This window comes from Pinus tabuliformis, chromosome 6 (assembly GCF_031772625.1).
Source record: "Pinus tabuliformis cultivar Carrire ecotype Pingquan chromosome 6, CPIR1, whole genome shotgun sequence".
Taxonomy (NCBI): Eukaryota; Viridiplantae; Streptophyta; class Pinopsida; order Pinales; family Pinaceae; genus Pinus; species Pinus tabuliformis.
In genome coordinates, this window is record NC_142292.1 from 556729614 (window position 1) to 556801702 (window position 72089).

The following is a 72089-nucleotide window of genomic DNA, read 5'->3' on the forward strand; positions in this document are numbered from 1 at the left end:
TAATTTTGTTTTCTAGCATGCTTCCAAATAGCTTTGCAAACAAAGGGTTTATCATGATGGTCCTATAATTGGAGGGATTATTGACGTCATCGCTCTTGAAAAAAGGTATTGCTAGACTCGTTGTCCATTCTCTCGGGAGCCCTTGTTGTATGGTGTTGTTGAAGATTTTTTTAATTTGATGTGCAAGAATCTTTGAGCCCCACTTTAGATATTCTGCTTGAAGTTCAACTAATTCTTTTTCTTTTCCAACACCCAACTTCTTGATACCCATCTCTATCTCTTATACCATGAAGAGTTCAGTATCAGTGTTGACCAAGGGGGGAGGGAGAATATTACAATTCTAATAAGTTCCTCGTTATTATTTATAACATTCATTTTTATATATAGGAAAATTTTATTTAGCAAAATGGTCCATTCTTTCAATAAATTAAAAAAATTAGATTCATGCCAAGTGGCTCCCACCCACCAATTTCCTAGGGATTTGAGATTATTCCAATTCTAATAAGTTCATCATTATTATTTATAACATTTACTTATATATAAGAAAATTTTATTTAGCAAAATGGTCCATTACTTTTAATAAATTTAAAAAATTAGATTCATGCCACGTGGCTCGCCAACCACCAATTTCCTAGGGATTTGAGACTATTCCAATTCAAATAATTTCCTCCATGTTGAGATTATTCCAATTCTAATAAGTTCCCATTATTATTTATAGAATTCATTTATATATAAACAAATTTTATTTAGAAAAATGGTCCACTACTTTTAATAAATTTTAAAAACTAGATTCGTTCCACCACGTGGATCCCCACCCACCAATTTCCGTGGGATTTGAGATTATTCCATTTCTAATAAGTTCTTCAATATCATTTGTAACATTCATTTATACATAAGATAATTTTATTTAGCAAAATAATCCATTACTTTTAATGAATTTAAAAAATTAGATTCGTGCTAAGTGGGTCCCCACCCACTGATTATATAGGGATTTGAGATTATTCCAATTCTAATAACTTCTTCCAAGTTGATATTGTTCTAAATTCTAATAAGTTCCTCATTATTATTTATAACATTCACTTATATGTAAAGAAAATTTTATTTAGCAGAATGGTCCATTACTTTTAATAAATTAAAAAACTAGATTCATGCCACGTGGTTCCCCACCCACTAATTTCATAGGGATTTGAGATTATTCCATTTATAATAAGTTCATCTATGATAAGTTCCTCATTATTACTTATAACATTCATTTATATATAAGAAAATATATAATAAGGTATTTTCCTATGTCTTCACTATGGTGCAAATAAATTCCATCCATTATGGTGTTAAGATATCCCTTAACATGTTTGAAGATCATATTGTCTACTCCATTCTTCTGCTCACAATGTGGGCTACAAGTTGTGAATGTTAAGTATTCTTTTGATTAATAATTTTTTTCCCATACCATATAATACAAGGTATTTTCTTATAATGGTGGCAACAATTTACTTCCTTTTCTGCTTTACCAGTATCTGAACATACATATATTTGTGCACTGCCACATGTGTCTGATAGTGGAAAATTTAACTTGGACAACCTCTATGAGAAGTTTGGGAATTTGATATTGGATCATGAGGCCGAATTACAAGTCCTTGACTCTCGAGAGGAATATGTTGCAACACAAATGAGGAGTACAAGGTTTGACCAACTTATGCCATGAATATCCACGAGATCAATTATGTGTCTGATATAAATTTAGTAACTAAGTGTGGTTTAGATGTTAATGATTTGAAGGAATATTTTATGGAAGCTTGCTTCAATTTTCAAATAAAAATGTATAACAATAGCTCAACTATGAATTTGGTTTGTGCTAGGTTTTCAGTGTAGGTCTAGGTTAGAATTAGGTAAAGTAGCATGAATGAATTTGTTCTCTAAAATTAATTAGCAATCATTCAATACATATTTTCAAATTGCAAACTGATATTATTAGTTTTTTCTTTAAAGATCAATATTGACACAAATTGTCTCAATATGGATATCAACCATGGTCAATGATGGTTAGCCATTGTCCAACGTTGCATTGTGACAAACATTGTCTCAATAGGAAAATCAATCATGGTCAACCATATTCCAATGTTGCATCGTGAAACATATTTATCTTAGGGTTCATATTCCTTGGGTTTATAATATTTTTTCCCTTGGGTTTAATAATTTTCCCTTGGGTTTATAATCCCTTGGGTTTATTATACCCTTGGGTTTAGAATATTTATCTTAGAGTTTATATACCTTGGGGTTATCATATTAATCCCATGGATTTAATATTATTCCCTTAGGTTTATATTATCAATCAGTTGGGTTTTTAATCCCTTGGGTTTGTAATATTAATCCCTTGGGTTTATAATATCAATCCCTTTAGGGTTTATGTGCCTTGCATTTATAATATTAATCCCTTGGGTTTAATATTATTCTCTTGGGTTTATAATACCTTTGGGTTCAATCATGGTCAACCATGTTCAATAACCATGGTCAACCATGGTCACATTGTGACAAAGACTATCTCTTGGTCCAATGTCACCTTGTCACAACCATGGTCGTCCATGGTCAACCATGGCCCAACGTCGCATTGTGACAAATATTGTCTCAATATGGAGACCAACCATTGCCAAACATCACACTTTGAAAAACGTTGTCTTATTATGAAAACGAATCATGGTCAACCATATTCCAACGTCGCATTGTGACAAATATTTATCTTAGGGTTTATATTCTTTGGGTTTATAATATTTATCCCTTGGTTTTAATATTATGCTCTTAGGTTTAAAATATTTATCTTAGAGTTTATATACCTTGGATTTATAATATTAATCCCTTGGGTTTAATATTATTCCTTTGTGTTTATATTATCAATTTGTTCAGTTTTTAATCGCTTATGTTTTTACTATTAATCCTGTGGATTTATTATTCCCTTGGGTTTATAATATCAGTCCCTTAAGGGTTTATATAACTTGCATTTATAATATTAATCCATTGGGTTTAATATCATTCCCTTGGGTTTATAATACCTTTAGGTTTTAGAATTAATACCTTGGGTTTATTTCTCCCTTTGGGTTATTATATCAATCCCTTGGGTTTATTTGGTTTATATTCTTAGGGTATAATATCATTCATAGGGTTTAAAATATTAATACTAGTGTTTAATGTAAATTCCTTGGGTTTAAAATCTTGGTCATCCATGGTCAACAATGGTCCAATTTCATAATGCGCCAAATTTTGTCTCAATATGAAAATCAACCATGGTCCAACTTCATATTGTGACAAACATCGTCTTAGTCTGGAAAGCAATGATGGTAAATCATAGTCAGCCATGTTTATTTAGGGTTTATTTGTCTCAATATGAAAATCAATCATGGTTAACTATATTTGAAAGTTGCATTGTGACAAATATTTATGTTAGTGTTTATAATATTTATCCGAGGGTTCATATTCCTTGGGTTTATAATATTTATCCTTTATTTCCTTGTGTTTATAACAAATATCTTAGGGTTTATATACCTTGTGTTTATAATATTAATCCCTTGGGTTTAATATTATTCTCTTATGTTTATATTATCAATCTGTTGGGTTTTTAATCCCTTGGGTTTTTAGTATTAATCCCTTGGGTTTATAATACCTTTAGGTTCAATCATGGTCAACCATGGTCAATAACCATGGTCAACCACAGGGAAAATTTTAGGAACCCCCCCAAATTTATATGTATAATAAATGGGCGAATCTCCATGGTATATAGGAAAAATGGAAGGCGATTTTATCAATAATATAATATGTATATATAATTTTCTGGCAAATCTCTCACCAGGCATGGCAAATATTTTACTCAATTATAAAACCTTGTAAGATCTTGGCGAGGCTTTCACTAAATAATAAAACTTTGTAAAGTCCTAGTGAATCTTAGCATTGTGAACTCTTAGGGAATTTTTTGAAAAAGTATAAAACCATATATGACAAGAGCCACATGGTGGCAATATCACTGTTTTTTTTTCACATTTCCATGACATGGAACTTGTTTATAAAATTATAAAAAAGCCAACCAAGTCCCTTATAATATGCAGGTAAGCTTATAACAGAGTCTGATACCTCTAGTATGCTTGTTTCCATTCAAGTGTCATAGTTGCTATACTTAACAATGTGAATCAAAACTCTCTCAGAACTCAACTCTATAGTGTAATTAAAACCTTTGGAAATTGAATCTGACAACTCTATAAAAAGGATTAGTGAAATAGAAGCTTTTGTGAATAAGCCAACTAACTAAAACGGCTAAACAATCAATCTAGACTATGAAGTCTTCCATCTTGATCACAATCGTGCTCACAATCAAGGTAGTGTGACCACCTAGCCTGACATAATGGCCATAATAGCTTCCAATAATCAACAACCACCTTACAAGGACATCCTAGCTTAGGCAACCCTTCAATATTTTCTACTAATGACTATGCATGTACGTATGAAATTAAGAATATTGTTGAATACAAAGTTTCCTTTTCTCTTACCTCCACTTTGACAAATCAGTGTGAAATCAGTGTCACTTTGAATCTCCTTTCATGTGGGATGTTTTGACAAATCAATGTGAAATCAAAGTCACTTTGAATTTCCTTTCCTATGAGGGATCACATCCACAGTTGATTAGTAAAAGATAATCTACTATATATTATGTTTAAGAAACTGACTGCAATCTACAATGGAAACAAGACCTCAATTCTTATTCTGAATTTGAATATCTCAGGACAACATAAGAGATAAAAATACATATGGCCTTAGTAGCTAGAAAACAATCACTCCATCATTACAAGACCACCTAGATTTCACCACTTAATCTAAATAATGGCACTAGTTTCAGTGCTTATTTGCATTAACTCCATGGAAAAGCAACAACAATGTTTCAAAGCACACTAACTGGAAAAGTTGTAACATTCTGAGAATATTTAATGACAGCATTTGAACCTTGTAGCTATGGTGGGGAAACTAGGGAACCAAAATCTTGGAAGATATCTCATACCAAATCTAAGAAAAAAATAAAAAAGGGAAAAAATCAAAATCTATAAATCAAGCAATGAATTGTTTAAAAATCAAATACAATTCCTTTAACTAACAGTTAAATTGTGGTGATATATTTAAATATTTAGTAAGAGGGGAACTTCAAACCATGGAATATTACCTTTGTCATTACTGTCATCCCTCAGTGACTGAGATTATAAATCAATACTTATGGAAAGATTGTAAGAAATTCTGTGAAATAGTAAAGCATAACCTCTATTTTCAAGCAACAAAATCAAGACATTGTTACATCAAGAGCCATAGTTGATACATAATCAGTGAATCAAGTCCTTGTATGGCATAGGCTTGTTTCACAACCTCTATTTTCTCAATAAAAAAATCAAGACATTGCATGCGGTTATTGCCAAAAGGGAACTGCGTTCTAATTTGAAAGAGGATCTTATCAAAAGATATGGATTTATTCAAAGCTAAAAAGCCTAATGGGTTACTAAAAAATAAGTTGGAATATGGGATCTTGATACTTAAATTGAAAAAATATGCTTTCCTTTTAGAAACGTTACAGTTATACAATGTTTTTTGAAAGCATTCGAATTTGAAATTGGGCCTTTCTATCAAGACAAATTTTCATCAACAGAATATACTTTCCTACCTGAAACATTGTAGATATCCAAGAAAAACTTGAAAAGCATAAGAGAACTTAGCATAATGTAATTTCTTTCCTTCCTTAACACTCTTAAAGAGTTGAGGTTCCCCAAGTCATCAGGTAACTTTCGAAGGAAATGACAGTTAGTAATAGTCCAATTCACAACTGAAGATGTGTCACAAATACAAGGGGGAATCTCCTCCAAATCACAAAAGTGATCCAGGTTAAAATCTAGCATTATTGGAAGCTTAATTCTTGACTGGGTGTTATTGAACCCAGACATTTTTCCAATCTTCACTAAAATCTTAAAGACAACTTCTCTAAGTTCTACATGACTTTACTATGCTCTTGAAGTGGGGGCACATGCAGCCTCTCCAAGTGAATAGTCTTAAGCTAAGTGAAGATAGGGCCAATAGATCATTCAATGTGGATCTCTTTAACCCATAATTAAATACTATGTCTCTCTTGAACCTATAATTGAATACTATTAGGACTTTCAAATTTTTCATGGAACTCAAAAATGTTGGAAGAAAGTATTTGCTTCCAGAAAAGTGTAAAACTAAAGCCTTTGCTTGAGGACAATTGATGTCACACCACTAATACTTCTCCGTGGAATCTGTATAGGTAAACCACAAATGCAGAATTCCATTAGAATATTGTGTTTATTGAATACACAAATGAAATCATTGCATTTCTTTAAAATATCTTTTGAAATCAAAATTACCAAAATTGCATATCGATAACCTAGTGGGTGTAGGATAAAATTCACCCGTGTCATTCACAGAAAGCATGAGAAAAAACCTAATACTGTATATAAAACCAAGAAAAATTCAAATTCATGACTTCTAGGGACCTCATAACCACTCTGCCAATACACAAGTATGTTCCTATTTGCAGTTAGAAAAATTACACAAATTACAATCTATTTACTCTAGCCTATGTTGGAAAGTTATAGAAGGATGACTAGTGCCATCAATCCATTCCTTTTAGCCCTAGATTTGTTTCAGTTTAAAATGGAATTATACAAATATACTTGTCCAATGTCTATGCTTTAACCATTCACATTAAGATGTTTTTACAATCTAATTTCCTAAGTCTATTTAATATCTTCATTATCATAAAAACCAACCTATATCCATCTTAACTCCACATCTACCACTCTTAGGGGGATGAAATCTATTTATCGCTCTGAGCACATGGTAGACCCAGAATTAAGATGGATGTAAGATGATAGAATTTCCCCTTTAAATAGTCTATGCTCACATGAATACCATGTTATTACCATGGATCAATACGATGGGTTATCATAAACCTGGAGCTTAAAAATTACTATTAGTAATTTATAAAAATTAATAAAATTAATAGTTGATTTTTATTTTATTTTTTATTTTAACCAAGCTAAAATGTTTAACAAACATTAAATTACAACATCCATTTTTACTCTTGATCCACCAAGCCCTGAGAGGGATCAAATATTTTTTCACTCTATGCTAGTTTGCATATCATGATACCTCTTGGGGGTTAGTAGATCCAGAGTAAATATGGATCTATGCTGGTTTAATTCCCCCATTTAAATAGGCTACATTCCAGGTGACTACCATGGGTCAATACCATGTGCCATTTTGGTGAATACCATGGGTCAATACCACGTGCCATTTTTATTTTTATTAATACTAATATTACGGTTAATAATGTTTTTTTGCATGGTATTAATAATAATCTAGCGCATGGTGTTTGTTCCATAGTATTTTTCCCATAGGTTTCACCTAAATATAACGCATTTTTTGAGTGTTAATAAATATAAGGTGACTTATGGAGTAAATATAAAAAAATGTTTTATTTGTTTACCATACCTCTCATACTTTTATTAATTTACCATACCTCATTTACAAATATGGTATTTGGCCCATAGGATTCACTTAAATAAAACCTATTTTTTGAGCCTTCATAAATAGAACGAGGGTTATTGACTAAATATAAAAAGAGGTTTTATTTATTTACCATACCTCCACTTTACTTATATTTTTATTTGTTTACACCCTTGCATGTATATAAGGTGACTTATGGAGTAAATATAAAAAATGTTTTATTTATTTACCATACCTCTCATTTATTTATATTTTTATTAATTTACCCTACCTCATTTATAAATATGGTATTTGGCCCATAGGATTCACTTAAATAAAACCTATTCTTGAAAATTAGGGCGAATGGAAGGTTGTAACTCCTAATTTCAAGGGCTAAATTTACCTTTTTTACCCTCTCCCTTAAAATAGGGTGGGCTATTTGAGGTGAATTGTAAAAATGTACTATGATACAAACTATTCGTCCACTAAAAATTTAAAACCCCTTAATTTCCCCAAAGGGCGAACATTCGCCTCTAAAATTTTCCATGGTCAACCATGGTCAATAACCATGGTCAACCATGGTCACATTGTGACAAATACTCTCTCTTGGTTCAATGTCACATTGTCACAACGATGGACATCCATGGTCAACCATGGTTGAATGTCACATTGTGACAAATATTGTCCCAATATGGAGATCAACCATGGTTGAACGTTGTATTGTGACAAACATTGTCTCAATATAAAAATCAATCATGGTCAACCATATTCCAACATCACATTGTAACACATATTTATCTTAGGTTTTATATTCCTTGGGTTTATAATATATATCCCTTTGGTTTAATATCATTCCCTTGGGTTTAATATCATTCCCTTGGGTTTATCAGTCCCTTAGTTTATAATATTTATCTTAGGGTTTATAATATTAATCCCTTGGGTTTAATATTATTCCCTTGGGTTTATATTATCAATCCATTGGGTTTTTAATTTATTCAGTTTTTAGCATTAATCTCTTGGGTTTATAATATGAATCCCTTTAGGGTTTATATAACTTGCATTTATAATATTACTCCATTGAGTTTACAATACCTTTGGGTTTTAGAATTAATTTCTTGGGTTTATTATTCCCTTTGGTTTATAATATCAATCCCTTAGGTTTATTTCATTCATGTTCCTAGGGCATAATATTATTTAAAGGGTTAATAACATTAATCCTAGGGATTAATATAAATTGATTAGGTTTACAATCATAGTCATACATGGTCAACGATGGTACAATCTCACAATGTGCCAAAAATTATCTCAATATGAAAATCAACCATGATCCAACATCACATTGTGACAAAAATCGTCTTAGTATGAAAATCAATGATGGTAAGTCGTGGTCAAGCATGTTTATTTTAGGGTTTATAATATTTATCTGAGAGATTTTATACCTTGCATTTATAATATTTATTGCTTTCAACGAGCCACTATAGATATTAGAGACAGAGAGAGGTAGGGTCTGACATATACAACTATATCAAGAGTGAAATCAATGGATGGTTTGCAAGTTTCACTCTCTTTTCAATGTTATGAAAAAATGCAAGACAATGTGAAAAGGGATTGGTTGGAAAGTATGAATGGTCATGGCCATTAGTTATCTTGTTGATTTGAATTGGTGCCACTTTTGTCATCGGTATCGGTGTGTTTTGGAAGATACTAGTGTTTAATAACTGTGTTCTGATGGAGTGTTTAAATTTGAATTTACTATCAACCACATTTAAATTGTTGTTTGATTTTATAATTATTTCATTATTATTAATATAATTGTTGTTATCGTCTTTATTTATTATTATTATTATTTTAATTATTATTATTTAATATAATAGTAGTAATATAATATTAATTATTATTAATATGGTTCTTATATTTATATTAATATTATTGATGATAACATTAATAACATTAATTCTTAATAAATTATTGATAATTGATATATGTGCTTGATATGGGCCTATCAACATTTATCAACCATATTTATTAATGTGGTTGTGCTAGTATTTATCATAGATCTCAAAAAGATACATTTCTCAACAACCTCTTAAATTTATGGTTTATAATAAATAAAGAGATTAAATAATAATAAAAAATAAATAAATTTACAAATAAGGATCATTACCTTGCCATGAGACCCATTTGGTCCTATAATGGGTCTTGTTCGGCACTTGAAATGTCGACAATAAATAATTATCACTGTCCAATTTTCAAATTCTATTTCTTCAAACATTTTTTATGCTTTTAATAAATATTATTTATTTTTTTTCCTTTGGAAAAGGTGTAATTTCCATTAAGTGAGAAAATTACATGTTGTATATGCATGATGCATATGCTATAAGAGGGGCATTGCCTATCAGAGAAAATAAGTTCTCCAGTATAGTTCTAATATTGATGCCCTATGTCCAAGTAGGGAGGCATCATTCTTAGATGTATTCAACATAATATTTTATCAAAAAAACCTCTAGTGATGTAGAGGAACCGTATTGTTCTTATTGTAAACAAAACATATGAATATTTATAGATGGAAACTAAGATGCAAAAATAAAAACATGTAGCCATGCTCCCTGTGAGCCTGCTACACATCTATGTCCATAAAAGGTCGATGGTAGTACTGATAATAGGCCCCTTCCCTATGTTCCTAAATCATCCAAGTGCCGAAAGGCCTGTCCGCAACTTCTTTGGATAATCTGTCAGCATCTGCATTATGTTCCCTGAAAATGTGATGGCATGCAAATGTGTCAAAAGATGTAATAAGTCGAAGAGCCTCATCCAGTATATGTCTCAAAGTATATGCAGAACATCTAGTTGTTTTGTTTAACTAGTCACAGACAACTTTTGAGTCCCCAAAGAGTTGTAGATCTCTACAGTGGTTTTCCAAAGCAAATTGTATGAGGAATTTTGCAGTGGATAGTTCGACGAAGTTATTCGTGCCCCATCGTAATCCCATTTGTATATGGTAATATTAGGAATCAGTGAGATACATAATGGTTCCTCCACTCCACCCTCCTTCTTGTGCGGAACCATCAAAGAAGGCCCAAGGCTTCGAATGATTAATTGTTTCAGGAACAGTAGTTTGAGGTTTACGGTCTCATCGTTAACAGGGATGATAGAGTAATCGGTCAGGATATGGGAAGCAATGGAAGGTCAATGTAGAGGGGCGTTCTGGAATATGAGCTTGTTGTGGGAAATACAAAGGCCCCAGCTAATGAGGAGAGGGAGGTTCCGGAGCTTTGTTGGGACAGTTCTTGATCTCCATGATTACCAAGCCTCCCTTATAGTAATACCTTGCCATCTAGTCGGAGATGGAACCATAGTTAATATTGATTTCCAGAGGGTCTTGTGTGACCTAGTACTCAATAAATAGATGTGTGACAGATTCGTTGTTGCGTTTACAAAGGCAGAACCAAAAAGGGTCGTGCTGTGCTCGTTTGACAAGGTTATCTCTTGTGGGAATTTTTTTTCCAATATGGTCCAGATGAGAAGTCTATTCCTGGGGGGGGCCTTGAGCTTCCACAAGTGCTTCCACCATGACTCGATGGATTGTCGATGATGAGCTTCGGCTACCACAAGGTATCCTTCCTTTAGGGTATATTTTCTAGCTTTCGATAGCGCCCATAATACCTAATCTTCCCCTTCACCAATACGGATGTGAGCTTCAGTAGGAGACCATATAAATGCATTCCACTTCTGTGTCCATTGTTTTGGAATGTTTATTCTCTGGCCGATTTCCAAGCTTGCTAAAATAAAGTGGTGTGCTCAGGGTCCACTATGTGGCCAATATGGGTAATGTTGATATCTTTGGGAAAATTCCTAAGCTCGTCTGCCAACCTATGGGAATTCTTGCAGCCAATCCATGGGTCCAGTCCAATCCTCATAGCCATTCTAGACTGTATTTTCCAAGTGATTCCAGCTCTGATGATGTCCAGAGATTTAATTACAGCCTTCCATATGATTGATACCCCTGTGCGGTATCTTTGAGGTTGTCTTAGCCAGTCCATCAAGTTAAGAGGGGCGATGTATTTTGATACAACCACCCTTGTCCATAGGTTGTTTGATGTAACAAGCTGCCATCCAAGTTTGGCTGCTAGAGCAGAGGAGAAATCCTCTAATTTCTTGATGCCCCATCCTCCCCATTTCTTGGGCAAATTGAGTGCCTCCCACTTGACCCATGCAAAAATTATGCCTGTCTGTTTGCCCTTCCAAAGGAATCTGTAGCATAAGGCCTGGATCCTGGAGAGTATACCCCGAGGAATCCATGCCAATGACATCCAATAGACCAGAGTGGCCTCGAGAATAACTTTAATGAGGATGAGTCTGCCTGCCCTGGATAGGTATTTGTAGTACCAAATATTGAGTCTTTTCTCCATCTTGGAAATAAGCCATGTCCAATCTACTATTTTATACCCCAGAGGATTTAACTTGTAACCCAAGTATCTAAGGCCATCCTCTAATCTGAGTAAGGTGAACTGGAATCTTTGCAGCGCAAAATGTATTTCATATTGGGAACATCCATCCTCTGTTAGGGTGGACTTGTTGCAGTTTACAGTCATACTGGTAGCTGGTTGGAATAGTGCGAATGTGTTCTTCATATTTGTCAAATCCCCTATGCTTCCATTGAGAAATATCAAAACATCATCCACAAATAGCAGGTGAGTCAATATGCATCCTTTTGTGATTTTGATACTGTACAATCTGCCCCTTCTGAAATCTTCTTTAACAAGCCTACTAAGCCCTTCCATGATCAGGAGAAAAATTAGTGGAGATAGGGGGTAGCCCTGATGAATACCTCTTTCGGAATGAAAGGAGAGTGAAGCCACCCCATTGATTAGAACACTAAATGGTATGTTAGTGATGCAGCTCATAATCCATTTAATGAAATCGAATGGAAACCCTAGGTGGGTTAGAAGCATTCTAATACAACCAGTTAGCTCTGTCAAAAGTCTTAGAGATGTTGACCTTTAGAATCATACCTTTGATTTTCTTGGAGTGCAGTGAGTGCAAGACCTCCTGTGATGTTCCCACTACCTCATGGATTTGTCAATATTGTAGAAAGGCAAATTACTTCTGTGATATATGGGTGGATAGAATGGGCCTCATTCGATTGGTTATGATCTTAGCCATGATCTTATAGATGCAGTTTCATAATGATATAGGTCTATAGTTGAAAAAGGTGGACAGATTGTCAGATTTTGGAATGAGGGCAATGAATGTAGAGTTTAAGGGTTCATACATCTTACCATTTATTTTGGATTCTTCAATTACCTTTAGGAGGTCTACGCCTAGAGTCTAAAAGAAGGCTAGGTAGAATGCGACCAACCATCCATCCGGCCCTGGACTCTTGTCCTTCTTGAACCATTTGAGAGTGGCTTCTAATTTGCCTAGGGTCACTTCCTTAGTCAATTCCCTGCCATCCTCATGCTCCACAAATCGTGGGAAAAGTTGGGCCACTTGTATGATTTCAGCGAGATTTACATTGGGGGGAGCCCCCATAGATCTGTCTGAAGTGTGAGGATGCCATTCATGATAGATGATGGAAAGTGTTTACAGAGAGGCCTCGCTCATTCGAGAGCTTCCATATGGTATTAATAGCTTTCTGGCCATTTTCATACTTATGATAGAATTTTGTATTATCATCTCCCTCATGCAGCCAGATCGCCCTACTTCTCAGCCTCCACACTTCTTCATGGTCCTTAAGAATTTTTCCTCTGATGGCATATAAGGCAGTGAGTTTGTCCTTGTGTTCATTTGATCTGTAAACCCCTCCCAAGCTATTTTCAAAATCAACAATTTCTCTTTCTGCATTCCTTAGGGATTGATCGTCCTGTATTCTCTTGTTATGTGCCCATAATTTGGAGAGCCTCTTCATCTCTATTAGGTTGTGAGAAAAACCCTCAGCTATGTTTCCTCCAGCAGTTGGGGGATGTGACTTCCAGAAGTCCATGATCATACGAACATAGGTGGGGTCCTTTAACCACATGGAGCTGAACTTAAAAGGACCCTTGGGTTTCCAAGGCCCACCATAGATTTCCAAGTATATTAATAGATGATTAGAGATGCCTCCTAATCCCACACACTGTCTATGGATTAGATCCAGGTTAAGAAGGCCTTCCTTGATAAGGAAATGGTCAAGTCTTCGAGCAATATTGTCCTCCCCAGCTTTGTTGTTCCTTTAGGTGGGCTGCAATTTAGCTGAGGGGATATCCAACAAGTTATGGGAATCCAATAAATTCTAAAACTAGGTAGATAGGGGGTCCAGTTGAGCTTGGTGTCCCTAGGATTTAGAGTGACCTATGGAGAAATTTAAATCCCCTCCCATGATTAGGAATTCCTTTTCCAATAAATCAGAGCTTAGGAAATGGTCCCAAAAAGCAGGCCTGTGATGGCACAACCCATATATGTTGATGGTCCATACCTCTATACACAAATCGGCTGAAAACAGGCCTACCCCAATATACCCTGGGCCTCCCCAAAAATTACTAAGATTTATGGAAAACTTGTTGCACCCCATGGCAATGCCCCCCGATCGACCATTAGCATCAAGGCCAATAAAGGTCCAACCAGGGAACATTGATTCAAGGAGATGAGTAATGTTTTGAGCTGACCCTAAGGTTTCCTCAAGGAAGATAACATCGACTGGAGCAACAAAGATCAATCTTTGAAGGTCTATTTGTTTATCAGGCCTAGCTAACCCTCTGCAATTGAAAGAGACAATCTTCATGGGTGGGGATCGGATAAAGAGTTCGATCCTCTAAGCACCCTATGGATGGTTGATTGCTTGCTAGAGGTGATCTCGTCTCTGGCTTGGATTTGTGCTTTTGAGAGGGAGGTGAGTTCGCCCCCTCAAAGCTTAGGAGGGATGGGGATCAAAATAAGGTCTAATCCAATGATCAGAGACCTTTAATTTATGCTTAGCCTTAGATCGAGAGCCTGGTAATGTGGGGAGGAAATCCCTACCTCAGGAATTAGGGAATTAAGGGGGAGGAGATCGAGGAGTGATGGGGGGATGATAGAGAAAGTGGAAGTGGGGGAGCGAAGGGAACATGCTAGAGAGATGGGGGGTAGTGAGTTTTCAGCAGATCCATTATCTTTAGCAGTTGAAGAAAGTGCATTAAAAACATCACATGTAATCAAATGAGAAGGGTTAGAGGAGGAGGAAGTCATACCCGAAGATAACACAACCCTGACAGCTGCCCTTGCCCTGGTGAGAGGAGGAGAGGGAGGTCTGAGAGGAAGCCTGTTGCATTTCTTTGGGGTCTACTGAGAGGGGGCCTTATATGTAGGTGTCGGATCCACGTGAGTCCAAACTTCTCTGCTCGGGGACTGCTCCCCCTGATCTTGTACAATCTTTGAAGGAATTGCCTATCCTATATCCCCTGTTGATTTATTGCTATTAAGAGGGCAGTCCCTATAGAGATGCCCAACCTTGTGGCATCTTCTGCATTTGAAGGGAACCCCTTCATAGTCCAAATTCTGCCTTTGAGAGAAATTCCTCCATTGAATTGTGATGTACTCCTGTAATCCGTCGCTGGTATCTAGGTGTACCAGTATTCTTGCATATGCCATCTTGCCTGTCGTGAGATAGGATTTATCGTGCTCCAGGTAAGTACCCAGGGTGTTCCCTATGCATATGAAGATATCTTCGGACCAAAACTATAGTGGTAGGCCAGGTAGTCAAACCCAAAGAGGGCCTGCTCCAAGTTGTTCCCATTCTGGATCGAAGAGGGGAGTCCACCTGCGAAGGAGCACTAGTGCCTGTTCCAAATGCCAAACCGTTGAGAGTACCCAATTGGCGTCCTCTACCCTGGCAAAACAAAGAATGAACCATCCCCTGACAAAGGTGTGGAAAAATGGTGGTTTGGCTAGATGATGACCCTAGACCTCCATTGCCCACTGCTTTAGCCTTGAGGCACTGTAGAACTGACCCCTGACTCTTCCCGTCAATACTTGGTCGGTAGTGTCCATGGCTTCACTCCACTGAAAGTCCTCACTTAAACGCAGGAAGACATTGATTGCCTTTGATTTCAAAATCCTCTATTTTTTTGCCTTTCAGGATCTTTCATTAGGTAAGGCAGGTTGGGAGTTGCTCAGGGGAGGGTTTGTCACAAGAATTGGGATGTCCAAATGAGGCTCAGAGGAGAAAACTCTGGATATGGGGAGGATCTTAGCAAAATTTCCAGAAGGGGGGCTGTGAAGGGCAGCAATGTATGATGCCCTGGTGCGATGGCATCAAGCTTGCTGGATTGAGCAGCCGAGGGGACAGGAGAGCCGACAAAAGGTGGAAAGAAGTGAGATCCATGGAGGAGGTTCTCAAGCTAGGTTCCAGGGTTTGGTCCACAAAACTGAGGGTGGAAGGCGATAGTGGCTGAGTAGTGAGGTCCGACAAGGAGGGGGAGACCTCCGGGAGGGTAACCACCAAACATGAAGGCCCTGAGATCGAGGGCAGTGAAGCAACGATGTCATAGAACTCACAACCGTAGGTGAAGACGCTTGCCAGATTTACCTGGGGAGAAGTCCAAATGGAGGTACCCGCTAATGGGTCCTCCGAGTAGTCGACAAGCTCCTCCGTAACTGTCGCGAGTTTCCTATACATGCTGCCTCCAGGACCTAGAGATGCCTATCACTATTGTGACCGGGAGTAGGCAGGGAAGAGTCGAGGAGGAAGAGGGTAAAAACCTAGGCAGTAAAACTGAAAGGTTAACCATGATGGCACAATGGAAATGGGTAGTGAGAAACGGGGCTGTTGTATGGGTGAGCTGGGAGGTGTAGGCGCAAGTGTCCGGTGATGCTGCAGGCTTCAGTGACCAGTCAAAACCCTAACCCAAGCCTGGTCTCCATTCTGTCACCTCCGATTCCATTCGAGATTGCATCCCCTACTTGGAGTTCTTATGTTGATCGTTGTCAACTTTTTCCATTATATGCATCTACCAATAAATATTAATTATTATTATCATTATTTTCTATATATATATATATATATATATATATAAAATAAAAACTATTGAAGTTAATATGCTATTATCATTTCTATCAAGATTATAGTGTATATGTAAAATGTTAATTCTATAATGGGTATATAGTTCTAAGAACTTTGAGCCTTATTATTAATTTGAACTTGTTCCCTTAAACAAAGTGCCATTTGCATGAGATAGGTTACTTAACAAAAGAAAAAAAAATATTAAAGAGGAATTATAATCTAGATAAAATTGAAATATTATTATCTAGATGCAACATTTTAACATCGAATTAATTAAAAACTTAGAAGGTTCAAATCTCGTCATATGCATATTTTTGATTCATTTAGAATTGGTCTAACATGGTGTACAATCATTAAGTGATCACTCAAAGACCCAAAACTTAGAGAGATATAATATATAGAAATACAGTTTTGATTATTGTAGAAATAATATCTCTTTTAACTTATTTATGCCATATTTGTTTCTATTTTAAAATAGAGTTTTCACAATTTTTAATTTTACTATCAATAATTATTATATGGATAGTAGGGATTTAACTTGCATGAAATATTTTACAATATTCTTGGTAGTAGTGACATATCAAAGGTTGAACATATGCTTGATAAGAATCATGTTACATGTTTTTTTTAAATGGATATATGTTTAACTTATATACTAAATTTTGACTCCATATCTACCAACTACTTAGAGAGATCAAATCTTGATATCAGTCTTTCAAATTAATCACATCGTTAGGATTTGGTTGCCGCTAATATGGTTCATCCTCAGGACAAGGTGAGAAATCAATAGATCTGAGGGAATAAATAGCAAGGATGCATCACTGCCGAGAGTTAGCCATTAGGTAATTTGTTAAATTGTTTAATTTAGTTAGAAAAAATAGTTATTATGTAATAAATAAATATTCTATTTCGATATTATAAAATGATAATATTAAATTTAGCTAGAAAATAGCTGTTGTGTAATAAATAAATATTATATTTCCATATTATAAATGGAATAATAATATTAAATATTGTAGTAATATTGTTAGTTATGGTTTGACCCATAATATTAGAAGCTAGCTGTTATGAAGAAATCATAAGTTAAATCATCTATAACTAATTGATTAAATAATGTAATTTCATTAACAATTTAATATTATTAGTTCCTGTAATAATATTATTGTAATATTAAATGATATCAATAATGTGTTGATGATATTCTTATTATTATTATTATAATTATAGAGATTAATAATATTAAAATTATTAATTTAGAATTACTATTATAATATTTTAAATTCACTTATAATTCAATATATTAATTTCTATAATAATAAAATATAATAATTTTAATCTATTATTTTAATATCTATAAAGATAAAAAGAAAAAATAATTGGAATATGGTAATTAGTTAAATAATGTATTGATGGTATTCATATTAAAATTATTAATTTATAAATATTATTATAATATTTTGAATTCACTTATAATTCAATATATTAATTCTTATAATAATAAAATATAATATTTTTAATCTATTATTTTAATACCTATAAAGATAAAAAGGATATAATGGAAATATGGTAATTTGTTAAATAATGTATTGATGGTATTCTTATTATCTTTGTAGGGATTAATGATATTAATAATTTTAATATTTTAAATTCAATATATTAGTTTCTATTATTCTAATATTTATAAAAATGAAAACTATAACTGGAAATTATAAATATTAAAATAATAGAAATTAAAATATTGAATTTAAAATATTAAAATTAATAATATTATTAATCCCTACAAAGAAAATAAGAATACCATCCATACATTATTTAACAAATTACCATATTTCCATTATAGCCTTTTTATCTTTATAGATATTAAAATAATAGATTAAAATTATTATATTTTATTATTATAGAAATTAATATATTTAATTATAAGTGAATTTAAAATATTATAATAGTAATTCTAAATTAATAATTTTAATATTATTAATCTCTATAATTATAATAATAATAGGAATACCATCAACACATTATTGATATCATTTAATATTACAATAATATTATTATAGGAACTAATAATATTAAATTATTAATGAAATTACATTATTTAATCAATTAGTTATAGATGATTTAACTTATGATTTCTTCATAAGCTAGTTTCTAATATTATGGGTCAAACTCTAACTAACAATATTACTACAATATTTAATATTATTATTCCTTTTATAATATCAAAATATAATATTTATTTATTACACAACAACTATTTTCTAGCTAAATTTAATATTATCATTTTATAATATCGAAATAAAATATTTATTTATTACATAATAACTATTTTTTCTAACTAAATTAAACAATTTAACAAATTACCTAACGGCTAATTTCCAACAACTATTTATTCCCTTAGATCTATTGATTTCCCACCTTGTCCTGAGGATGAACCACATTAGCTGGATCGAAATGTCAACTAAATCCTAACAATGTGATTAATTCAAAATACTGGTATCAACATTATGGATCACAAAAGTCTTAGATCTAAGAGAGATCAAATCCAGACACTAATCCTTTTGATTTATACTCGACCTTTGTTGACAACGTCCTCTGTTGGATGCTCTAATTCCACTGGAACAATTTCTTTTCATGGCTTGGAACTTGGCAATTCAAATTCTTCTATAAAGTCAGTCCCTTTCTCCTAGATTGTCAAGCATTACCCTTATGTGATTTTGGTCCATTATTTGATTTCTCTGGCTTCATATTCCCTGCAACTCAAAGATGCGAGGATCAATGTTTTATCTATTTTTGAAACTTTTGGAATTTCATCATATTGAAATTCCTTCTCCCAGTCAAGAATAGACAAAAAAATTTGTTTTTTTTTATGTATTTGTCCTCTTCTATTAAAGACTCAATTCTTTCATTTAAATTTGTACCCTCTTGATAAAATCTTGATATTTTATCCATTCCTTTATAGTACTTTGATTGATCTTTCCTTACAATAAGACAAATATATAAGGATTTCTCTCTAAAAATTCCCAAACTCTGTGTCACTTCTTGATTCTGATTAAGTTTATTTTGAAGAGAATTGATTTGCACTTTTAACGCTATAGTCATGATCTCAAAATTTCTTTCAGCTCCTTCAAAATGCGATTTTGGTATTCATGCATTTTCCTTAACTCCTGAATATGTTGCTTATGTATTGAATTTAACTCTTTCAATTCCACTTGAAAATGTTTTTGTAATTTTCCCTTTCTACAACAAAACCTTGAATCTGAGTTGCATAGTACTTTTGCCAATTTTCTTCATTAAACAATTCATTTTTCTCTAATTGTTTCCCTAAAACTTTAATTTTCTGTAGACTATTGTCATATGAGGTTGCAATCTCATTTAAACAATATTGGTCATAATTAGAAAAATCTATTAAGGCTTGGCAGGATTCTTGGGCCTTTACTTTCACATCCCCTTGAGATTGCCAACCGAATTCAGACACAATCTCTAAAGAAGCATGCTTCCTTTTTTTTCTCCTCAAAATTGTCTTTGTTTGAGAATTGAAATAGTAATATGTCAAAGAATTAATTGTATTTGGAACTACCTCTAACTCAAAAACTGGTTTGAAAAAAAGGATTCCCAAGGGATCTTGGTAGAAATAGGTATCATTGAGGTTTTAGGAGATGCAGTGGACAAAATAGCCATTTTTATTGATGACAGTTTCATCAGACACCTGTTTTTCTCTCTCCTTGTCAACTACCATTTCCTGACTTGTTGTAGTTTCTAGTTCCTTCTGTTCTATCTCCTCAGGGGAATGAATTAGAATAATTTATTGTTTAGTTACTTTTTTCTTTTCTGTTGCTTTTGTTGTTATTGCACTTTCTTTCTTCTCTTTAGAAATTTCCATAGCTACAACTTCTGCTATAACATCTTGATCTTTTTTCATTGCTTCATGGCTTCCTGCCTCTTTACGTATGATGACAACATCTTCCATTTTTCAATTTCAACTTCTTGTTCCTTATGAGAGACAATAAAAGTATTTGAAGTGATTTAGTTGAAAATAAATTGAAAGAATTCAGAAGTTTTTAATTCCTCAAAAGAAATATTGAGATGGAGAGATTTTTCTTTTAAGATATTTTCAAACATATTTTCTCTAAACTTTTGTAATCGGTCTCTTGTTTCAATATCTAAAAGCTTTCATTTTTCAACAACTTGCTTAAAGTCATCAATATCTATGAAAATCTCATCAAAGGGAGGCTCCTGATGAGTAAATATTTTCATAAAGGTATCTATTATATAATGACTAATAATAATCCCATGAGGATCATAATCATACTAAGGTACATAATGTAGCCAAAATTCTTGAATCTCTCCCACTTCTTTGAATCCATGTCCTTTATCCTTGATATTTATGTCACCAAACTTAATTGGAAACAAAGGCCAAATTTTATTCCATAACTTGGCTTCCTGGTATGACCATTAAAAATGGCTTGATTTTCAACTTATATCAAAGCAAGCCTTTCAGCGATATATCAGGGGAGAAGGTGAGGGCCAACTTCACTTTCATAATCTCTTATATAAGAAAACAACTCTTCCATAAAACAATGACCAGTGGACTCTAGGCCTTCTTTCAGATTTTGGTTAATTCTTGGAGGGGGTTTTCCAAATAGGATTTCATGAAAAAGAATTAAGACATAATGGTAGATATCATAAAAATGAAATTTGAAATGGGACTCCTAGAAAATTGGGGCATAGTTTTGGATAGGGAGCTGCTGGTCAGAGGGGTAGTTCTATTTCATGAGGGGAAATGGAACTGGGGAAATGACAATATCTATAAGGTAAGCAGGCAAATAGAAAATGTGTTTGTATCCAATGGGAGATGATAATGATAAATTTAAATAATTTGTGATGTTCTGTGAAAAAATATCAACCCAATTGAGATGTTTCCCATCATTTATGATGTTACAGATTATTGGAATCCATTTGATTTTATAAATCTTATTCCCCAAATAATTTGGTTAACTTTTTGATAAGAAAATTTATGGGTTTCTTGAAAATGACTACGGGATACTCCTTTTTTGCATAGAGCTTAAACCCTTCATTTCCTTCCCTTAGCCAATCTTGAATTACTCTGTCATAATTATCTCCACATTTCTTGAAAAATGTGCTTCGAAAATTCTTGAGGAAATCAACATTAAGTTGGGTTTCTGTGGGAATGAGCTTATAGATAACCGATAAGACTTAAAATTTTTCATGAGGTTATAACAATTTTGTTATTGTATGATATTGTTTGGGTTAAAATATCAGTATGAGAAAAAATCCATGAAACCATGCCGTAATAAGGAAAAATATTAGCACTAGCTGCTACTTTATGTAACTTTGTTGCTCTTATTGCTTCAAACTGATTATTCTTTGTTCGAGAAGACCTTGCATTTTGTATCCATCCTCTTTCTTCAAAGAAATAAAAAATTTCTTCCCATCTCATTGTACCTTCTTTTTGGGTCTTGTAAGTCGAGTTGGAGATGAGGAATGGGTTAAGGTTGACCTCCTATGGTTTTGGATTCTCTATTTCTTTACATTTCTCACTTATCTGCTCCACTTGTTGTTTCACTGCTAGAGATTTTCCTTTCTTCCCCATTCTTTGACCTGCGAACAAAAATAGAGAATATATAAGATTTTATTAATTAAAATTTGAAATGTAATTAAGAATATTTTATGATTTCATCCTGCTTACACAAAATTTCTGCAACTGATATGATATTTTCTCAATTCAATCTTCTCTAGACCAGATATAAGATAATGAAAACAACATGCAAGCGAAATACTCTACGGAATTATGATTTTTTATTAAAAACCTGGTGATGGCATGAGTTAAATTACTCATTAATTTCCTATAGAGTAATCCAACAATATTTTCTCGTAAATTGAGATCAGCATGGGAGGAATTTATTATTGATATCAAAATGAATTTAATAAGTGAGAAAAAGAATTTCAAATCAATTTTATTTCAATCACAATAAATGAAATTCACGCAAACCAAGGAAGATAAATATTATTTTATTTAGGGAGTTGGGTAGTCGGGTGGTTGGGTAGTCATAAGTTCTTATTTTTGTTGAAGTTTTATTTCTTCTTGACCTTGACTACAAGAGTCAGGTGTTGATCGTAGATTGGGTAGTCGAGAGAAAATACTTGAAGAGATTTGGTAGTTGGCCTGACTGCTAGTCGGGAGGTTGGGTTGTCGAGTATTTTTTATTTAATTTATTTTTATGATTTTGACCTCTGAAGTTTAAATTTTTTTTTTGATGTTTTTCTTAAAATTTTCAAAGTTTTAATTTTTTTGGTTCTTTTTAGGAAAAACATTAAAAATTTTGTTTAGGACTTTTGTTTTTTTCCTTTATGTACAAAACAAAATAGGGTTGTTGTAATCCTGAAATAAGATAATAGAAAGACAACCATGCACAATAGAGACAATATTTTTACACTGGGAAACCCAACCTTTGGATAAAATCGAACAACTTTTCTTTAGGATAAATTATTCTTCTGTAAGGTTTAGAAATCAATAATTTGTCTAGAAATATGTCCTTGAATCCAAGTCAAAATATGAACCAAACCATGGACGCATTCAAAATTTAATAAAAACATCTAATAGACCTCTTCTTGTCCTCTTCAAATTCTACAATAGGTCTTGTAGTCCAATAACCCTATTCTATGGTCAATTCTTAGAAGGTTTAGTTCAGTCAAAAGGAAAATAAACTTGGTCAGTGTTGAATCATCAATGTTGAATTCTTCAAGAGTAGTTTGATTAGGATTGGGAGGTAGATTCCTTATAAATGGTCTCCAAGTTTTTTTTTTTTTTTTTTTTATTATAGGCATTTCAAAAATGAAAATTTCACATCAGTTATCTCATTAGACATTTTAAAATTACCTTTTGGATAGAGTCTAAATTGATGTTATCTTTTTATTTTTTGTCATCAACTGTTTGACTAGTTGAAGGATTTTTAGAAGAAGATACTGTTTTATTTCTTTCTTGTCCTAATGCATGTTTTGTTGCAATTTTTTATATTTGTTTTTAAACATTTAGGGCCTCCTCCATATTTAGGGCTAATGTAGTTTTTTCTACTCTAATAATAGAAAATGTAATATCAGAAGGAAGAGCAGTAGTATAACCTCATTTAGAACATCATCACCTAGCCTAGAAGTTGTAGGGATTCTATTAAGGATAGAAAGCAGTCTTTGATTAAAATATTTGATTGATTCTCCTGAATTCATTATGATATTTGATAATTCTACAACTAAGGCTGCTTTGGTTTTATCCTCTCCATACGTTTTGATAATTAATTTTTCAAAATCATGCCAAAAAGTACTGGAACCATTAGCTAATGTAAAATACCAAGTTGTAGCTTTTCCCTCAAAGGTTAATGGAAATAACTTGAAAACTTGGTCTTCATGTTGAACTTATCCTAACTTGAGGGATAACATGAATTGTTTAACATGTTCATAAGCCATGATAGGATCACCAAGATTGTACTTTGGAAGCCACCTTTCAAAATGCTTTGGTGGATCACGTTGATCCCCAAGAATAGCAATGGGCCCAACTAATAACCAAGGTTTGATTTCCATTGGTGAGTTTGGGGAAGATTAACTTGATCCTAAAGTATGAGGTGATGAAAGAATTTAAACAGGAGGTCCTGTGCAAGGGATGATTAGAGGTGGAGGCATTGAAATTTGAAGAGTTGTTGATGTAGATGGAACTGCAGAAATGAAAGGTGAAATAGTTGAAGGAGTTACTATTTGAGATGTAATAGGGTCAGTTTCCCAATCAACTTCTTCCAAAGGAAAAACAAGGTTTGTAAAAGTGGTGAAATCAGATGAAGCTCTAGGACTAGTTTCTTTTGAGGATCTAGGACTAGCTTCAGGAAAGGAGGAAATTATTGCTTCGACCAGATGCTTAGGAATTTTCCTTTTGGATATATCAAATAAAATAGGGGATAAACATGAGAATTTACTTTTAGATTGAGTATATATTCTTGAAAATTGAATTTGAGGATGGAGAGGTACTAATGAAACAACTGATTCTTCTAAGGAGATTGCATCTATCGATGGAAGATGTAAGGTTTTTTTGGATGAACAACTATAAATGAGATGATGATATTAGATGATGTTATAATGTGAATAGTCTCAATAGGTTTGTCATCCATACACAATTGGTGGCCCTCCTTCTAGCGCGAAATTGTTGACAAGCAGAAGAATTTCTCCTACAACTAGTGAGAATTTGCTCGATCGAAGTCCTAATTAGACTCTTTTTCGTTTATATGGACATATAATATCCGAAATAAAGACCTAATTTTCTGTATTATCTAAAACTAAAAATAAACTAAAAAAATAATAATTATTCTAGGAAAAATATATGACATGTTCTAATAATTACAATTATCTACAAGATATAAACACAATATGTTGGTATGATAGAATCAATTTAAACAACAGAGACTAAAGGATTGAAATGAAAACAATACCATGTAAAATATAATGTAATTCCAAATCTTAACTAGATTTTGAGTCCAGATAACTACACAGATAAGTTTTGAAAGAGTTTTTATGCAAAAAAATGAAAAATATATTTTCAGGTTTTCATCCTATTCAAACAAAATTAGGTATTTTCTAAAAAATATATATGCATGCATTAACTAAAATAAATAAATGAGGACCTTTATCTAGAAAAAAAGGGAAAATAAATCCTATATTTTGAATATCAGAGTCCAATGATCAAGCAATAATGAAAAAATTAACAATTCATTTTCCCTATGTTGATAAATGGATATAGGCTACAACATGCCATCATAAATGTTTAACAGAAAACCAATTATGCATTCAGAATTAAATAGCACAAATTAAAGAGTAATACCAAAATCACCCATTAAGTAATTAAATAGATGTCCAGAAATAAATCGCATAGCTTATTACACATTAAAATTGAAACCGGTCTTCAAAAAAGCCGCTACTTCAAAATTTATTAAAAAATACAAGTCTTGAGTTTTCACGATTTCTTTACCCTTTGCACCAACTCAAGAGTGTCTATAAATAATTTAAGAACAAGATATGTTTAAAAAATAAGATATGTTTTAAAACAAGAAAATCACAAGATTTTCTAAAAGTAAATGTCCAATTCTAAAAATATAAATTCTATCTCTGTTCAATTGATATCTCCCTGATAATTAGGTAACTTCTCATCATCTTCAAAATCTCCATAATTAATATTGAGAAATGGATGGGGTACATGAACATCGATATGATTTACCCATTGTGAATACAAATGAAAAACAACTGAGAAGTCAATGGAAGGAAACTGATTTATGCTAATTTGGCAGCTGACAATCAAACCTTTGACTTTCTTCTTTCTTTTATGATACTTGATTTCAAATTTAGCAATAAGCTCGATTTGCTAAAAGGAACTTGTAGAACAATTTGGAAAGTTTGTTGCTTCCAGATGCTAATCCTTTTTATTTCTACCTAATTTTTGGTGACAAGGTCCTTTGTTGGCTTCTTTAATTCCTCCAGAACAATTCCTTTTAGTGGATTGGAACCTTGCAAGTCAATTTTTTCTATAAATTCAATCCATTTCTCCCAGATTATGAAGCATTGTTCTTATGCTGTTTTGGTCCATTTTTTGAATTCTCTGCCTTCATCTTCCATGTGGCTCAAAGATGCAAGCATCAGTATTTTATCTATTTTTGAAACTTCTGGAATTTCATCAGATTGAAATTCCTTCTCCCAGTCAGGAATACACAAAAAAATAAATTTTTTCTAATGTATTTGTCTTCTTTTGTTAAAGAATATTTCTTTCATTTAAATTTGTAGCCTGTCGATAAAATCTTGAGATTTTATCCATTTTTTATAGAACTTTGATTGATATTTCCTTAGAATCAGATAAGTCCATAAGGATTTCTCCCTAAAAATTCCCATACTCTATGTGGCTTCTTGATTTTGATTAAGTTGGCTTTGAAGAGAATTGATTTTCTCTTTTAAAACCGTAGTCATGATCCCAGAATTGCTTTCAACTTATTCCTTCAAAATGCGAGTTTGAGCTTGATGCATTTTCGTTAACTCTTGAATATGCTACTCATGTCTTGAATTTAACTCTTTCAACTCCACTTGAAAATGTTTATGTATATTTTCCCTTTCTACAATGAAACCTTGAATCAGAGTTGCAAAGTACTTTTGCCAATTTTCTTCATTATACAATTCATTTTTCTTTAATTGTTTCTCTAAAAATTTAAATTTTTGTAAACTATTGTCATATGAGTTTGCAAGCTCATTTAAATGATATTGGTTATAATTAACAAAAGATCCTAAGGCTTGGGAGGATTCTTGGGCCTTTTCTTTCACATCCCCTTGAGCTTGCTAGCTGAATTCAGACACAATATCTAAAGAATCATGCTTCATTTTCTTTGTTCTCGTCACAACTGACTTTGTTTGAGAATTGAAATAGTAATCTATCAAAGAATAAACTGTCATTTGGAACTACCTCTAGCTCACAAACTGGTTTGAACAAAAGGGATTCCCAAGTGATCTTGGTATAAATGGGTGTCATTGAGGTTTTAGGAGATGTAATGGACACACTATCCATTTTTCTTTGTGATTCCATTGCCTCTTCATTTTTCTTAATGACAGTTTCATCAGACACTTGATTTTCTTTCTCCTTGTCAACTTCCATTTCCTGACTTGCTGTAGTTTTTGGTTCCTTCTGTTCTGTCTCCTCAGGGGAATTAATTAGAATAATGTCTTCTTCACTTACTTTTTTCTTTTTTGCTGCTTTTGCTATTATTGCACTTTCTTTATTCTCTTTATAAATTTCCATAGTTGCAATTTCTACTATAACATCCTGATCTTTTTTCATTCCTTCATGGCTTCCTGATTCTTTACCTGTGACCACAACATCTTCCATCTTTTCAATTTCAAAATTTTGTTACTTTTGAAAGACAACAAAAGGATATGAAGTGATTTGGTTGAAATTGAATTGAAAGGATTAAAAGGCCTCTAATTCCTCAAAATAAATATTTAGAGGGAGACGTTTTTCTTTTAAGAATTTCTCAAACATATTTTCTCTAAACTTTTACAACTAGTATCTTGTTTCAATATCTAAAAGCTTTCCTTTTTCAACACCTTGCTGAAAGTCATCAATAACTATGAAAATCTCATTAAAGGGAGGCTCTTGATGAGTAAATATTTTCATAAATCTAATTGTTATATAATGACTGCTAATAATCCCATGAATATCATAATCATACTGAGGTAGATAATGTAGCCAAACTTCTTGAAGCTCTTCAGATTTCTTGAATCCATGTCCTTTGTCGATGATATTTATGTCACCAAACTTAATTTGTTATGCTCTTGACCTGCAAGAAGATACTGGAATAAAAAATATGAGAAGAAATATACACATAACACATAATAATAAGAAATAACAACATGTATTTTATTATTCAGAAAGGAAAGCAATGTTCACTTGCCTCTTCGAGGGGGCAACCTCCAATAGAGCTGAGCTCAATTACAAAATAAGACACAATGCTCCTCAAGGGGAGTCTCTATCCTTTATATAGGATTCATACATGCAATACCATGGTTCAGTACCAAGGTTCTTATTAATACCATCTATAAAATACCATGGCCCATTTGTAGCGAACTGTGGTCCCTTCTTTAAATGTGGCTCAACCACTTACAATTATTAATATGGGCTTTATTTACTCTTTAACTAACTATAACTATGACTCGACCCTATTACATAAATAAGGGGTTAGGGATGACTCGAACCTATTACTAAGCTCGACCTTCGCTCGGGCTATCACCAAATTCACATGAAAGAAGTAGACATTCCAAAGATTGCTTTCCGAACTCATGAAGGCCATTATGAATTCCTGGTCATGCCTTTTGGTCTCTGTAATGCCCCATCCACTTTTAAGAGCCTCATGAATCACCCGCTCAAACCATATCTCAGAAAATTTTTCTTGTTTTCTTTGATGACATCCTCATCTACAGCCTCACCTGTGAAAAAAATCTTCAACATGTAGATCTGCTCTTGCAATTGCTCCAAAAGCATAAATTATTTTTCAAATTTTCCAAGTGCTCTTTTGGCATGGAAGAAGTTGAGTATTTGGGCCACATTGTGGGGCGTGAAGATGTCAGGGTGGATCCCAAAAAGATCTAGGAAATGTAGGATTGGCCTCAATCAAAGACCTTGAAGAGCTTGAGAAGATTTTTGGGTCTCACTGGCTACTATCGAAAATTTGTCTGCAATTATGTTCGCATTGCTATACCCCTCACTCACCTTCTCAGGAAAAAATTTATTCCTCTAGAATGATGAAGTGCAACGGGCATTTATAGCTCTCAAACATGCCATGTGTTCCACTCCATATTCGCACTACCCGACTTCACCAAATATTTTGTGATTGAATGCGATGCTTCAGGTATGGGTATTGGGGCTGTCTTAATGTAGGAAGGTTGATCCTTGGCCTTCCCTAGCCAAAAACTAAGTGGGACAAATCTGGGACAATCTACCTATGATAAGGAGATGATGGCCATATTACATGCATTGGATACCTAGCAACTATACTTATTGGGGCGGCGTTTCCAAATCCGTATAGACCATCAAAGCCTTAAATATTTTTTGGAGCAACACCTATCCTCGCTACAACAAAATAAATGTCTAGCCAAAATGTTGGGATATGATTATAAAATAATTTAGAAGAAAGGGTGTGAAAATGTCATAGTGGCTGCTTTATCACACCAATTTGAGAAGGAAAGCACCCTGCTAGCAATCTCTCTTCCCATTCCAGAGTGGATTGAGGAGGCTCACAAGGAATGGTTTTCACATCCTTTGATCTCCCAACTCATTAATAAATTTTAGGTGGATCCAAATTCCACAGCGGGCTACTCTTCGCAGGATGAGATTTTTCGCTACAAGGACAAAGTAGTGATATCACCAACATCCACCCTCAAAAGTCGCATTTTGGCAGAGTTGCACTCATCTCCCACTATAGGCCATTTAGGCTTTCAGAAGACTTATGCTCGCACTCAACATTCCTTCTTTTGTACAAGCATGAAAAAGGACATTCTTACTTTTGTAGCTGAGTGTGATGTGTGTTAATGCCACAGAGGAGAAACAGTCAAATCCCCAGGCACATTACAACCATTGCCCAACCCTAGCTCAATCTAGATGGAGGTTTATATGGATTTCATTACAGGTCTTCCGAAGTCAAGAAACACGTCAGTCATCATGGTGGTTGTGGACAAACTTTTAAGTATGCTCATTTTTGTGCCCTACCCCACCCTTTTACACCAGCTCTGGTGGCTCAATATTTCATGGAACAAATCTTCAAATTGCATGGCATGCCCACTTGCATTATGTTTGATCATGACCCAATCTTCACTAGTAACTTTTGGCAGGAACTCTTCAGGCTACAAGGTACCCAACTACAACTCAATACTTCCTATCATCCCTAAATTGATGGTTAAACTGAAGTAGTAAACAAATGTCTAGAGACCTACCTCAGGTGTTTCACTTCAGAAAAGCAACATCTATGGGTACAATGGTTACCTCTAGCCAAATGGTGGTATAATATTAACTATCATGCCACCACCAAAATGACTCCATATGAAGTAGTTTCTGGTCAACTCCCTCCTTCACCTACTTCTTATATCTAGGGATGCTCAAAGGTACAAGTAGTGGATCAACTCCTACAGAACCATGCAACCACGCTGGCCCACGTCAAAGAGAATCTCCATCAAGCTCAAAATCACATGAAGCAATAGGGAGACCAACATCATTCAGAGCGCAAATTTTAAGAAGGGGATTAGGTATTCTTGAGGTTGCAACCATATAAGCAAACATCACTCAGAGACAAGGGTTTTCAGAAATTAACTCCAAAATTCAACAGACTGTATCAAATACTTCAACAAATTGGAGAAGTAGCCTACAAGCTAGCCTTGCCACCCACTGCAAAAATCCATCCCATCTTCCATGTCTCATGCCTCAAGAAAGTGGTTGGTAACCATTACAGAATTCAAACCAGTCTATCGGAATTGGATGAAGAAGGTTCAATCTGCCTCCAACCTGAACAGGTTCCTGACACGCGAGAATGGCAACTACATAGCCGCACGGTAAAGGAAGTCCTTGTCAAGTGGAAAGACACCTCTCTAGAGGATGCAACTTGGGAACCAACCACTATTCTTTAGCAGTTTCCGCAACTTCAGCCTCGAGGACAAGGCTCTTTTATGGGGGAGGGCATGTTAGGGTCCAACCCTAACCCCCTTATTTATGTAATAAGGTTGATTCATAGTTATAGTTAGATAAAGAGTCAATAAAGCCCATATTAATAATTGTAAGTGGTTGACCCGCATTGAAAGAAGGCACCATAATTAGTTGCAAATGGGCCATGGTATTAGATAAATGGTATTAATAAGAACCATGGTACGGACCCATGGTATTGCATGTATGAATCCTATATAAAGGATAGAGACTCCCCTTGAGGAGCATCGTGTCTTATTTATAATTGAGCCCAACTCTATTGGAGGTTGCCCCCTCGAAGAGGCAAGTGAACACATGCTGTTATTTCTTATTGTTACGTGTTATGGGTATATTTTTTCGCATAATTGATATTCTAGTATCTTCTCGCAGGTCAAGAGCATAACAAGTGGCATCAGAGCACTTTCCAGGGCTGGTGGGATCTCCATTTTTAGCAGAATTGCTTTTGGCTAGAGATGTGTTCTGGCGTCTTTAAACCATGGGATCTATCATTGAGTGCATAAACCTATGGATTTGGGGAGGCATGCATGCCGGAAATGAAGAGGTGGTCATGCTTGTTGGACTCCCTTGAAACCTTACCATAGATAAACCGTCGGCCGTCTTGCTGCTACAGTACACCGAGAATAGCACTCGAGGAGATTACTCGCAGTATCATAGGGCAGTTGAGTTGTACGATTAAGGGTACAGTTGACCCTCCTTGGTTAGTGCCCTTAAATATTGGGCTGAGTACTACTATCAGACCCTTATGTATATTATGATCTGTAGCACGTGACACTCCTTGAGACCATAGTTCCTTTGTCTCTCTAGATCACACATCATCTTTGCTAGATCAGATCTAGCAGATTGGGTTCTATCACAGCAGCAACAATCTATTCCGCCATTCAGATCTACCAGATCCACCATTCAGATCTATTAGATCCACCAATCAGATCTATCAGATCCACCATTCAGATCTAGCAGTTTGAGTTCTGTAGCAGTTGGAACATTTTGGGATCCACCCTGACACCTTCACGCCCCATAATGTGGCCCAAATACTCAACTTCTTCAATGCCAAAAGAGCATTTGGACAATTTGACAAATAATTTATGCTTTCGAAGTAGTTACAAGAGCAGATCTACATGCTGAAGATGTTTTTCCCAGGTGAGGTTGTAGATGAGGATGTCATCAAAGAAAACAAGGACAAATTTTCTAAGATATGGTTTGAGCACGTGATTCATGAGGCTCTAAAAATTGGATGGCGCATTATAGAGACAAAATGGCATGACCAGGAATTCATAATGGCCTTCACGAGTTGGGAAAACAGTCTTTGGAATGTCTACATCTTTCATGAGAATTTGGTGATAGCCTGAGCAAAGGTCGAGCTTAGTAAAGAATTGAGCCCCATTTAGTTCATCCAACAGATCATCAACAACCGGGATGGGAAATTTATCTTTGACCGTCACCTTGTTGAGGGCCCTGAAATCTGGACACATACACCACTCCCCATCTTTCTTGAGCACCATGACCATAGGTGATGAATAAGGACTAATGCTAGGATGAATGACACTGGCTTCCAGGAGTTCCTTGATGAATTTTTCAATTTCATTCCTTTGGGTGAAAGGATATCTATATGGGTGCACATTTGGTGGTTGTTCCCATGGGTCAAAACTAATGCTATGATCATGTTCCCCTCTCGAGGGTGGAAGCTCATGAGGCTTGTCAAAGACCCGTAGATGGTTGTTTAAGACCTGTTGCATCTTAGGATGAATATGAAGAGAAGTGGGTTCAAAGGCCTTGATGGCATTAAATTGGGATATAACTCCATGGTGGCCCTTTTTTAACAATTTTTCCATCCTATGCGAGCTGATGATAGAAGAAGCACCCGCCTGGAGTCTACAGAGAGTATGCATGTGGTCATTCTGCTTAAAGCGTATATATAACTCTTGGAAATCCATTGTGATTGGGTTGAGTGTGCGGAGCCATTCAACACCCAAAATATTGCCACACCCACCCATGTTGATGGCAAACATGTGGGTCTTTCTGTGATAAGCCCACATTTGAGGTTTGATATTTTCATAGCGGCCTTCACATTTCATTGTCCCCCCATCAATAATCTAGACCTGGAAATTAGAGACTACTCTGAAAAAACAATGCATTGCTTCGGCGACTCTTTGATGGTTTAAGTTATGCATACTGCCACTATCAATCAAGACTACTACAGGGTGATGCTTAATAAAACCTTTGATTTTGAGAGTTTGGGGAGAAGAAATTCCTGCCAAAGCATGAAGCAAGATAACTGGTTCTTCAGGTGTAGCTAGGAGCTCATTGTCCGACTGGTTGTCCTCATCTTCCTCCTCTAGTCCCTCAAATGGTGGGGCTTCCTCAGATGAACTATGATTAGTAGCATCAATTTGAACAAATTTGGGTTCCTTGTATTTATGTCTGGGGAGTATTTCTCATCATAGTAGTAACACAACCCTTGCTTTCTTCTCTCTGCCATTTTTTATGGTGACACCTTTCGAACCTTAAGTGTTTGGGTAGTGCTTGGAGCCTGGGCGGGGCATCCCTTGGCTATGAAATTTGGACGAGTCAACTAGGCCGCTAATGCACGTTCTACTTCCTAAGCTATCTTGTGAGCTGCCAACCATGAGACTGGGTGGTGCATTCAGACATGGGATTGTATGGTGTCTTTGATACCACTGATAAAACATTCCAAGTAGAATTCATCTGCTAGACCTCTTGTGCGGAAGGCTAATGCTTCAAAGGCTTTAATATATTCTTGCATTGTGCCTAGATATTAGAGCTTAGTAAGACAAGCCAAAAAGTTAGATTCATGGTCAAAGCGATCAGAAAGGGCTTTTGATAATATCTGCCAAGTCATTGGCCTTGCATAGCAGCATTGATGCCACTGCCACCATTGCCATCTTTCTTGGTCCAAGTACAGGCTTCCTACACTTAGCCTAGTCGCATCATCTTTGATGTGATTCAATGTGAAATATTGCTCCATTTATGCTAGCCATATGGCTAGATGAGAGCCATCAAATTTATACATGTCTAGCTTGGGTGGTCGAGGTTGGGACTGTTGGTGGTTTCCATAGAAGTGAAGAGAATGGCTAGACTTGCCCTCAAGGTTTTCATTAAAATCATATGCCTCGAATTGTTCCCCCAAATTTTCCTTAATGATTGTTTCATTTAAGGACTGGATCTCCTTCATTAATGCCTCCAGCTTTTATTTAGGGGTTTCTATCTTCTCATTGGCCATAGATTGAGGTCTAGTTTGTACCATGCATAGATTCGGTGCACTTGTCGTTACTGTGAAAAAAATTTGGGACCACCTGAAATTTTAATGCTAACAAGTGAATGGTACCACCTTTCTTAGCCCATCGACCTGATTCTTATGGGCTAAGTCTCTTATAAGAGTCCTGGGAGCGTCTCAGACTCTGAAATGAGTTTTACTCCTCGCTAATGAATACTACAATAGCTGATTCCCAGAAAAGTTAATTCTGCCCAATGTCCTGCGAGAATCACGCCTAGGTATAGGAGCCACAAAAATAGTTAGATCTATCGGTGAAACCCTCAACTACAGAGTATGAATAGGAATGTGGCAGTGATCGAACCCCTGCTACTAGATTTGAATGGCGGATCTAATCGTTGTGACTGCTACAGAACCCAACCTGCTAGATCTGAATGGTAGCTCTGATAGATCTGAATGGCGGATCTGATTGTTGCGGTTTCGATAGAACCAAACCTGCTAGATCTGATCTGGTAAATATGGTGCGTGATCTAGAGAGAGATAAGGGAACTATGGTCTGAAGGAGTTTCAGGTGCTACAGATTGAAATATACATAAGGGTCCAATAGTAGTACTTGGCCCAATCTTTTAGGGCACTAACCGAGGAGGATAAACCATACCCTTAGCCGTACAACCCGACTACCCTATCAAACACTCAAGTAATCTCTATGAGTGCTATTCTCAGTGTACTGTAGCAGCCAGAAGGTTGATGGTTTATCTATGGCGAGGTTTCAAGAGAGCCTAGGGGGCTTCTGATATACCCAAAGGGTACTTGGAAGACAGTCCATGGGCTACTATTCGAAGGGGTACCCACAGGGGTTACAAGGGAGTCCAACAAATGCGACCACCTCTTATATTTCTTGCATGTATGCCTCCCCAAATCCACAGGGTTATGCACTCAACAATAGATCTTGTGGTTTAAAGACCCCGGAACACATCTCTAGCAAAAAAAAATCTGCTAAAAATGGAGATCCCACCGGCCTTGGAAAGTGCTCTGATACCACTTGTTATGCTCTTGACCCATGAGAAGATACCAGAATACCAAATATGCGAAGAAATATACCCAGAACACAGAACAATAAGAAATAACAGCATGCATTTTATTATTCACAAAGGTAAGAAATGTTCACTTGCCTCTTTGAGGGGGCAACCTCCAATAGAGCTGTGCTCAATTACAAAATAATACATGATGCTCCTCAAGGGGAGTCTCTATCCTTTATATAGGAATCATACATACAATACCATTGGTCAGTACCATGGTTCTTATTAATACCATCTATCTAATACCATGGCCCATTTGCAACTAACTGTCGTCCCTTCTTTAAATGTGGGTCAACCAGTTACAATTATTAATATGGGATTTATTTACTCTTTAACTAACTGTAACTATGTCTCGACCCTATTACATAAATAAGGGGGTTAGGGTTGGACCCTAACATAATTGAAAACTCAGGTCAAATTTTCTTCTATAACTTACTTAGCTTCCTAGCTGGACAATTCAAAATGGCTTGATTTGTAACTTCTCTCAGAGCAATCCTTTCATGGATATAGCAAGGTAAAAGGCGAGGGCAAGCCTCACTTCCCTAAACTTTTATATAAGAAAAAATCTTCCACAAACCAATGACCAATGGACTCTAGGTTGTCTTTTAGATTTTAACTAATTCTTGGAGGGGTTTTTCCAAACAAAATTTCATAAAAAGGAATTAAGTAATAATGACAGATATCATAAAAATGAAATTTGAAATTGGAATCCCACAAGATTGGGGGATAGTTTTGGATAGGGAGCTACTGGTCAGAGGGGTAGTTCCATTTCATGAGGGGAAATGGAACTGAGGTAATGCCAATATATATAATATAATAAAAATATAATTAATATGTTTATATCCAGGGGGAGACAATAAGGACAACTTTAAAGAATCTGTGATGTTCTGTGACAAAATGTTCGCCCAACTCAGACATTCCCATCATTTATGATGCTATGGATTATTGGAATCCATTTGATTTTACAATGATCAGGATCTTTCTCTCCAAATAATCTAGTTTGCATTTTGATAAGAATTATTATGGGTTTCTTGAATATGGCTATGGTATACTCCTTATTTTCTATGAGATTAAACCATTCATTTCCTTCCCTTCGCCACTCTTCAATTACTCTGTCATAATTCTCTCCACATTTCTTGAAGACAATGCTTTGAAAATTCTTGAGGAAATTAACATTAAGCTGGTTTTCTAGGGGACTGGGCTTATAGATGGCCAATAGAACTTCAATTTTCCATGAGGCTATGTCATTTTTGTTATGGTCTGATATTGTTCAGGTTGAAATATTAGTATGAGAAAAATCTATGAAACCATGTCCTAATAAGGAAACATCCTAGCCCTAGCTGCTACTTTGTGTAACTATGTTGCTCTTATTTCTTGAAACTAATTATTCTTTGTTCAAGAAGACCTTAAATTTTGTAGCCATCCTATTTCTTCAAAGAAATAAAGAATTTCCTCCCATCTCATCGTACCTGCTTTTTGGGTATTTTAAGTAGAGTCAGAGATGAGGAATGGGTTGAGGTTGACCTCCTCTAGTTGTGGATTCTCTATTTCATTAAGATTCTCCCTTGTATTCTCCACTTCTTGTTTCATTATTGGAGATTTTCCTTTCTTTCCTATTTTGTGATCTGCAAAAAAAATAGAGAATATATAAGATTTTCTTAATTAAAATTTGAAATTGAATTAGGAATCTTTTATAATTTCATCCTACTTACATAGAATTTCTGCAACTGAAATCATATTTTCTTAATTTAAGCTTCTCTAAACTAGATATAAGAGATCGAAAACAGCATGCAAGTGAAATACTCTACGGAATTATGATTTTTAATTAGAAACCCAGGGATGGTGTGAATTAACTTACTCATTAATTTACCATAGAGTAATCCAACTGTCTTTTCTCGTAAATCAAGATAGCGTTGGAGGAATTTATTAATGATATCAAAATGAATCCAATAAGCGTGAAATGATGAAATTTCAAATAAATTTTATTTCAATCATAATAAATGAAATGCACACAAACCGAGGAAGATAAATATTATTTTATTCAGGGAGTTGGGCAGTCAGGTGGTTGGGTAGTCATAAATTCTTATTTTTGATGAAGTTTTATTTCTTCTCGATCTTGACTACAAGAGTCGGGTGTTTATCGTAGGTTGGGTAGTCGAGAGAAAATACTTGAAGAGATTTGGTAGTTGGCTCAACTACTAGTCCGAAGGTTGGGTTTTCAAGTATTTTTTATTTAATATTTTTTTACGATTCTGACCTCCAAAGTTTAAAACTTTTTTTTGATGTTTTTCTTAAAATTTTCAAAGTTATAATTTTTTTGGATTTTTTAGGAAAAACATTAAAAATTCTGTTTAGGAATTTTGTTTTTCTCCTTTATGTACAAAACAAAATAGGGTTGTTGTAATCCTGAAATAAGATAATATAAAGACAACCATGCGCAATAACTGCAATATTTTTACACTGGCAAACCCAGCCTTCGGATAAAACTGAACAACTTTTCTTAAGGAGAAATTATTCTTATATAAGGTTTACAAATCAATGATTTGTCTAGAAATATGTGCTTGAATCCAAGTCAAAATATTAGTCAAACCATGGACACATTCAACATTTAATAAAAAAATCCAATAGGCCTCTTCTTGTCCTTTTCAAAGTCTACAACGGGTCTTGTAGTCCTATAACCATATTCTATGGTCAATGCTTAGAAAGTTTAGTTCAGTCAAAAGGAAAATAATCTCAGTCAAAATTGTCCTTCTAGATCACATGTGTGACTATCTAAGAGAGAAGAGAGAGATAATACTTACTTGATGGTCAAAATGAATTTCCACATCACATATATATACCTATCATATGGGTGTAAAATTACCCAAGGGACACTCTTTCTTCCCCTGAGCTAACTTGACTTCCTAGGCTGACTTGGAGACCCAAAAAATAAATTTATTTAATTTTTTCTAAGCCATACAGGAATATCTCATGATGCTACAAAAAATCATCTCTCCCTCTTAGCAAGGAAGGTATTTTCCCTTACTACAACATATTTCACCTTAGCTGAAATTTATCCTTCACAAGAAAATTTCATGAGCTTGCTATGTTGGTGCATGATTATAGATCACTCCATCCACGAGTAGAAAATGTGAGTGTCTTATCCCTTTAACCATGAACAAATAATCTTAGCCCAACCAAAGTACTTTATGACTCTTCAGGTAAATGTATACATCTACCATGGTTAAATCAACATGACCTAGTCAAGTCCTTCTGGCTTCTTAGGATATGGTCTTCCCCTAGACCATTCACCTCTTGCCAAATCATCATGGCCCAACCAAGTCCTTTTAGCTTCTCAGGTTAATTTAATCTATTAGCCTTGGTCAAATCAATATGAACCAACAAAGTCCTTTTGGTTTATGAGGGGAAGATTTGTCCAATCCGTAATTTCCTTGAGTCTTTCACCCCTGGTTAAATGACTTAGGCAGGTCCTTTTATCTTACTAGGTGAATGTATCCATCTCTCTTGGTCAAATCCACATGACCCAACCAAGTCCTTCTAGCTTCTTAGGAAATGGTTTTCCTAATCCTGCAAAGACATCAACATTCCCTCGCAACAAGGGAGACATTTTGCATTATGCCAAGCTTTTCTCTAAAGTATACAAACTTCACTCTAGATAGAGGCTTGGTGAGAATGTATGTAATCTACTCATCTATGGTTATGTATTGGAGCTTCACTGCTCCCTTCTGCACCATGTATCAGATGAATTGACCTAATTAGAGAGTCGTGCAAGAAGCTTCCAAAGTCACATCATTTCTTGAATTGCAATGCTGGCTATGATATACTCTTCCTTTGTTGTACTAAGTGTGAAAGAAGTTTGATTCTTGATAAACCAAGAAATAATAGCTGATCCCAAGCGAAATCAACACCTCGAGGTGTTATTTCAGTCCTCAACATTCTTGGCCCAATCTGAATTAGTATATCCCTACAGTCTCACTTCACCACATGAGACATATCTCAAACCATATCCAATTGTACCACACATGTACCTAAACATAAGATTCACTGCATGTCTTAGCTTAACCATAAGTTGGCTAGCTTTCCTCACTAGACCCATCACCATAACTTCTTTTCGGTCACCCTGACTAGGTGCTCCCTCTGACACTGAAGCAGATCCTCCTGTGGAAATCCATGATGATCCCTTTGTCATGGAAAAAAATATGCCTTTCACTATTTCTCCCCCTATCACTAAAGCGTAATCAGTTGTTTAGCATGGTCCCCTCATATAAGGCATAATTCTCCTAGAGACCTTCCATATATAATCATCTAGTTTGACAGTATCAATCCATGACATCCTCCTAGAAGGTGACTCCTTCCATTCTTCCTGATTATTTTCTTACTTGGAACTAGAAGCTCTTCCAGGCATTGGGCACAGTCCTGGATGTCTGCACAATATTCACGATCGAATACCAATCACTCCTATTGAGTCAATGCTTGAGCTCATAGGCCATACAAGAACCTGACCATCTAGCGACTAGAGAAAAAAAATCCTCATAGTCAACTCCATCTTTTTGTTGAACCCTATTTCCACAAAATTTTCTTTGTAATTCTTGATGCTGTCATCTACTGCATGAATCATTAAATTGGCAGTCTCCACAATTATTCCTTTATGCAAATGTCCACTCAAGAGGCCATGGAAGAAAAAATTATAACCAAGAAAAATACAAGGAAAAGAGGCTAACCAAAAAATAAAAATAATAACAATAAAGAAAAATATGGAGTACTTATCTCTTGATTAAGGAAGAAAACATGAGGATTATCAAATAATTCTCTAATAAATCTAAAAGAGAAGCTCAAAAACCTATCATTTCCCTAGAGATCCTAAAGCACTAATTCCTTTGACTTATTTTGAGGTGGATTCCCATCATCATCGTCATCAAAATTGGTTGTTGATGCATGATGTTTTTCCTTCCTTTTCTTCTAAGGAAACTAGAAGGCATAATGTGAAAAATTATGAAAAATGAAGCATTTGACCTTTGACATATCCTTCTTCTTCTGATCCTAAACAAGAGCGAGTATTCTACATGTATTCTCCTTATCTAACTTTCTAAATTTCCCTCTTCCTTTTCCTTTCCTTGTATGAGCTACAAGGACTTGTGTTTCTCGATCCTGCAGAATTTGCAAGCTATTCTTAGACAACAATTTGGCCTCTTCTTGGAAACAATCACTCCATATATTATCAAACATGGGTAGTTTTTCTCTTGCATAGATTCCTTGAATAAATGGATCCCATAAGGAAGGAAATCTAATTAGAGTCATTGTAACAAGCTTTGTATCAACAATGGTGTCTCTAATGGTAATAAGCTCATCTCCGATCTAGGAAACTCTCATGAGATAATAGACTATAAAATATGATCTAGTCATCATGCCATTATGAGGTTTATTTCTCAAAGTTAACTTCCTATTAGTGTTGTTGTTTTCAAACAATCCTATGAGAGAATCATATATTTCTTTGGCAGTCTCCAATGCTACAATATGAGGAATCAAGTTGTCCTTTATATAATCTAGAAAGATTCACTTAGCTTTGGGTTGATTCTTCATATACTTTTCTTTCTCTTGAGCTTCGTTTGACTCTGTAATGAATTTCTCCACATGTTTCTGAAGCTCATTCTCTTCCAAGATATGGAGTATCTTGGCCTTCCAATATTTGAAGTTGATGACACCATCTAACTTGTCTTCAAATTTGAGACTTGGCACCATTTTTGGCATGATACCCAAACACTAATCAAGTTATTGAACAATTTTCTCTTAGGCTGATTTCAATTGCTACTCTTTCAAAAAGTATATGATACCATGTTGAATTGTTCTACAAGGTGAGCAATAGTAAATAATTTTCTATTTGGTAATTACTACCTAATGATCCTCAATCAATTTTTCTCATGCCACTAATATCATTGAGAAATTATACACAAAAAAGATCAATAGAGAATGTAATAGAAACAATAAAGATCATATAAAGACAACCATGCAAAATAGAGACAATATTTTTACCTTTGGAAATCCAACCTTGGGAGAAAACCCAATAATTTTTCTTTAGGAGAAATGATTCTTTAGTAAGGTTTACAAATCAACAACTTGTCTAGAATTTGTGCCAATATTCAAGTCAAAATATCAGTCAAACCATGGCCACCTTCAAAATCCAACATAAATTTCCAACACACCTCAACCCATCCTCTTCAAAGTATATGGCAAGCCCTACGACCACTATGGCCTTTCCACCCTATTCTGTGGTAATCACCGAGATAATTTAGCTTAGTGAAAAGGCAAATAAACTTGGTCAAAATTGTCTTGCTAGATCACATGTGCGGCTATGCAAGAAATATTATGAAGAGATATAGAAGACTTGCTTGATGGTCAAAATGAAATGTCACATCACATATATATACTTGTTGAATGGGGTAAAACTACCCAAGGGACACAATCTTTCACCCCTGATTTGACTTGGCTTCTTGGGACGACATGGATACCTCAAAAATAATTTTTTTCTTTTTTCTAGGCCATACGATAATACCTCCCAATGCTACAAAAAATCAACACCATCCTGTATTGAGTGTCGGATATTATTTCCACTATGGTGAAGTGGGATAACTATAGTAGGCTTTAGACCGATCCTTCTTTTTTTGCTATTTATTATTCCAGTTCTGATTTTTGCTACTTTAATTCTAGAGATTTATGTTTATTTCTCTATGGGGTACACTAGGACTAGCTCTCTGGTGTCCTCTGGCATGAGGGGGTCTATTTATGGAAGTGGTTGTACGTATATCTAATAGATGGTGTTTTACTTTCATGTAGACTTGGGTCACCCTAAATCCTCTATTTCTTTGAACTTGTCTTTGGTTTTGGTTTATTCAAACTCCTTCTTCTTTTGATTTTGGTGTGAGTTAATTGTCTAGATTGATTTTATTCCTACTAGGGAAAAATCCCTTGGAAATGCATGTGTAGTCGTAGGGGTGTTGGGGATAGAGGAAAACAAGGTTAAGACCATGCTTAGGAAGATAATACCATTTTTCACTCTGTCACTCCCCCAAATATGTTGGAAAATAGATCACTACTTGGGGGGGGTGAATCAGTAGTGAAGGAACTTATAATTTTTTCTCAAATTATTAATCTTTAACCATGCATAAACTGAAACACATAAATAGAAAATAAAGCATAAAAAATGAAAATGAAACATGAAAACCTTTCAACACATAGAACACAAGTATGTCTGGTTGAAAACCCTCTCCAAGGAAAAAAACCACCCACTGCTGCTACACAGCTCAAATATTATTTTATGTCTAACAATTATTTACACAAAGATTCAAATGGCTACTTTCAAATGGAGACTCTTTCTCATGCAGATCTATGGACTACCATCTGCTGAAGGCCACCATGATCAACGATCCTCACCCGATTACTCTTGAACTATCAATCGACTCTACAAACTCTAATCTACTGGAAGACACCACTACCAATGAGCCTCGCCCAGTTTCTGACGAAGTATCCAACCACCATTGGATTGAGAAAAGTGCTCACTTATATTGATTTCGCTAGAGTCCTCCAACTCCACTCCTCTATATGGTTCTTGTTTCAAAATATTTCAAACTGGAACCAAAAACTGCTCAACATGAGCTCTGCAACAACATATCATCAAAGAACACAATGAAAAACCAAATCTCCAATCTCCAAATACACCACAAACTGCAACACAATCTCTCCACAGTTCTACCAATCCACACTTCACCTTCTCGCTCACTACAAAAAGATGATGGCCAAAACATGATTTAGCTAACTGCTGCAACACCTGCAATCTGCTTTAGAAATTATGCAATACAACTCACACAACTTGCACACAATCCTCCAAGATCACACTCTCTCAACACACCAAGAAAATCAACCATACTATCATTGAGCTTCCTCCAATATATATATGAACTGAGGTGCTCAACTCAATAATTACCAAGAAGTAATGAGCTCCAGAAACTCTATTTATATGCTTGATTTGATCTAGATTCAACTCATTGACTTGATCAAGCCATTAAATTCACTTCATAAAATATATTTTCAATGTTAATCACTTTCTAGAAGGTCCTTGACCTTTTCCAACCTTTACATGAATTTTTTGAACAAGACAAGTCGGGAAAACCATAAATTAACCTAAGATGCACAAGGAATGCAAGGAAAAACACTTATAGGATGTATACGAGTCTCTTGTGAAGGAAAAACTACGTATATTCCTAGGTGTACGCAACTCTTGTGAAGAGAAACTACGTATATCCCTTAAAAATCAAGTTTTACGTCTTAAGCCACCACTTGGAGCTTATCTCTAGGGGTAAGCTAGGGACATCATGACACACCTACACACACACTTTGACACCATGAAAACATACATAAAGCTTAAAATATGGCATCATACTCATAACTACATGACATACATCAAGTGATCTCCATCTAGTATCTCAACTCTTCCAGAGCTTGTACAACATCTCCAACACATGTAGAAACATATGTAGTACCTGTAGCAACAATCCAACCACTTGCAACAACAACATCTTCAACATATGTAGCAATATCAACCTATTGTAAGTCAACATAACATTCCCAACATCATCACAACTCAACCTCCAAATCAACTCCACTAAGTCATGCCACAACCAAGTTGACATCAATGCCAACCAACACAACAACCAACTGAACACTGCAACAACCAAACACTCATCACACATCATCATTGGATTTACATAAGAATATGAAAAGTAGAACCAAGACCATGTTTACATCAATTCCAACACTAAAACTCCAACAAAATATCCATGAAGAAATTCTCCATCTCAAAACCCACACCTCTAATGATCGCTAGACATTATTAGACTTTGAGATCATGGAGGAAGTATCCAATTGACTTCCTAGCCCCAGTCATACCAAGGGAATATGGAACTAGTATCTGAATTCTATCAACCTCTATTGGAAATCGAAAAATCTTTTGGGAAGAGTCCTGAATGTTGGGGATCAGATGCACAGCAAATAATAAAACATATACACAGCCATCAAATCATGCACAGGCAACACAAGAATTTAACGTGGTTCACCCAAACAATCTGGGCTACGTCCACCAAACATAGGCATTGACAATTCTTATTAATCAAACAGGAGATTACATAAATCAAATCCTCACAAACTCTCACACTACAAAAACAATCCGTATGGATACCTGTTTTATAGCAAGGAGAATCTAACTGCCTCATAAATCCTCTCACATCAAATTTAGGATGCATTAACTCCCTCCCAACAACCTGGAGCTAATCTAGCAACCAATTCCTATTGTTGTCACACATTAGAGATTTTTGCCTAATTTATGAAACAGAAAATCTCAACAATCTCCACCTTGACAACAATTAGCCTAATACCCTATTTGTTTATTATTTTATCTTTTCTGCAAGCCAAGAGCAACCAAACACCAGCGTAGCTTCTCCAACAAAACTGGTTTCGGAACATGCCTGCACAGTTTTCCTTTGTATGCACCTTTTCAAGAGAGACTCCCCTTTCAGTGATAACCTGTCTTACAAAATGGTACTTAATTGGAATATGCTTTGATTTACTATGATAGGCCTGATTCTTAGCCAAATGTATTGCACTTTGACTATCACAAAGTAACCTGATGTTTTCCTGTAACCTACAAAACTCACCAAGCAAACCTTTCAACCAAACCGCCTCTTTGCAAGCATGCGAAGCAACAATGTATTCTGCTTCAGTAGTAGATAAAGCAACAATATTCTGTAGCTTTGACATCCAGCTAATAGCTCCACCTGCAAGATTAAAGATGTACCGTGAAGTTCACCTTCTCTTATCCAAATCACCTGCAAAATCGGAATCAACATATCCATAAACAAATTCACTACTCTTATTGTAAGTGATACAATAACTACTTGTGCCTTTCAAATACCGAAGCACCCATTTCACTGCTGACCAGTGCTCTTTACCCGGATTTGCCATATACCTACTGACAACTCCAACTGCATGTGAAATATCTGGTCGCGTACACACCATCGCATACATTAAACACCCTACTACATTAGCATATGGAATTCGAGACATATAATCCTTTTCTTCATCTCAATTAGGACATAAACTCGAAGAAAGCTTGAAATGGGAAGCGAGAGGGACTGACACAGGCTTCACGTTATTCATACCAAACCTCAAAAGTATTTTCTCAATATACTTTTGTTGTGATAGCCATAGCTTACCATTGCTCCTGTCTCTGAAAATATCCATGCCCAAAATCTGTCTTGCTGCTCCTAGATCTTTCATATCAAACGTCCTTACCATCTGAGCCTTCAATCTGTTGATTTCTTCTTTGCTTTTTCTTGCTAAAAGCATATCGTCAACATACAATACCAAGATAATGAATATGCCATTTTTAAATTGCTTAAAATAAACAAAATGATCATATTCACTTCTAACATATTTCTGACTCAACATGAAAGAATCAAACTTCTTATACCACTACCGAGGCGACTGCTTCAGGCCATATAATGACTTCTTGAGCCTGCAGACAAATTTCTCATTGCGATGTTGAACAAACCCTTCTGGTTGTTCCATATAAATTTCCTCATCTAAGTCTCCATGTAGAAATGCAGTATTAACATCTAATTGCTGCAACTCTAAATCAAGCAAAGCCACTAATGCTAACACAATTCTAATTGAAACAATTTTAACCACTGGTGAAAAAATCTCATGAAAGTCAATACCGGCTTTCTGAGAAAACCCTTTTGCAACTAGCCGCGCTTTATACCTGTCTTCTGTATCATTCGCACCCCGTTTCAGCTTGAAAACCCATTTACACCCCACAGTTTTCTTTTCTTTCGGAAGCTCAACCAGATCCCGTGTGTCGTTCTTACCCAAGGCCATCATTTCGTCCTTCATGGCTACTTTCCACTTGTCACTTTTCGAACCTTCTATTGCTTCCTGATAGCACAGAGGTTCATCGTCATTAGTAGTAAATGCAACATAAGTGACATAATCATCATACCTTCTCGGTAGCCGTTTGATTCTTGTCGACCTCCTTAATGATGTTTCTGGTGCTTCCTCAATTGGCTGACTACCATCTGTAGGAACTTCTTGATGACCAGTATCTAAAACCTGTTAATGATCTATACCTGAACCCTATTCATGTTCTGATTCTGAAACCTGTTCATGACTAGTATCTGAACTATGGTCATCATGACTATCATTAGAAATGCTATCAAACTGAATGTGCTGAAAATCAGATACATCATCCTGTTTCAATATACTATCTACATCTAACTGTACAAGAGAGGATTCATTAAACTTTACATCTCTGTTGATGATGATTTTACGGGTAGTAGGATCCCACAATCTATATCCCTTTGTTCCAACACCATACCCAACAAAGATATACCTTTTAGACTTTGGATCTAATTTAGTTCGCTGATGTTTAGGCACTAGAGCATATGCATCACAACCAAACAATCTGAGTTTATAATAGTCACAAGGGTGTCCTTTCCATACCTCTTGCGGAATCTTGTAGCCTATCGCCGTTGATGGAGATCGGTTTATCACATAACAAGCTGTTGCCACTGCTTCTGTCCACAACTCCTTTTGCAACCCGGTGTTACTCAGCATACTCCTTGCTCTCTCTAGAAGAGTCCTATTCATGCGTTGAGCAACTCCATTCTGCTGAGGAGTATAAACCGTGGTCTTATGTCTCTCGATCCCTGCATCCTTGCAATAGCTGTCAAACTCCTTGGAAGTAAACTCACCACCATTGTCAGCTCTTAAACATTTTATTGTTCTACCAGTGTTGTTTTCTACCAATGCTCTAAACTGCTTGAAAACTGAAAAAACATCAGACTTCCTTTTCAACATGTAGACCCACACTTTCCTAGAAAAGTCATCAATGAATGATACAAAATATGATGAACCACCATATGAAGTTGTAGGAGCTGGACCCCAAACATCTGAATCGATATAATCAAGTATGCCTTTACTAGTATGTTTGCTTGTTTTAAAATTTTGTTTACTTTATTTTCCAAACAGACAATGCTTACAGAAATCTAACTTTCCATATTTTAAATTTGGAAGTAACTTGCGATCAGCCAAAATTTTTAGCCCTATTTCACTCATATGCCCCAATCTTTGATGCCATAAGTGAATGGAACTATTGTCATGTTCAGACACCGTAGACACATAATCTGACCCTGTACTTCCTTCTAACTGAAATAGATTTCCTACCTTCTTAGCTTTCATAACTAGTAAAATACCTTTGTAAATTTTCATTACTCCACCTTGAATTACAGTTTTATATCCATTTGAATCAATTCATCCTAATGAAATCAAATTTTTTCTTAAATCTGGTACATGCCTCACATCAGTTAATATTTTTGTTGTCTCATCAAACATTTGCAGTTGTATACTCCTAATTCCCACAATATTACATGTTACATCCTTACCCATGTACACAACACCATCATCAATTGATTTATATGTCTTAAACCATTCTTTATGAATACACATGTGGTTTGATGCACCGGAATCTAACAACCAATGTTTACCATGATTTGACACATTAACTGATAATACTTTATCACTCATACCTGAACCAGATGCCGAACCTGTTTCTGTCGTATTTGCCTTCTTCTTCTCTGTTGAAGAATCTGCTTTTGAAGTTTGTTGCTGTCGCTTCCAGCAGTCCTTCTTTAAATGCCCTGTTTTGCCACAAAACCAACACTTTAGCTTACTCTTCTTCCCTTTTGACTTTGAACGTGAGTCGCTCGGCCTCTTGGAGTGTCTTTCTCTCGAACGACCTCTAACCATCATAGCTTCTGATGTAGAGGTTTCAGAATGCGACCTTCTCCTTGTTTCTTCCGATAATAAGGATGCAACTACATCATCAAACTCAATAGTTTTTGATGAACTAAGACTTATAGAAGTAACAAAATAATCCCATGATTTGGGAAACGAGCTCAATAAAGTAATATCTTTATCCTCGGATTGAATATTTACTTCTATACTTTGTAATTGCACAAGAAGAGTATTAAAAGCATTTAAATGATCAGCAATCCATGTACCTTCCTTCATTCACAACCTGTACAACTGTCGCTTCAGGAGAATCCTATTGGTTAAGGATTTGGTCATGTACATTTTCTCCGGTTTCATCCACAAACCAGCAACTGTTGTCTCCGACATGATATTAAACAGGACATCATCAGCTAGACACAGTTGAATAGCACTTATCGCTCTTTCATCCATCTCGGCCCACTCATTATCTATGATGTTGTAAGGCTATTTAGATTTGCCCAACAACGCCTTTGCCACACCATGTTGGACAAGCAAATTGTACATTTTCACCTTCCAGATCTTGAAATTATTTTTGCCATTAAACTTCTCAATTTCAAACCGGGCACTTTGAGTTTTCGCCATTTTGTATCAGCAAAAAACACAATAATCTCCAAAATCAACTTTAAATAAATGAAGTTTGTGTTTGAAAAATGCCTTTGCCTTTAAAAAACAAACAAATATCTACCCTTTGTACTTCACATACAAATTTCTGCCATATGCACTTATATGCCTTTGCTTTCAAAAAACAAACTTTTTGCTGTGAATTACAATATATAAAACTCAGTATCAAATTCTACCAATTTGGCAATTTGTGGCCGTCGAAATACCCTTTCGGTTTTCAACGCACAATGTTCAACACCGCACCACAAAAAAAAAAAACATACACTTTAAAAAAAAACTCTCAACGAGCCATTCTTCAAAGTTATCGCATGATAGAATTTTCCTTATTATAAGATTCTTTAAAGGAACTCCATTTTCATCTTTAAATTCATGTGGAGTAATTAAAAACTGCGCTGGAAAAAAAAAATGCTGTAGGTGTAAACAGAAAGGTTTCAAACCACACTCACCAGCACCACGCAACAGCAGTGTTTAAGACACATTACCAGCAGTCTCCACGCAATACCACGCAACAGAAACATTACCAGCAGTCTCCACGCAATACCACGCAACAGAATACCACGGGATTTGGAGTCCGTATGCTTCCCATGTAGCACCAGCAACGCTCCACGCAGATGAACAGCATCACCAGCGCTCTAAACTGCTTGCTAACAATCAGTTTGCTCCACCTCCAGCAAATCAGTTTGCTCCACCTCCAGTACGCAAATCCAACGCGACTAACAATCACACATCAGAGTTTTAGTTGCTGCAAATCGCCACGCAGGTGCAGCAATACAACAGTCTCTTATACTCCTCAGTGCTGTCTTATCTCATGTAAACCTCCACGCAGGCGGACAACAACAGCAGTCCAACAAATGATCCACCACGCACGCACGCAGAGAATCCTCTCAGCACCAGCACCTCCACGCCTTTGCGCTCCACCTCCAGCACGTGCTCCACCTCCAACTGCTCTGATACCACTTGTTGGAGATCAGATGCACAACAAATAATAAAACATATACACAGCCATAAAATCATGCACAGGCAACACAAGAATTTAACGTGTTTCACCCAACCAATCTGGGCTATGTCCACCAAACATAGGCATCGGAAATTCTTATTAATCAAACAAGAGATTACATAAATCAAATCCTCACAAACTCTCACACTACAAAAACAATCCGTATGGATACCTGTTTTATAGCAAGGAGAATCTAACTACCTCATAAATCCTCTCACATCAAATTTAGGATGCATTAACTCCCTCCCAATAACCTGGAGCTAATCTAGCAACCAATTCCTATTGTTGTCACACATTAGAGATTTTTGCCTAATTTATCAAACAAGAAATCTCAACACTGAAAGAGAAACACAAAGATTAAAATGACATAATTTCTTCCTTGAATGAGATAAAGAGGGTGGAGCATCATCAATGCTCTTGTTTGGCTAGCTTGGATGCTAGACTAGCTCATCTGGAAAAGTTACCATCTTCTATATGAACTCAAGCCTTTTGTTCCTACTAGTACCAATGCATAGGATCTTACTCTAGTGTCCTCATTAGATTCTTGATCACTTGTCATGACTTGCTTTGGTTTTTTGTTTCTTCTGATACTCATTCTTTGTTAGCTTTAATGGATTATTGCAATAAACACTTTATTTTGACTCATTTTATTACATTATCTATTAATAGATTTAGTTTCCCTCATGGTACATTGAGACTTATAATGGTATGAACTATGTTCACTTGAGCATAGTATTCAAAATTGACTTGGTGAAACTGCTAATAGCTCAAACTACATGGTTCATTAGCCTCAATGACCAAACTGACCAATAAACTTGGTTCATGCCCTTGCAAACCTAGGTTTGGCATCAAATCGGTTATAAACTGACCTTTTTTTCCATAAATTGACTGGTTCATTAGAAACACAACCATAGACCCCACACATAATGGTTTTGGGCATGTGTTAGTGGTTTGATGAAAACTAGGGGTTGTTTCCCTCCAAAAAAACCCCTCCAAGCCTTTAAAATCATGCTTCCACTCTCATTTTCCTCACACATCTCATTTGGAGTTTTTGTGAGCTTGGTTAATGCTTATTTTTTTCTCAAGTAGTGGAAAAACATTGAGTTTATGTTGCATTTGTCATCTTAGAGCTACTTTGGATATGGCTAGTGGAGGCGGCATCTCCTAGAGGAGGTTAAGGTAGCCAATTTCACTTGAAAAAAATCTACATTTGATTTCTTTCCATGTCTTTTGTGTGTTCTTTCAAGTTTTATATTTAATCTTATCTGTAGGCTAAATATATCCCATATTTCAAAATTTATTTTAGTTTCCATTTTACTTTTTTTTTCTTTCATATTTATTTCTTTGCAAATTTCAAATCTTTCATTAGCCACCATGCCTCCCAAAGCCAAGCATATTGCATGGGCTCATTGATGGGAAAATTATTTGTAAATATTTCCAAAAATATATTGGAGGAGGGGGTATTTACATGTTGAAAAAAAACTTGGCTGAGAAAGTAAGACCATGTAGAGCACCAAATTAAGTTATAGGGCATATTAGGGAAGAATACCTTGATACGTTTTAGGCTCAACCAACTAAGAAGTTTGAGACTCAACTAGTTGAGAAGTTTGAAACTCAAACAATTGAGAAGTTTAACCCCGATCTAGATTCTCTTTATGTAGCTCTTATTGATGATCCCATGTCTAGTAATTATGATGAGTTTGATCATGATGAGGAGTGAATCACTATCATGTTTACCAGTGTTATGTAGACTTGTAGTATGCCAATGGCCTCATAGCTTGTAGCATTGTTTTTGGACTGTAGAGGGCATTTAAAACCTCATTGATTATGTATTTTTTTGCTGATATACATCACATTCGATGCCATTTTGATATATTCACTTTTATATGGTACATAGATGAGAAAAAATTGCATATTTTTCTCTATTGATTTGGTATCATGGTTTTAATTCTTAAAAATAATTATTTTCATTAAAAAATAATTATTTCATGTATTTTTAAAGATCATTTCATTGAGATTTGACTAGTTAGATTTTTCGAGTTCCTCTTCAAAAGTTGATTTGGTCACCAATTTCGATTTTAGATACTATAGATAGATATTTGGAATGATGTAATATAATATTTTAATATAATGAAAAATAACTTACCAAAAAATAAAAATAAATTATATATATATATATATATATATATATATATATATATATATATATATTCTAATTTTTTTTTGAAGTGTAATATTTTCTCAAATTTTATTCTAAGACATTCTTTTATTTTAAGAGATTTTATCTATTTTTATATTTAAAAAATTTAATATTAAAATAATTTTATATAAATATTATACATATAATACATTTATAATTAAATTAAATAATATATAATCATAAAATAATGTTTAAATAGTTAATATTCATTACCTCTTTCATATTTATTCACATTTAACTGTTGTAATAAGTTGAAATTAAAAATAATAATAATGAATAAATTTAAATAATTAATAATAGATTAATATTTTAATTAAGATAAAAAATAGAATAAAATTTTATGTATATATATGTATATATGTATATATATATATATATAATTTTATTATTTTAAATGGATCTTGTAGTACAATAGAATAAAGAAAATATTTAAAAGTGTTTTGTAAAATATAATATGGGAGATACTACTTATTTTTTTAATCAAATCTTTTTTCAGTGAAAGTATGATTATGACTAGATATTTTATCTACAAGAAGAGATTAAACAATATGTAAGTCTTTTTTTCATTAAAAGCATGGCTATGGCTATTGCTAGATATTTTATAAAAAAGAAATAATTAAACAATATGTAATCATAAATGTTTCTTAAAATTACTTTTAACTTTATCCAAAATATACACCTTTTGCTTAAGTTAGGATGACACAAGGTTTCCCAATCTTGGCTACATCATTAGGAAAATCTAGAGATCATTTTGGAAAATAGAGATAATATTAAAAATATTATTATATCAAAATCTAAGGAGAAGCTGCCGGGTAACAAAAACTTCGAGGGAAAAAGAAAATTAACATATTCTTCGTTTTGACTAATGTGAAGAATAAAATAAAGATTGTTAAAATATGAACAAATTTTCATGAGCTTCCTATTGAAATTGATTATTGGTCAATTCCCAAAATACCATGGGATTAAAGAATATGAACAAATGTTCCTGAGCTTCCTACTGAAATTGATTATTGGTCAATTCCCAAAATACCCTGGGATTAAAGAACCTGTCTCACTAAGATAGTTTAAGATGAAAAGCACTTCCTTTTAGATTGTTTATCTTATATTAACATTAGATCTAATTCTAAAATATTTGTCATACAATAAATCTTCTTAACATTTTAAGTTAGTAAAACTATAATGATTTTGAAATATTGTTTTTAATGTTTTTTGAACATGAAAATAAAACATTAACCAATTTGCAGTAATCCTTTACTTTCTTAAAATTAAATAGATCACACTATTCTTAGTAGATGTTAATATCATTATTATTATAACTAGTACAACCACATTAAAAATATTAATGTGGTTGATATAGCCGAAGGCTTCATTTGTATAAAAATATAACAAAAAAACTATTGCAACAAAAATATTATTCTTAACTATTGCAACATTTTTTTTTGTCGGTCAAGGAAACTTCATTATATTATCACAACATCAAATTCAACAAAATACATCATCACCATAACATCAAAATACATCACTACTGCCTCACAAGGCTGTGTTGCTGGCTTAAGAGCTAGTGTGGCCCTTGCTGTGAACATTATGAAGGCTGAAAATAAGCGAAGACAACTCGTGCCATTGGTTAATGCCAATACAAAAGGAGAAAACAAACATTTCTTAGGAATACACATTAAGGAGGGGGGTTGGGGGGAAATGTGGGAGGAGCAACAAAGAATACAACCCGCTCATGCGTATGATAGTCTATGTCCAAGGCACGAAGATGGTCGTTTGTGTGCCGGAGCTGCCGCCAAAGGCCTTCTATGGAGTTCAGGATCTCATTCTGCATATGTTGGAGGTCATTAATATAAGACACTAGTTCATTCCTGTCATCATACCTCTGCTCTCTTAGAGTTTCCATGCTGAGCTGGATGTTGTTCAGCTGGGCCACAATGGACTCCAGGGTGTCCAGAGCCTCGACGTGGCTTGGGGAGTGGCCTAGGGACATGGAAATGTTTGTATTAGAATGACTTCTCTCATTGATCCAAATGCAAGCTAGGTTATTCCTGGTGTGGACATTCGTCCATACGATGGCTGACACCCCTCCTTCGGGCGCGTCCTCTCTGTCTAGGCATGCAACCAACACCACCACTGGTCACACCACCACTGGGAGGATACTATTTGTCTTGTGAGGCCCACCACACAAGTTGAATTTTAACTAAACATAATAAAAATTCACTTACTGTTCCTGATCCGGGGAGCCCTAAGCAACGAATTCTAGCACCAGACCATAATCTGCCAAAGAGTAGGGAGGCACATTGTAGTTCCTGGAATTGGACAAGCCTCTCTAGTGAAGGTACCAAAACCTGTGCTCCCCACCACACTGATTCTCTAGAGGAGTTGCTATGAACAAGAGATATATTGAGACTGAGAATGGCATGACATTTTCTCCCCAACCACACTCTCCAATCGTGGAATGGTACCACCTATCACACCAGCTAGAAAATTCCTCTCTCGGATCCATTGACCAAATTGTCTGTAAGTTCCAGTTCTCCGCATCCCCGCATGCAATGAACTTTGCCTAAACTGCTACCCCAAGCCACATCTTGATCCAGAACACCAACAACCTGCAACTTTGTCTCACCCAACACTCTCTCCTCATCGCCCAATGTTTACAACTAGTCACCCTCTTGCCTTTGCATTGCATTATGTAATACTCGCAGGGAGCAGGGTTTGGGTCCCAACGACCCATTAATTTGTTTGTGGGCACATGGAGGCCCATCTAGCTCCACTATCCAACATGTCACCATCTGTCCCTCACCATGATCACCCCCATCGGGGAATTGCAACAAAAATATTATTATTAACTTTGATTTTACTTAATCCTTAAGAATCTCAGGTCTTGATAAAAAAAAAAAGTGTTGAAAAGTTTCTATAATTTTTCTAAAATTAGATATGCTTTGAAAATCCCTAAGAAATTGGTGGGCATTGGGACATCAAATTTTTAAAATTTGTTAAAAGTCAATGCAACCTAACAAACTCTCTAACACACTACAACCAACCATTTATAAGCATTCAAAAGAAGCACATGCTGATGAGCATATTCCCTTGAGAATCAATCTAAGTAGTCAACTGAAAAAAAAAGTCAACCAATCCTCATCCACCTTAAGTTGAAATAGAAATCCTTTAGCTAAAAATTTATCAATATTATAGATATTAATAAAAGTATTAAGAAAACAATTTTAATATTTCGAAAATGATTTAGTAAATCTGTTTTCTTAATCAATATGAATTTGGATGGAAATAAATAATAAAAATTAATACAAAATTTGATAGAAATAAATAATAAAAACTAAGTCAACCTAGTGATTCTACCAAAAATACATTATAAAATTTACTTAGACATTTTTATGAAGAACGTAAATGAATGAAAAATAAGAAAGAATGATGAAAAATAAAAGAGAGCACTTCCACATTTTTATGAATGTGAGAAAGAAATAGATATTTCTAGTACTAAGATGCTCGTATTATGTATATAATTTTCACATTATGTATAAATAATATTTTCTAAAAATAACATTATTACAATATATTCATGAGGGTTAAGTAAAGTCAAAGTTAATAATAATATTTTTGTTGCAATAGTTAATAATAATATTTTTGTTACAATAATTTTTTTTGTTATATATTTATACAAATGGAGCCTTCAACTATGTCAACCACATTAATGTTTTTAATGTGGTAGTACTAATCTTATATTTACATTAAATCTAATTCCAAAATATTTGTTACACAATAAATCTTCTTAACATTTTAAGTTAGTAAAACTATAATAATTATTTTTTTCGTCAAGTAAGAGTGGAGCCTTCAATTAACCTCAAAAACAAGATTACATATGGTACATGTCTTTACAAGTGTAAAGACTGACAAAAGACAAACCTATTGATGAAAACAAGCAACAGGGTCAACAAAACCTGAAACAACACACACAAAACAAATTTAGACGCTTTCCATTCTCATCTTATCGCATTCTCAGCTTATCGCATCCTCGGCTTATCGCATTCTCAACTTATCGCACATCACATTAACTGCAAGTCGCCAAGACTTGAAACTGCGAAATGTGAGAGTAAACCTCCTCCTGCTTCTTCTTCATTGGTCTGGAGATTCGCCATGTCTTTGGCTGCCTGTTGTTGATATTCATCACGTAGTTTACTAGAGGGTATAGACTCCCAATCATACCAAATATAGCTTTCCTTAGATAGCAACCCTTCATTCGCCAGACGATCAGCTAGCATATTGGATTTTCTTCGCACATGAACAAAGCTGGCAGTTCTCATGGTTCGCAAGTGGGAATGAATACGCTGAAAGACCTACGATAGCCTCCAGTGTTTCGACACTTTTCAAGGTGTCGTTCCATTACACATCTTCTTGGCCACATTAATGAGCAATTCAGAGTTAGCTCCAATGATTGCATTGTGTAAATTTGCCTCCATCAAGATTTCCTGGCACTGCTCTAAGGCCATAAGCTTTGCCATGTTGTTTGTGGCAGTCCCAAAATGACTATGGAAGATATTCTTTATGCACCTCTGCTCATCTCTTATGACACAGCCATATCCAGCCATACCTAGGTTTCCCTTAGAGGCCCCGTCTATATTGGTTTTCAAAAAACTAGGAGGAGGAGGTTTCGAGATATCTTTACCAGCAGTTGTTTTGCTCACACCCTTGATGAACCAGAGAATGGAGACCCAACTACATCAGTATGCAAGAATCTTGGGGCGAAGGGGGGTCGTCAAGAATTTTCCACATAAGGGCTCCTACTATACCTTTAAGTTGTCATAAAATTTGGACAATGATACTCTGGGTCGAACCTATTTTGTTCTTGAAAATCCTGCCATTGCATTCTTTCCATAAATCCCAGATAATAAATCTTGGAACCAGAGTCCAAGCCTTGTTAATGATTTCATTACCTGAGAGGTCTTTCCTCCAATTCTTCAAAGTGTTTGTGATGCTGAGTCCGTCCTTGTCTATTTTCCTAAAGACTGAGGCCGCCCAATCTGGCTTATTTATTGCTCTTGAAAGAGTGTACCACCTCGTGAGCTTGTATGATGTTGTTGAGAATCTATCTTCCTTCCACATAACCATTTTGGTCCTCTGAGACAAGAGCCAGAAGAAGGGCCTTGATTCTGTTAGCGATCACTTTGGAAATAATTTTGTACACCACATTACATAAAGCTATGGGTCTGAATCTATCCGGTGTCATTTCTTTTTCGTGTTGGAATAAAAGCTATGAAAGAGGCATTGAGAGCCTTCAAAACCATTTCGGATCTTCTTGAGTCTTCCACAACATCAAGGATGTCTTGTTTGACTGTTTTCCAGCACGCTTTGAAGAAGTCCACATTGAACCCATTTGGGCTAGGAGCTTTCCCATTTTTCATCTCATTGATAACTTCACTGACCTCATCTTCAAACACTGGCTTGTTAAGATTGTGATTGTCTTCCCTGGTTACAAGCTTGGGAATGTACTTTGTGAAATTGTTAATGAACCGTGATTTGTCGAAGAGAGGCTCCTCTGCTATGCTAAGGAAGTGTTGAACTAGGACAGATTCCATTTCTTTGTGGGAGACGATCTCTTTCCCTTGAACATCTCTGAGTTTTTAACTTCTGTTATGTGACCTGTGATCCAAAGTTGATTTATGAAAAAACTATAATAATCTTGAAATATTTTTTTAGCATGAAAATAAAACACTAACCAATTTTTAGTAATCTTTTATTTTCTTAAAATTAAACTAATCATACCATTCTTAGTATATGCTAATATTATTATTATTATAAATGATTAATATTATAGATTTATAAATATTAATAGAAATATAAAAAAAATGATTCTATTATTTCAAAAATGGTTTAATAAATTTGTTTTCTTAGTTAATATGAATTTGATGGAAATAAGTAATAAAAACTAATACAAAATTAGATAGAAATCCATTGATTCCACCAAAAATACATTATAAAATTACTTCTATTGATTTTTATGAAGAACGTAGATGTAGTACTTAAGATAGAATAAATATACTTAAAATAAGAAAACATTTCAATATAAAAATTATTTCTACCTGGTAATTCCACGAAAAATACCTTATCTAAGGGATTTTTATTTGACAAATTAATATTATTATTATTATAAATGATTAATATTATAGATTTATAAATATTAATAGAAATATAAAAAAAATGATTCTAATATTTCAAAAATGGTTTAATAAATTTGTTTTCTTAGTTAATATGAATTTGGATGGAAATAAGTAATAAAAAATAATACAAAATTAGATAGAAATAAATAATAAAAATTAAGCCAATCCATTTATTCCCACCAAAAATACATTATAAAATTACTTCTATTGATTTTTATGAAGAAGGTAGATGAAGTACTTAAGATAGAATAAATATAGTTAAAATAAGAAAACATTTCAATATAAAAATTATTTTTACCTGGTAATTCCACGAAAAATACCTTATCTCAGGGATTTTTATTTGACAATTGAAATAGAGACGAAACAAAACAGTATCATAAGAATAAATACTTCCAGCACCCCGATGCTCATATTATGCGCACAATTCCCACACTACCCACCCTAAAAAAAATGCTCATATTATGCACACAATTCTCACACTACCCACCAAAACAATTTCCAAAAAACAACACTATACAACATATTCTAACATCATACACACAATGCCAATCTCCATTAAAAAGCAACACTATTACGATATGTACCGTGCACTCAGTGACTATCTTCCTAAACAACAATACTGTATATTAATTAATTAATTAATTAATTAGGATAAACTAAAATAAAAGATAGAAAGATATTAAAATATAGATAATATAAAGATTTATAATGGATGGGATATTTTTGAAAAGATTTTGGTTGTTTTTATTATTTTGTATCGATGTAATATATTTTATATTTTAAAAAGATTTATGATTGTAGTACACTGAAAATAGTGGAGGAAAAAAGAATATATTTAAAAGATTTTAAAGGCAAGTTTTATTTTTTATTTATTTGTTTATTTTTTAAAGATTAATGATTCTAGTATACTAACAATAGTAGAGAAATATAGAAGATATTAAAAAATATTTTATAACGTATAATTTAGGATATACGCTTTATCTTTTTAAGTAAGTTTTGTTTTTTTGGTTGGTCGAAAGTATGATTATGATTAGATATTTTATGTATAAAAATAGATTAAACAATATGTAATCCATGTAATTTAGGAGGTTTTTTAAAATTACTTTTAATTTTAGTCAAAATTACTGTCACGATCTCATTCTAACTTATACCATAAAAAAAAAAATTATTGTTACCTAACCCCTACAGGTCATCATGGTATATTGATATAATTTATGCACAGATATTTTGTTTCAAACATTGTAATATATGGTTTATGGTTTACCCCTTGCACGTTGATTTTCATGCGTTGTAATTACATTTCACCAACCCGCACTAACACTATGCAACAGTCTTAATGAATTGAGTATTGGCTTACTAAATCACGGTGCCACATGGTGAGCGGGTGTTAATCCAACTCACCCGTTCCGTGGCCAGGTGGATAAGAACCATGTGAGGCCATGTGATTATGCAGAGGGTTGTACATTATGGTTTGCGTGCCCACACTCCCGCTCAAACGAACGATGGTGATCGCTCCTCCAAATCGGATGGCTCAGATTGGGTTGAGGGTTTGGTTGACATTATATGATCCACCGGGTTCTTCGGTCTCGGTTCATTTGCGTCCAGGGCAAACCTCTGCTCATCCGACATCTCCCTCCACCACACCAGTTCTGCCATTCACACAGGTATGAAACCATTTCGTCCATGGCAATTTTAAAAGGTTTACAGTCTTGCGCTTGACAGATTATTAATCAGTTCTTTGATTCCTCGATTTACCACTGATACAGTTGATGGTGATGACTGTTCTGTGCAGGAGGGTTTGGACTCTACGACTTCTACTGTCTGGAAGGAGGTTCTGCAGATCCGCGTTCTCTCCAGGTGAGTCTTCGATGCTGTTATGCATTGCCATGTAGGGTTAACTATTATGAAAAGAATGGTGGTCTTCGATGGGCCAGAACGAGACTCATGTATGGTTATTCATGTGTCTCAGGTCTGGTTACCCCTTATTCAATCCCTGGTGTGATTTACAGGCGGCCTTCTCATACCGAACCTGTATTCCATGAAACCCTGAGGGTTAGATAATTTCTTGTTTACGGCTACAGGCCATTTGAGGGTTTAATGTTTGACTATGTTATACACCGTCGGCTATGTATAATATGTTCTGTTATTGATGTTACAGTTCAATGTTCTGTTCTCATTCGCATGCAGTTAATATTCTACGGGGTTTACCCAACAGTAATAACCCCGCTCTGACTGTTACTACAGTTTAATATTGTTATTCTTATGGAATTTTACCCTACGGGGCTTACTACAGTAATGAATACGTTTGTTCAGTTCTTGACATGTTTGTCGACTCCTTTAGATTGCAGTTATTATATATTGTGTGATTCTCCAGTCTTTTATGGAGCTATAGTTAACTTGTTTCAATATTCGTAGATGCTACACAATTTATGTTATTTTGTTGCGGTCTCAGGGTTTACGGCTTGCTTTCGAAATAATGAAGGCAAGTCAAACCCTCCTCGCATACACGGATATTGGTTTGCATGTTAGTATTGTCTGAGCCTGATAAATGGTAAATGCATCTTATTCAGTTTTCTCAAGTTCTAATAATGTTAGTCTCTGGTTATTGACCTGCGAGTAGCGTTAACGCTCCATTCGCACGGCCACATGATGTTCTTTACGGTTTAAATGATAGAGTGAGGTTAAACTGTGAACAAATCCCTCACTGCTACTCCTAATATGATCTCTTTTACTCCAGCTTACACGGCATCATTGTTTATTAAAGGCCTTCGGCTCTGCAATAATGTTTTCTTTATAAATCTTTTCGTTTTACTCATTAACGTCTCGGTTCTGAGCACGATACCACGACTGTATGTTAATAAGATTTGTAACTTATTGAAACTGGTTATTTTCTTTGGATATGTTTCGTAACTTATGGTTCTGTGTACGCACTACTGCATATCTATTTCTTGTTGTATTCTGCGGTTTATTAATCGCTTCAGATTTAACTCTGTTTTGGCATTTCCTTACTAAGCACCTGAGTCTGTACATAGTGAATTCAATCACCGAGAACTACCCTGCAGACGAGGTTGTGTGCTTAATCTTGGTAACAGCTACGGTTATCTTCCGTTTTCTGCCTAATGAATGATTTCATATATAACTGTATCTTTTATTAACTCAATAAAAGAATCACAGTCAAATATATATATAACTGTAGCTTTCATTCACTCATTAAAGGAAAACACAGACAACTGCATATATAACTGTATTTCATTAACTCAGTAAAAGAAACACAGACAACTGCATATGTCTGTATGCTACCATTACATGTTCCTCAATTTAAACTATTTAAGGATGCATACCTGGCAGTCTGCTACTGTCGTTCCTATTCCAAGAGTTCACCTGCAACGATTTTGCTCTTAACCTCCCAACCTTGAGATCCACTTCGTTGGATTCTCCCCCCGAGCCGTCTTGCAGGCCTACAGCCTTCGACAAGACTCTTGCACCTCTGTGCTAGGTTATCTGGTCCTTACCAGACTTAACCTTTTCTTTTTACTATCCAGGTTATCTGGTCATTACCAGACTTAACCTCTTTTCTTTCTCTGCTCTCTCCAGGAATTCCTCTCTCTCTCTGCTTGTTCCTCAACAACCCAGAGACTTTTCCTTCCCAGGACTTTTCCTTGGGTGAGAAGCAGTTGCATCAGTTTTAAAACTGATTCACTAAAAATAGAAATCCTCCTTCAGGAAGTTGCCAGCATTTTCAAGAACATACACATGTAACATAATTCAATAATCAACTTTTCATTAATAATGTCATTCAAACAATGAGTAACCACTTCACAGTTTTTACTACAGTAATATCCAGATTTACGAATTACCAGGGTCATTACATCTTCCCCCCCTGAGATTGGACATCGTCCCGATGTCTTCTCTCATTAAATAAATGTGGGTAAGTTTTTCTAATGAGTTCCTCGTCTTCCCATGTGGCTTCCTCAGGTCCATAGTGCTGCCACAGCACTCTAACTTGGGTAATAACCCGTTTTCGCAGCCGCACTTCTCTCCGGTCGAGAATGCTCTGCGGTTCGACCAGTACCTCGCCTTCCGGTTCGACCTGCAAACCACCAATACCATTAATCAGTTTCTTACAAAATATAGCTGTTTAATCAAACACCCTGATTAATTCTTACCCGCACATCTTGCCATCGAATAACATGTTTAGAGTCATATACATATTTCTTTAGGACAGACACATGGAATACATTGTGAATCCTAATGTGACTTGGCATGGCAAGTTGGTAGGCCACTGGCCCCACTCTAGCCAAGATCTGGAAAGGTCCAAAGTATCGTGGAGCCAGCTTGGCGCATCCGCTCCACTGCAGGGCGCTCCTTCTGGTTTGTATCCTCACAAACACATGGTCGCCAACTTTGTATTCCGTGAATCTTCTTTTCCTGTCCGCAAGGCTTTTCTGTCTATCTTGTGCAGCTTTTAAGTTTGCACGCACCTTTCTTACCATGTCTTCCATGTCTTTAAGCATTTCCGGACCCAAATTCAGCTTGTCTTCCAGTCCACCCCAACTTGAGGGTGTATGACACTTTCGTCCATACAGGACCTCAAAGGGACTTAACTGAGTCGAAGTGTGATATCCATTATTATACGCAAATTCGACCAGATGTAAATATTCTTCCCATTGACCTGGTTTCAGCATTACATATGCTCTCAACATATCTTCCAGCACCTGATTCACTTGCTCGGTCTGACCATCAGTCTGCGGGTGATAAGTTGTGCTGAAGTTCAGTTGAGTACCCAACTCGGCAAACAATGTCCTCCAAAAGGTAGAGGTGAATTTCACATCGCGATCTGATATAATTACTTTTGGTAACCCATGCAATCGGAACACATTTTTCATGAAGAGATGAGCAATCTGCACCGCCTTGTAAGTGGACTGCACAGGAATAAAGTGCGCTGCTTTACTTAACTTATCAACCACTACCATAATAGAGTCGTTGCCTTTCTTTGTTCGGGGCAACCCTGTTATGAAATCCATGGAAATGGTTTCCCATTTCCACTCTGGAATGGGCAACGGCTGTAGCAGTCCAGCGGGATGCTGATGTTCTGCTTTTATTTGCTGGCATTCCAAACATCGTGCCAAGTACTCCACCACTTGTTTCTTCATTCCTGGCCAATAGTATTCCTTCTTAAGTGCAGTGATCATCTTTTGGTACCCCGGATGACCAGAGTAATGGCTGATATGGAACTCATCCAGAACCAGCCTTCTAAGATCTTTTACATCAGGTACATACATTTTCTTATTAAAACACAACATTCCAGCACTATTTAGCGTATATCCTAGCTGTAATTTTTCCTTATCAGATTGTTGTACTTGTTGTTTTAAATGCTGGTATTCAGAGTCAAGACCAGCTGCTGTTTTTATTTGCTCAATTAGTGAATTCTGCCATTTGCTGGCTGAAAGTTCACATAAACAGTGAGCCTTCCAACTTAATGCATCAGCCACTCTGTTTTCCTTGCCCTTTAAATGTTTTATTTCGAAATCAAACCCACTTAGGAAATCTGCCCATCGGCCTTGCCTTGCATTCAGAGTAGGTTGGCTGAAATAATGTGTCAAGCTGTGGTGATCTGTTAACAGCAGAAATTTCCTCCCTAGGAGGTAATGCCTCCACATTTTTAGCGCATGAATAACAGCTGTTAATTCCAAATCATAAGCAGAATATTTCTGTTCATGTTCCTTTAGTTTCCTTGACTCATACGCTATTACCTTTCCTTCCTGCGTTAGAACCCCTCCCACACCCTCCTTGCTTGCATCAGTGCATACCACATAATCCTTGTTAGGATCAGCTATACTCAAAATGGGTGCCGTGGTAAGTAGATGCTTCAGGCGGTCAAAACTCTGCTGACATTCTGATGTCCACCTAAATACCTTCCCCTTTTTCTGTAAGGAGGTAATAGGATAGGCTATCCTAGAGAAACCTTCCACAAACCTCCGGTAATATCCAGCTAATCCCATAAAGGATCTGATATTAGCAGCATCCTTGGGTATGGGCCATTCCATAATGGTTTTTATCTTCTCCGGGTCTACAGCAATTCCTTCCTTAGTAATCACGTGTCCCAAATACTGAATTTCCTCCTTGAAGAAATCGCATTTGCTGAATTTAGCGTATAGCTGATGTTCTCGAAGGGTCTGCAACACCAACCTAAGGTGTTCTTCATGTTCCTGCTGGGAGCGAGAGTATATCAGAATATCGTCAATAAATATCAGCACAAATTTATCTAAAAACCAATGAAACACGCTGTTCATCATACACATGAAGGTGGCAGGTGCATTGGTCAAACCAAAAGGTAGCACTACAAATTCGTAGTGCCCATAGCGTGTCCGGAAAGCAGTTTTGGCAATGTCCTCATCTTTGATTCTGATCTGATGATATCCAGATCACAGATCAATCTTAGAAAACACTTTTGCCCCTTTCACTTGATCAAAGAGTTCATCTATCCTGGGTAAGGGGTACTTGTTTTTTACCGTGAGCTTATTCAGCTGCCGGTAATCTATGCACATGCGAAGGGTCCCATCCTTCTTCTTCACAAATAATACCGGAGCTCCCAAGGGTGATACACTGGGACGTATGTATTGTTTATCCAACAATTCTTGAAGCTGCATTTTCATCTCTGTTAACTCTGGTACGCTCATTCGGTAGGGTGCCCGCGATACGGGTGCTGCCCCCGGTATCAACTCTATAGTCAAGTCTATGTCCCTCTTTGGAGGCAGTCCCGGTACCTCTTCAGGGAAAACATCTGTAAATTCCTGTACCACTGGAATATCGTCTAATGCAGACATCTTATCTTTCTGGTTTGCATAGCCAACTTGTATGGCATAGATCTGACATTTCTTTCTAATACATTTAGCTAACTGAGTTGCAGTGATAGGTTGAATCTGAACATGATGTTTAATTCCCTGCAATTCCTGCTGCTGCCCCAAATCATCTTTGTAGTATATGGTCTTGGTTTTGCAATTCACCAATGACCAGTGCTTTTCCAGCCAATCCATACCAATAAGAATGTCATAAGAGCCTAATGGAAGTACATTCAGGTCTGCCGTTATGGGCTGTCCAGCTATACTGAAAGAACAGTTATTAACTTTAGCTAAAACCCGCCTTTTGGCTCCCGTAGCTAACTGGACCAACCATGGATTTTTGAACTTTTCTGGTGGTAGCTTACAATGTTCCACTACTTTTGGACTAACATAACTTAAAGTAGCTCCTGGATCAATAAGTACAGCTACAGAAAGGTTTGAAATCTTACCTTTGAATTCCACCATGGAAGGTTGGTATTCCGCTTGCTGGTCCTCTAAGGCTGCATTGATTCTTGGTACGCTGCGCGCCACATCCCCAACAGTTGAGGCTTCATGGATTTGAGATATTTGATCAGCTCTTTTACGCTGTGGACAATTTCTAGCGTAGTGCGGTCCTTCACACACCCAGCACTGAACTGGAGGTCTGGTTCCCTCAACCTCCGATCTAGCAGGTGGTTCGCTGATCCTGCTCTCGCTTGGCTTAGCCCGGAAGGTGCCCTTATTTGTGCTTCTGTTAAACTGCCCCTTTCCAGCTCCTTTATTACCATTTCCACGGCTGCCTTTGTTGTTTCCAGCAACTCTGCTGCCTTTTCTTTCATTCCATTTCTTGTTTGGAATTTCTCCTTTTTGTTTGTTCTGCTGGTAACAAATTCTAGCCTTCCGAATTGCCTCATCCATAGTTCGGGGATTGTCAAACTCAATCCGTTCCCTTATATAAGCTGGTAGGCTACTCACGAACCTCTGCACCTTGGCCTTCTCCTCTTTTATGTATGGCACATAACGAAGCAGAGAAGTGAAGCGATTTATGAATTCGTCCATGGACTGCTATCCTAGCCGTAAGTCATGGAATTCTCGCGCCTTCTCATCATAAAAGTGCTCAGTTAAATACCTCTCCTTAAAGTATTTCTGAAATTTTTCCCAGGTTATGCTTTGCTCACTTACTCCCTTCACAATTTTAATCTCTTCCCACCAGAAGGTGGCTTTGCCCTGCAACTGGAAAATAGCCAGCCGCGCCTTCAGATTTTGGTCATATTCATAAAGTTGAAAATATTTATTAATATTAATCAACCAGGCTTCTGCTGCTTCTTCCTTCTCTCCATCGAAAAGTGGAGGTTTGATTTTTCGGAATTCTCCCTGTAATTCCACTTTCTGTCGCTTGGAGGTTTGCTGCTCTTGCACATTATCGGAATGGTCTTCCTGTTCTTCTGAAAGCTCAGGTGCGTAATCCCGTTCCTCAGTGCCCCTTTGCTGTTCTGCACTAGGGCTGGCTAAGGGTGGATTTTGTTTATCTGACAAGCTTTTCAGTATTCTTTCTTGTTCCATTGTTAATCGCGCATTGTCCTCACGCAGACGCGCCATCTCACCTTTCAGCTCCTGGACAATTTGCAGTATCGCCAGATTGGTACTGCGTGTCTCAGCACCAAGCTGTACCCACAGCTCAGCATTTTCTTGAGGGATGCCGCCAGCTCCCGGCATTTCCTCCATCTTACTATTAGCTGCTAGCAGGTAGCTGTCTCTGTATGGTTCTCCTGCTGGTACACAAGAAAGGCAATTAGTTGCATTGTTTCTATATATACATTATAAGATGATCTTTGCTGTTCCAGAGGCCACAGTTTTGAAACCTCTGCTCTGATACCACATTGTCACGATCCCATTCTAACTTATACCATAAAAAAAAAAAATATTGTTACCTAACCCCTACAGGTCATCATGGTATATTGATATAATTTATGCGCAGATATTTTGTTTCAAACATTGTAATATATGGTTTATGGTTTACCCCTTGCACGTTGATTTTCATGCGTTGTAATTACATTTCACCAACCCGCACTAACACTATGCAACAGTCTTAATGAATTGAGTACTGGCTTATTAAATCACGGTGCCACATGGTGAGCGGGTGTTAATCCAACTCACCCGTTCCGTGGCCAGGTGGATAAGAACCATGTGAGGCCATGTGATTATGCAGAGGGTTGTACATTATGGTTTGCGTGCCCACACTCCTGCTCAAACGAACGATGGTGATCGCTCCTCCAAATCGGATGGCTCAGATTGGGTTGAGGGTTTGGTTGACATTATATGATCCACCGGGTTCTTCGGTCTCGGTTCATTTGCATCCAGGGCAAACCTCTGCTCATCCGACATCTCCCTCCACCACACCAGTTCTGCCATTCACACAGGTATGAAACCATTTCGCCCATGGCAATTTTAAAAGGTTTACAGTCTTGCGCTTAACAGATTATTAATCAGTTCTTTGATTCCTCGATTTATCACTGATACAGTTGATGGTGATGACTGTTCTGTGCAGGAGGGTTTGGACTCTACGACTTCTACTGTCTGGAAGGAGGTTCTGCAGATCCGCATTCTCTCCAGGTGAGTCTTCGATGCTGTTATGCATTGCCATGTAGGGTTAACTATTATGAAAAGAATGGTGGTCTTCGATGGGCCAAAACGAGACTCATGTATGGTTATTCATGTGTCTCAGGTCTGGTTACCCCTTATTCAATCCCTGGTGTGATTTACAGGTGGCCTTCTCATACCGAACCTGTATTCCATGAAACCCTGAGGGTTAGATAATTTCTTGTTTACGGCTACAGGCCATTTGAGGGTTTAATGTTTGACTATGTTATACACCGTCGGCTATGTATAATGTGTTCTGTTATTGATGTTACAGTTCAATGTTCTGTTCTCATTCGCATGCAGTTAATATTCTACGGGGTTTACCCAACAGTAATAACCCCGCTCTGACTGTTACTACAGTTTAATATTGTTATTCTTATGGAATTTTACCCTACGGGGCTTACTACAGTAATGAATACGTTTGTTCAGTTCTTGACATGTTTGTCGACTCCTTTAGATTGCAGTTATTATATATTGTGTGATTCTCCAGTCTTTTATGGAGCTATAGTTAACTTGTTTCAATATTCGTAGATGCTACACAATTTATGTTATTTTGTTGCGGTCTCAGGGTTTACGGCTTGCTTTCGAAATAATGAAGGCAAGTCAAACCCTCCTCGCATACACGGATATTGGTTTGCATGTTAGTATTGTCTGAGCCTGATAAATGGTAAATGCATCTTATTCAGTTTTATCAAGTTCTAATAATGTTAGTCTCTGGTTATTGACCTGCGAGTAGCGTTAACGCTCCATTCGCACGGCCACATGATGTTCTTTACAGTTTAAATGATAGAGTGAGGTTAAACTGTGAACAAATCCCTCACTGCTACATATGGTCTCTTTTACTCCAGCTTACACGGCATCTTTGTTTATTACAGAGCCTCGGTTCTTCAATAATATTTTCTTTATAAATCTTTTCGCTTTATTCGTTAATGTCTCGGCTCTGAGCACGACATCATAACTGTATGTTAATAAGATTTGAGCTTAGTGAAACTGGTTATTTTCTTCGTATGTGTTCGTAACCTATGGTTCTGTATACGCTCTGCTGCATATCTACTTCTTGTTGTATTCTACGATTTAATAATCACTTCAGATCTAAGTCTGTTTTGGCATTTCCTTACTAAGCACCTGAGTCTGTACATAGTGAATTCAATCACCGAGAACTACCCTGCAGACGAGGTTGTGTGCTTAATCTTGGTAACAGCTACGGTTATCTTCCGTTTTCTGCCTAATGAATGATTTCATATATAACTGTATCTTTTATTAACTCAATAAAAGAATCACAGTCAAATATATATATAACTGTAGCTTTCATTCACTCATTAAAGGAAAACACAGACAACTGCATATATAACTGTATTTCATTAACTCATTAAAAGAAACACAGACAACTGCATATGTCTGTATGCTACCATTACCTGTTCCTCAATTTAAACTATTTAAGGATGCATACCTGGCAGTCTGCTACTGTCGTTCCTATTCCAAGAGTTCACCTGCAACGATTTTGCTCTTAACCTCCCAACCTTGAGATCCACTTCGTTGGATTCTCCCCCCGAGCCGTCTTGCAGGCCTACAGCCTTCGACAAGACTCTTGCACCTCTGTGCTAGGTTATCTGGTCCTTACCAGACTTAACCTTTTCTTTTTACTATCCAGGTTATCTGGTCATTACCAGACTTAACCTCTTTTCTTTCTCTGCTCTCTCCAGGAATTCCTCTCTCTCTCTGCTTGTTCCTCAACAACCCAGAGACTTTTCCTTCCCAGGACTTTTCCTTGGGTGAGAAGCAGTTGCATCAGTTTTAAAACTGATTCACTAAAAATAGAAATCCTCCTTCAGGAAGTTGCCAGCATTTTCAAGAACATACACATGTAACATAATTCAATAATCAACTTTTCATTAATAATGTCATTCAAACAATGAGTAACCACTTCACAGTTTTTACTACAGTAATATCCAGATTTACGAATTACCAGGGTCATTACAATTACACATTTCACTTGAGCTAGGGTGATAGAAGGCGAACCAGTCTGCGTTATACCATTGGGAAAATTTGAAGAGAAAAGAAAGATATCATTTTAATAAAGATGATATTAAAAATATTATTATATCAAAATTTAAAGAGAAAATATTGGGTAAAAAGTTAAAAGGGAAAATAAAACAAACATATAAGATGGAGATGATGAACTCTAATATAAAAAATAAAAAATATCTCTTTGTTTTGACTAATGTGAAAAAGGAAATAAAAATTGTTAAAATAAGAACAAGTTTCATGAATTTTGATATTAACTAGTACAACCACATTAAAAATATTAATGTGGTTGATATAGTCGAAGGCTTTATAAATATAACAAAAAACCTTTTGCAACAAAAAATATTGCAATACTAAGAATGTCTTACCAATGTACACATTTACTCTAATTAACTATGTATAAAAAGGTTATGGGTCAAATTTAACTTGAGATTAAAAAAATTGCACATGTTATTGTAAAATAGACCATTTTGCTAAATAAAATTTGCTAGAATTGGAATAATCTCAAATCCCTAGAAAATTGTTGTGCAGGGAGCCATGTTGCACCAATATAATTTAATTTGAGAAAAACAAGAAATTACCCATCTTATTATAAATAGACCATTTTGCTAAATGAAATTTTCTTATATATTAATTTCCCCATCTAATTAGAATATGAACTTATTAGAATTGGAATTATCTCAAATCTCTATATTTAAAAGGCAATGCTAACACACTATAGTCATTGATAAACATTAAGTCTAAGCCTTTGAGAATCAATCTAGGGCTTCAATTAAAAAAATCCTCATCCACCTTAAGTTGAAATAAGAAGCCTTCATAAAAAATACTTATTGGTCAATCTAGAAAATATCATGAGATGAAATAATTCATCTAATTAAAATGGTTGAAGATGAAAAACACTTTCTCTTAAATTGTTTATCTAATATTCACAATAAATCTAAATAAAAAATATTTGTTACACAATAAATCTTCTTAACATTTTAAATTAGTAAAACTATAATCATATTGAAATATTATTTTTAAAGATTTTGAGCGTAAAAATAAAATAAATCACATTAATAACATTATTATTATAAAAAATTATCAATATTATAAATTATAGATATTAATAATAATTTTAATATTTTAAACCATTATTATTATAAAAAATTATCAACATTATAGATTATAGATAGTAATAATAATTTTAATATTTAAAAAATGGTTTAGTAGATTTATTTTTTCTTTTTTGAGCGTGAAAATAAAACAGTCAACAATTTAGAGTAATCCTTTATCTTCTTAAAATTAAATAGATCACGTCAATAACATTATTATTATAAAAAAACATAATATTATAGATATTAGTAAGTATAAAAAAATATAATATTATAGATATTAGTAATAATTATAATATTTTAAATTTAATTTAGTAAATTTGTTTTTTCCTGTGTTGACTGACTTACTTGGTTAGATTATAGAACCTTTACAAAACATAACTCCTCATTATCAAAAAGATTGCAGAGTTAGCTGTAAGGTGGAGTAGTAAATATGTTTTCTTAATCAATATATATTTAGATAAAAATAAATAATAATTTAAATCAAATCAATGATTAAAAAAACATTAAAAAATTACTTCCACATTTTTATGATGAACAAAGATAAATGAAAAATAAAAAAAATAATGAAAATAAGAGAGATTCCAACATTTTTATGAATATCAGACGGATGGATGAATGGAAAATATAACAGAAAGATAAATGAAAAATAAAAGAAATTATTTCCACAATTTCATGAATGCCAGAAAGATAGAATAAATTTTTTTAAAATAAAATAAACATTTTCAAATATAAAAATTACTTGACCAATTCCACGGAAATCAAAGCAGCATTAGGGTAATTTTTATTTGATAAATTATCACATACCCCGGTAACCTTGCATGTAAAAGGTAGGAAGCTAGAATTTTTATACAAATTACCCACTAGTAATTTATCAAATTCATAACTCCACAATCATCATTAACCATTAGACATAGTGTTCATTAATACATCAAGTAAATTGCAATAACAGTCAGTAAGTTGCATAACCTTTAACCCCGACCATGGTAGTGTAATAACATAAATTATCTCATAATTCCTTGCATCCATTTCACGATTTCCATAACCATATTAATTTGGACATTATGATCATGCCATCAAATAAAGAACCATCAACATCAAGGATTCAACATCATCCAACTGACACAAAAGGCAATCACATCAATCACACCATCGAACACTGATATACCCTGGAAACCCCGTAGGGTGAAAACCAGAAAATGTTTAATCTTATTATTAAACGCTCGTGAGGGTTTTCACCCCTCACTGAATGGCTTATAAGGGATTCCATCCCTTAACCATTGTATTAAAATCTTTACAATGAATTATCATTAATCTGTCACATAACTAGCTAAAAGCTAATACAATTTTCATGTAATCTTTTATTTACATACCGCCACATGCAACATTCCTTGTGGCATAATTGTTCTAGCAATGGACAATACTGCAGCTTGAACTCATCTGCATGGACGAATAATCCTTTTCCTGCCAATGTTAAACATTACTTTCCTTTGGCACCAACCGCCATCTTTTCCTG